The sequence below is a fragment of the Nelusetta ayraudi genome, unplaced genomic scaffold, assembly GCF_046127955.1.
Source record: "Nelusetta ayraudi isolate G7.1 ecotype Tasmania unplaced genomic scaffold, CSIRO-AGI_Nayr_v1 ptg000004l, whole genome shotgun sequence".
NCBI lineage: Eukaryota > Metazoa > Chordata > Actinopteri > Tetraodontiformes > Monacanthidae > Nelusetta > Nelusetta ayraudi.
Window position 1 is genome coordinate 7014853 of NW_027466054.1, and position 72089 is coordinate 7086941.

Genomic DNA, 72089 nt, shown 5'->3' on the forward strand with positions numbered 1-72089 from the left:
GATTTACCATCACAATTAGATCGAGATTCGTAAGGTTCTCCTCGGGAAGAAGCAACAGCCAAAGAAATGTCTGAGCGCGGTCACCCTCAGACAGGACGTCAGGGAAGGTTTGGGGAGGGACGTCTCTGGAGGACAGAACAGCAGGTGAACGGCAAGTAATGCAACTGCAACTCGAGCTGCAAGATTCCAACAAAGTGTCAGCTCTGCTTCACACGGAGGTTGACTCTTATCATGAGAATCATTAGTTTCACAGCTTAAATGTTCACTCTCTATGGTGTAAGGCTGTAAATTGGTTGTGGATGCAACGATAATACTAAATTTGCAAATCATTTGCAACTCTTAGTCAAAACTGCAAAATCACGCCTTTTTTTTTCTTTTACAGATTAAATACTGTAATAAAATGAGATGTAGTCAAAGGTATTGGTGGTTGAGTTTTTGCTCTGCTTGAACTTCATTTAATGGATTGCGGGCATCCAATTTGGGATATACAAAGAAAAAAAACATAAAATGGATTGAAAAAAACAAAACAATAAAGACTCAAGATTTAAAAAAAAAAAAAAAATAGCATCACCCAGATTACAAGAAGAAGACAGTGTTGGTGGTTATAATAATTCAATTCAAAACCTCTCCTAAAATGAACATTCATCTGTTTTACAATCAGCCTGGGTAACAGAAAGACATATTAAACAATCCAAGGTGGATGCCAAAGGCAGCTGTTTTATAGCAACAAATTGTTGTTAGACACAGAACCAGCAGAACTCTTCAGTTCACACACCAACATGAAAAGATTCAGTCCAAAAATGTCTTTACGCACTTCTCCCTGTTGAATGCTTTATATTTTAACCTCAGACACTCAAAAAAATGGGAAAAAACATAAAAATAGAATCAGCTTTGTTTGGCCCAATCAAACAATTCAATTCATTCATCATTAGTCTCTTGTTTATTTGAGGAAACCATCGTCTTTCCGAGCCTTTTTCCTGTATGGTAAGCATTATGCCTTCCTCCAACCCAGGGACCAGGGCGCATGTGATTTTTCTCATCTGTTCCATTCCTTTCACAAACCCCCCCCCCCCCCCCCCCCCCCCACACACAATATGCAATGCCACACACACGCGCGTGCACACACACGCACATGCACAAAGCCCAATGCTGTGGAACAGCCATCAGTCAAAGTGTGTTGGCGCTGCAGGTCTGGGGGCATTTACATAGATAGATGATGGAGAGATTATGGGGCACCAGGGTTATTAATCACGCCGCTGAGAAGGAGGAGAGGGACTCATCGGTGTCACTCTTCTCTCCAGGGATGGCTCTTTACCCTGGATATGTCTTTTGTGCCATTTTCCATGTTCTATTTGCTGCCTAGCTGAAGCACAGTGGTATTATGAGTGCCTTAGCATTCAGCGCCGCCGCAGGCTCAAAGGTGGCGCCAAGTCCACTTCCAGCCACTTGCTGCGGGGCTGTGACGCTGAAATTAAAAAGGAAGGTTTTCCTGCCATACCTTCAGAATTTGTAAAAATCTACATTATGTGTGTGTGTGTGTGTGTGTGTATGTCTTTGTATACAATTTTGGGGGGAGTTCATGAAATGTAAAGTCCAGAAGTGTTCATTCAGCTAAAAGAAATTCCCAGCCTGGCAACAACGGGTGGAACAGTTTCATTTGAATTTATGTGATGTATCCATCTGGTAAACAGCCCATAAAAAAACAGTTCACAAGGGGAGACAAGCCATGACGGACCTGAAGCGGACCATCTAAATTCGGCAGCGCTAGATTAGCCCGCTAGAAGCTACTTAGCTATAGCTGCAGACGGCGCTGCCTCGCCGTCTCTGTGGAGAGCTGCTGTGCACTTTAAACACTTGCCAAAGCCCGTCTGGAGTGAGGAGCAACGCTGTTGCACACAAAGGCATCCGTGCCATTTCTGCTCTTATTTTAATGAGAAAATGTCACTTGAATCTGATAAAACGGTTGCCACTGCGGCATTTATGCTAATCATCAGCTGGGCTCAAAGTCACGCCTTTTATTTTTTCTTTGTCTTTTTCTGAGCCTTTTCAAAGCAACTGATGGCCGCTGCTTTCTACTCTGAAATAGCTAAAAGGAAGACAAGGCTGCTTCAGTGCATTCTCAACAGAGGTTGACAAGGTGGACGAGTTCAGAGTTCAGAGTTGAAATCCAAGCAATCCGCCAGCACCTTTGCTTTAAAATATTTGCGCAGGACCATCTTTTTTATCTCTCAACGACATAAATAATTAAAACTATACAACTCGGAAAATGTTTTTAGGGGTTTGTGGCCATTTCTGCTTGTGAATAAGACCCAGCTAAAATCCCAGCAAATCTATTCACAAAACTTGAGTTGCTGTAATCGGATGCAGACTCAACGTCCCGTCACACACCTTTGCTTTTCTAGGGCCGCCGCGAGTAAAGCAATTAGTATTTCCACATGAATGATGTATCGCCGTGCCCGTCTGCCGTTAATAAGAATGATCTATGGACGTTGATGTGCTCTCGACACCAGAGCGATCCTCTTACTGCTAAGGTTCCAGATCAATGCCGAGCGTACCGAGCGTACCTGATCCTCATCCCTGCTAAACTTTGCACTTTGCACAAAAAGTAGGAAGCTTAGAAAACGGCCTAAATGCTCTTTCCCCATTGTTTAAGGACAGCGTAAGTCTTTGGGTGTCTCTTTTATGATCTTGCAACGATTCCAAATGATATCAGACCAGTGCTGCAGTTTAACATTTCATGGCGCGGGCCCGTTTGTGCGCAGTATGAATTTTGAAGCGCGAGAGGTTAAAACGGGACGTTCCGACACTGGTGGATGTGATAATGGAGTAATCCACGGCGACAGGTGAAGTACTCTGCTCCTCTGGGCTGTTTGCTTTGGTAAATGTAGCCGCCATCACTTGACCCCAATGGGACCTGACACTTGGACCCTCCCATGTCCGTCCTCCCAACTCGTCCGCACCCCCACACCCTCCCCTCATAATGATTAGCCGACGCTCGGCGGCGTCCAGCTTGGCCCCGCCTGCGGTTTTGATGCGGCTCTTCTGGTCAGCGAAGCCAAATGGCGTTTCAGCTTCCTTTGGAGTCGGTAATTGGCTCATTGAGTCGCTTGGCTAGACTTTAGTGGGTGGAAGCATGGGTGGAATAATGCGGCAGCTGATGGATGGATGGACAGATGATGAATGGAGGGGTCGATACGTGGATGAATGTACAGGTGGATAAATTGAAAGATGAGTGATGCCTTGGGGGGATAAGGGAATGAAAGCCTCTTCAGAGATACAGTGCGTAGGTAATTTCCTTTTATCTCAATGACACTTTCATCAGTTTCCATAACCTTTATATATCATCCAGCAACAGAGCTGTAGTGTGTAAGCGAGCCCGTTTATTCATTTATTTATTTATTACACCATCAAGCTTAAGTTTGTGTGTGTGTGTGTGTGTGTGTGTGTGTGTGTGTGTGTGTGTGTGTGTGTGTGTGTGTTTGTGTGTGCGCACACCTGTGCCTGTGCGTGTGTACTACAGGGCAGCACTGAGGACTCATTTCTGAGTTCTTTAGCATCCAGTCTTAGGTACAGCCCATAAAAAAAACAGTTCACAAGGGGTACAGTAGTGCCTGTGACCACCTGTTTCTCTCTACTCTAAAACCCCCACCAGAACCAATTCATCAGTGCTGCGAGAGACTTTGGTGACTCAGACAAAGTTTCTGGCATGTTCTGGCATTTGGTGAATGTAAATATGGCAATTTTCTTTCTCATTTTGCCAGTTTCACAATTTAGACAGAAGACTAAAAACAAAACAAACACTCACTTGTTCGTCTCACTCCTGTTGTTGTCAAAGTGTTAGAGGATCTGGGGGCCGTTCATATTCAAACCACCCCAGTGGTGCACTGCTATGAATCATGTCGTAAATATAAGGAACGCTCAGAGGGAACACCTTGCGCATCGTTTTTTTTTTTTATTGTTAATTTACAGCTGCTGCAGCAGCTGCTGTGCGTGCTGGGCTGCTTAGCTGGACATGAAAAACCAAATCTTATTTTGAATACAGGGCACTTTGATTGCCTGTGAGATCACTGAGACACTGGTGCTGCTGGGGTGTTGACACCACATATGGAAAAAAAAATCTGGTACCAGCCATCATGCAACCAATCAATCCATCCGCAGGTTTACACGTGTGTGTGTGTGTGTGTGTGTGTGTGTGTGTGTGTGTGTGTGTGTGCCTGAGAATTTTTCCCAGGTGTGCTCTTTTGGACCTGGAGGTGACACATTTGCTCTCTCAGGTCAACGTGTGTGTGTGTGTGTGTGTGTGTGTGTGTGTGTGTGTGTGTGTGTGTGTGTGTGTGTGACCATCTGCTTCATCCCACAGTTGTGCCTGCCAGGATTAGGATTATGTGTACGTGCGTGCATGCGTAAGACAGAGGGGGCGAAGGTGTTTCGCCTCTCTACGCGCAACACAGGGAGGCGATGACAGCGTCAGATACGGGAACGTAACGAGATAGAGGTGCGCAGACGTGTGAGGGAGATACGCACAGGTGTGTGACACGGAGGGAGGGGAGGAAGGGGAGAGAGGGGAGGAGGAAATGCCGGCACGCTCGGCCGTGTCCCTTTGCGTCACGCGATGCCTCCGGGATAGCTAATCAATCTAGCGCCCGTCGCTGTGAGCCGGTGCGAGGAGGAGAGGAGAGCAGTCAGATGAGATTAGCGGGGGGGAGGAGCGCGTCAGCAGCGGCGTCTGCGCCGTCCTGCTTTCTCTGCCGTCTGCAGCCTCGTTTCCATTACGCCTAGAATTGCGCAAAAACCTAAATATTGCAATAAAAAAAAACAGGTAATGGAAAAATCTACATTTCGAGATACCTCTCAAATGTGGCTAAAAGGTTATTACACTCTCATGAAGTGTTTTTTCAGACGTGTGGCTATAGAGTTATACCGCAAAAGTGTAATGGAAACACTTTTCGCATTTACGAGTCGACGGACGTGACCTACGGGGTCACGTGACCAGCTCACTTCAAGTGAAAATGGCGCGTTATGTTTGGACGGAGGAGGAGAGGGAATATATGTTTTTTGAGTCATCAAAGAGAACAACCATTCTTGAAAGGAAACAAACGTAAACAAACAAAACGGAATTCTCGTAAATCTAGCGGGACAAGATTTTTTCTCGCGAAAGAGATTTTACCAGAATTACGGCTTACGCGCTTCACACCGTTCAATGGAAACACCTGCAAATCGTAATTGCACTTTTAATTTTAATTTTAGAAATATCGCTTTTTATTTTGCAAAAAATTGTAATGGAAACACTGCTAGTGTTGAACAACAATAAACACACCAACATAAAAAAATGATATACACGTCTAAGCGTTCATGCATAACCATGAGGGTACAGACCTACAAAAATGTCTTATTTTATCGCAGCCCTATAGCCAAGTCCTGATGTGACAACGTGCACGGTGATCATCCTCTTTGGAAAGTGAGCAGCACAACCTGGACAAACTCACTCTTTTGAGTTTTTTTTTTTAGCCATAGATGAAATTTAGACATACACTGTTGATAACTAGTGCGTGGAATGTGCCAGAAGAGATTAATGTGGAAAATGATTTGTTGTTTGAAGGAACACAAGTCCAAAGTGTAGGTAATGTGAGAAAGCATTAAAATGTAGGACAGGGATACAACAGGGATACATGAAGGACAGGGTAACATAGATGAGGCAAAAATAATCACATGCAGTTTTTCTCAAAGGGGGGATCCCTTCAAATCAGAGAACTGATTGGATCCATTCTATTGTAAGTAGGAATTAGTTCCAATCAAGTTTCAGAAAAAAGGAGGGGAGTTTCAATAAGGAAGCCCGCACCTTTGACAAACACCTTGTAACCCAGCTCAATGCATGCACTTCATGTCTCAAATGTTGCGTCACTGTTTATACTCTAGCAGCGTTCCAAGATTTTTTCTTTTTTGCATATGCTCTTTATGTCCCTGCAAACTGTGCAGCAGCAACACTAGACAGCACTGGCAGCCAAAATATAGATGAGCTTTCTGCAGATATCACAGAAGGACACTCTATGGCCCCCACATGGCTTATTTGGAATTTCTTTCAGCTTGTAAATTATGAAATTATTGTTCAGGATGTTGAACAGAGAAATGTAAATTTCTGAAAGTGGGAGACAGCTGTTCTCAAGACTTAGCGTGACAAACACTGACAGTCGTTGGCTGACCCGAGCAAAATGTGACGAGCTGTGAGACACGTAGTGCCAACGCTGGGGGTCAAATGACCCAGAATTACACTGAAACACTGGCTCTCGCTTGTCTGTTCTGTTAAAAAAAAACAACAAATGTATCTGGTTGAATGTAGAAATATATAAATGTAGGTGAGGGGGGAAAAAAGTCTTACACAGATTTGAGAGACGAGCTCAGACAAAACACCCCCAGAATCCCATTTCCTTCCCCCAAACTTTAAGAACTTTGCTATTTTCCAGCCAAATGCCGCATGTGCAAATCTTGCCACTTCCCTCTGCGGATAGATGTTTTTCTTCTCCCTCCTGCTCTTAACTGTGTACCAGCGGTTCTAGGGGCTGTCATATTGCATCAGCGCTCTGCTGATTACTTCCACCTTGTCTCCCTCGTCAGGAAATGATTCTGACACGCACTCACACCCTGCTTTCTCGGCATCAATATGCGTGCGATGGAAAAAACTGCAGACAGTAAATAAATAATGAAAGACGGGATGGGGGAGGGGCGGTGGTGGAAGAGGAGGAGGAGGAGGAGGCTCTTCATGTCGTTCTCTCTCTTGGTCTCATTCTCTGTCCTCGGCGTGTGTGTGTGTGTGTGTGTGTGTGTGTGTGTGTGAGAGGGGGAAGTTATTTGCATCGCACAAGGCTACGTGCCGAGAGTGCAAGCATCGTGGCTGGCTGATCGTTTAAGATGTGCTCATCAACAACAATTAAAAGTTATTGTGGGGGATTTTTGCAATTACGCTCTACAGTAGCATTAACCTTGACCATGAGGGCGCCGTTCATTTGGTCCAAATCAAATTATTGGGTTTACCAGAGGACATCTACTGTAATTTGCATTCTTTATGTTGTCAATTCTCCAATAGGCCGTCTGTTCTTTGTACTTCCACGTGGGCTGGATTTTTTTCTTTGTTAATAAAATAAAGAAAAAAACCAGGAAGTTAGCATGTGAGGGAATAGTGGATACATGCTAGATGATCACAGTGATCAAGACCCTCGGAAACAAGATGGAGACCAGGATACACCGTGGACCTAAAAAAAAATGTTTATAGACAGGACACATTAATTGCAGAACACATGCATCATATTGTGCGTGTGTGAGTGAGAGAGATAAACACAGGCAGCAGAGTCACCAATGGGGAAAAATATTCATGTCTTTAAAAACAGATCCTTGTAATTGGTTGCATTTGAAGAAAGGCGGGCAATAATTATTCCACCAGGGACCAGCGCTATAGATTCTTGCGCTCCAGTTATTCAGTTACATTTATCCTAAAGATTTTATTTTTATTTTTTTTTGTAACATTGGTTCCCGTCAACAACACTTATTCAGTTTAGACTTGCCAAATATTTTTCTCCAAGCTGGGTTACATCACATCTCTCCCACATGAGAGAACAAGACGCTTCCTGCTTTTTGCTCCAAGATTCTAAGTCTGGCTGAGACGACACGAGTTTTGGTGTGATTGACCCAGATTCACCCCTTAATGCAATCCTACTAGAAATCTGGTCTGGGACCTCACTTGGCACAAAACAGGGCACGGATTACAGAGCGGGACTCCAAATCGTGTCTCATATTGAGGATTTAAAATCCAGAAATTATATCACTGCACTAGCCAATGCCAGAAATTAATTTGTGGTAAATTCCATTATGAAAACTGAGGAATTGTAAATGTGGGCATAGCTTCAAATAAACCTCTCCGCTTCTTTTAGCTTTCCGTGGACACCACCAACAGGGTGTTAGATCCCCACAAGCGTTGTAGAGACAATGATATTAAAAATATGAAATTTGTGTTAAATTGGCATTGATTACCAAGTGAATTGTGTAGGAATTCTCAGTGGTTGTAAGAAATCTTGTGAAAACCTTGTTGAACAGTGGAGAAATCTGTATAAACTCTGAGAGAACAAAACCGAGATCAAATCTTTGGCTCTTAAAATGATATATTTGTTCATAAAGCATTTACTAATTTGTATTTCAATTTCAGTGTCATTCAAAGCGGAAGCGCTGGCAGAACCACTTAATGCAAAAGTCACTGGACTGTATATGGAACATAGTCGAGGTGAGCGTGATGTGTGTGCAGGAGGAGGCTGGTTAAAGGCAGAAAGGTTGATGGAGATCCAGCTTCCAGGGACGAGGACGTGGGACGTGACTGATCACAAAATGATCCAAGAAAATAATCAAAAAACACTTTTGGAACTTTTGGCTGAAAATCTCTGTGCTTGCTTCGGCACAACTGTTTATATGACACACGAAGGGATCTGCTTTGTCTCCTGCCCTCCTCTGTTTTCATTCTCCCGACAAGCATCGATCCTGTCAAATTTTCCTGCATAATTAGTTTAGAAGCTCACCTCCTCCTGGCTGTCTGACGGGAAAGCCAGACCTCTTGGCACACAACTTTTCCAGGAGCATGGAGACTGAGAGAGAGTTATTGGTACATTTAGAAGAAAAATAAACGTGTGAGATTCCATTCATTTCCTGTCAAGTCAAAGGAAGCCCCACACTTTGAGGTCACGGAGGGGGTTTGGAATAAATAGTTTAAAAATATATTTGGATATGATCGAATGAATGACTTTCGTTCATATGTGTTTATCTTAAGAGTCTAAATAAATAAATAAATAAATAAATAAATGAATTAATAAATAAATAAATAGCCATCCCATGAGGGCTGAGGGATGTTTTCCCCACCACCAAGACGCTAATTTGCTAACCCGCTCTCGACGCATCTCGCCGTCTCCTCTGGGCTTTACAGATTTTTTTTTTTTTTCCGTAGCCGTTTCCCGTTAGCGGGAGATTAACAGGAGCCGTCTGTGATGTTATCCTATCTCGGCGGCCAGCTGCGGCGTGCCCGCACACGTGATCACCTCGTGATTGGCCGGCAAGCAGGCAAACACGGCGAGGAGGTTTTTCAAGGTGTCTCCCTGGCCGGGGCCCCAACCCATCAGCAGCTCAATTTGGGTGATGGCAACCGTGCTCAGTCGGGGGAGAAGTCGGTCCCGGATGATTTCCTCCTTCTCTCTCCTCTCTCTCTCTCTCTCTCTCTCTCCCTCTCTCGCCGACGCCCTCCCCACCTCAGCGAGCATCCGAACGCACATCAGTGCTTCCACCCCCCACCTCCCCTCTTCCCCGCCCCCCACATAACAGCTCTGCATCCTCCCTCCTCCCTCTCTCCTCTCCCTCCCTTCCTCCCTCCTCCCTGGAACCCAAAGGCCTCGGCAATCACTCAGTTCTTGGAGCTATCTCAGGCGCCTGTCTCTCTCTCCCTCCCCTCCCCTAATCCCCCACCCTTACCTTCCCGCAGCCACCCCACTCCCCCGCCCCCCACCCACCACCTCCCCTCCACCTCACACCCCCCCGAGTGCATTCCAGCATGACAAACCACATGGGATTTCACTAGTCCTTTAAAGTCTGCTGCCTCTGGGAACCACTCGTCTCCGTGCAACATTTTAGTATTCAAGGGAATACGTGACTGGGGAGGCAACCAACCTGGCAACCTGTTATATTCCTCCAGCCGCCTCCTCCTCCTCCTCCTTCTCCTCCTTCCTCGTTAATTCATTTGGCGGTTTGCAAGGGGACCTAAAGAAAATCTGAAACCTCTCCCTTTTTTTTTTCATGAGGTAAACGTAATTGATTACTGACGTCCTCTTTCTTAAAGCAAAATCCCAATCAAATTTCCACATCTTTCTTTCATTCTTTCACTTCAAACATTTACCGTCGACATGTCTGTTTTCTTTTTTACCGAAGTCATTTTTTTTTTATTTTAGCACATAAAAGCATCACAACAACAATATACAAATTCTTAGTAATCTTTAAAACCAAAACACATTTACACATGCAACAATAGGGTTTAAGACAATGAATAAATTATTGAATAATTTGGTTTTTGGTGTGTGTTCAGTGTCGGGACCGCCCTGAAGCTCCTGAACATCATCTGATCGGTCGAATGCTTGTGTTATACTGTAATTCACTCCGAGTGTGTTCAACATAACATACAGTTCCTTTACTGGCATTACTCTCTACCTTTTTAAACAGTTACAACCCTCAGTGAATCAAACGGGAAGGAAGAAAAAAAAGGAAACAAGCTTTCATGGTTTAGTGAAAAAAAAAGAAGAAAAAAACATCTTTTTGTCTGTGCGACTGTGACCTCCAGACAGCCGCCTGACTCATCAACGTCTTGTCTGCTCCTGTACAGGAATTAAACAGCAGCCGTTTGGATTTTCAAAGAAGATCGTGGTCTCATCACGCAGGACAATGTGCCCTGCTCTCTGATGCGTCTGCTCACCATGATGAAGGCCAGGGAGGGACTGTCACGGAGGAAGCGCAGCAACCTTCGCGTCTTCATTCTCGAGAAGACATGGTTGTAACATCAGCATGGAGGAAGTAATCCAAACAAAACAGCGGTTCAAAAGAAACAAAGAGAAAATATCTTCTTTTTTTGTTGTGTGTGTGTATATGTGTGTGTGTGTGTGTGTGTGTGTGTGTGTGTGTGTGTGTGTGTGTGTGTGTGTGTGTGTGTGTACATGATAATATCGGATAAAATAACAGTCAACCAAACTTGAAAGTTAATCAACAGAATAGATTATTGCTCCAGAGTAAAGTAAGCTGTGGCGCCTCGTCGATCCCATGTGGCCTCCTCCTGTTTGACGGGTTCATTGTGACTGTACGATTGTCTGTTTTGAGTCCTTTACATAGGGCTGGCTGTCAACCTACAGCCACAACACTGAAAACACATTCATAGACACCAAAAATATACATTATGATACTGTCAAAAGGTACAATAATTACACAGTAAAAGGAAATTACAGAGTTAAAACAACACCATTTTTTGTTTTTGTTTATCTTCTTGTCCGTCCGTCCGTCCGTCCCTCCGTCCGTCTGTCCGTCCGTCCACTCGTCTCCCCTCAGCCGCCCACTAGCACGTTGGGCGTGTTGGGTTCTGTGAACCCGTCAAAAGCTCCTGGCAGAGAGTCAAAAGTCCCGTCCACCCACCCGCCCACCCGCACGTCCGCCCGTCTTTCCTCTGGATGGGGGGGCGTCCACTCTAGAAGAACCACCGGAAGGCTTCGCCGCTGCTCACCGGCGTCCTCTGCAGGAGACAAAATGTGAAGGACACGCTTTAATCTGCAGGTTGACATTTTCACCACAGTTCAACTTTATGCACGGGGGCCACATTTTGACAACCACTTTGGCCAACCCCGGTTCAACCAAAGTGCTTTTTCCCAGCGGAAGCGTGGAGCGGAGGGGGGACACATCACACTCCGGGGAGGGACGGTAAAGACAAATAGTAAAACCACCGCAAAAGCACATGAAGTAATCGTAAAAGTACAGGCAGAGACTTTGGAGAGAGAACTTTCTTGACGCCAAGGCCAAATAGAGAGGAAAAAAATAGGGCCTTCAACGATGATTCGATTGCTTCTGCTTCGCGACGTCAAGCTATTCGCTTGATCTCAGTTCTCGGAGCCAAGTCATCCGCATAAGACGGTCCGACCCGTTAACGGTTTTCAAAGAGAGCGACAATGATATTTCAAAATCAAGCCGCTAGCGAAGCGGGGGAGTCGGAAGAGGGAACACAGATGTGTAATGGCTCCTCTTTTCTCTTGGCTGTGAGAAGGTGAGCAGCTGAATCTGGAACCAGCTGCAGGTACTGAATAGACAGCCTCGGTCGCGACACTCAGCCACATTCAGAGAGGAATAATCAAGGCGCGCGCCACCTTCCCCTAAATCTCCAGGATGATGTGCTTCCATTCTGCGGACGCGTTCATGAGTTACACACACACACACACACACACACACACACACACACACACACACACACAAACACACACACACACACACACACACACCGAGGAGCTGATAAATAATAAGAGCAGCGCCAGGTTCTGGTTAGCAGCGGTTCGAGACGGCGCGGACATTAAGTTAAGTAAAAACCCAGAAGGGGCACTTAAAACGGCCATAAAACACAGCCGGCGCACCGAGTATTTCATCAAAGAGTCAGCCAAGGTGATTACATCCTCGCCCCACCCACACCCAAATAATCATTACGCCGGATGAAATATTCAATACAAATTCCCAAGAAGCAACAATGAGGCATTTAATTACTGTGGGTCGAGCTGCAGTGAGGGGGAACAGTGCATCATTTCAATTTCAGCCCGGCGCCAGCGACCGCCCCTCCCCCGCTTCTTCTTCCCTCCCCCTGCCCCACCTCCTCCCCCTCCTCCGCCTTCCTCTCCCCTCAACCTCGACGGCGGAGTGACAGCCTCTTGCTTCCAGAACTCATTTGGAAGTCAAAGACGTGAAGAAAAAAACTGGAATTTCGCTCCAATCCCCACGACCAATTAGTGCATTTTTTTGATAATTTTTTTTCTCTCACCCCCACCCTCACCGCCACTGTTGACAAGGGAAGAAATGGTGCATAATCACAACTAAAATCACTTTAATCCCCCACCAGGGCGAGTTGACATTTTAATACCGGGTGTCATCTGCGGCTCCCTCGGGGCCCAATGAGAGGTTTTTTAGCACAGCCGTGTGGGGCTGTGCACTGCTCTGACGTAAACACGGCTTACAGTCCACGGTTACGGCCAGGTTTATCAACCATCCACACCACTAATTAAAGCGATCACCTTCCAACAAAGCCACGAGGGCTTCTGTCGTTCTGAGATAAAGGTCATCGTCATTGAAAGGATGGCGTGGTTTCTTCTGCGTCACCTGAGTCTTTCCAGTTTTGGATGTTCACATTCCTTCCAAGGAAACCAATCACAGCCGCACTCACACTGAAAGAAACAATGACTTCCATATTTTCGAGTCAACTGCGAAGGAAATTTGGAGTTATGAATAAAACGCTTTTAAGGGGATGACATGCACCTTATGATTTCCGTCCTCTTATAAAGAGATTCACTTTAAAGATTTCTGCATATGAAATTATTTTTTCGACAAAATATTCGGCCCACAAGTGAAAGCTTCTCATTAAACGACACTTTCTAAGTCCGTGACTGCCTTAAAGACATTTCGCACAGTGAATCTCCCTTTTTTCCTAATCTCATTCTTCCAGGAAAGGACCAGGAAAGTTAGATGTTCTTTGGTGAACAGTGTTGAAAATGCCGGAGAGGCTGTAGAGCGACAGCAGGTGGCAGACACAGCGGACGTTTTTGCTCTTTTGGTTCAGGACCTTGTCAGAAATTTGTCAAAAATATTTTGATAAACTGGAGCCAATCAAAAACACTGGATTGTTTTTGCAAGTATTGAATTCATCTAGTTTGTGTTTACTTTTTGTCTTTCCATTTGCACATCGCTGCACATGCAACATCCATCCATCCGTCCATCCATCTATCAATCTATCACAACTTACAATGCACACTTCTGGACACTGAGGCACACTACACTACAGTTAAAAGTAATTAAAAATAACATATTTTTTCATGATAAATTCAAATTTTAAACTCATTGTGCATCACTCTTTGTTTTTTGATTTTAGAAGTCAAGCATAACCCAAAACTTGTGCCTTTAATTTTTTTTTTTTATATATTAAACGTATCTGGCTTTAATTAAAAATGTCAGCTTGTTGAGTCTTGCTGATCTGATCCACTCAACACCCTGTTGGTGTCAAGGTGTTGGTTCTTTGAATCATATTAGTTGGAAAAAGGGAGCCTGTTGATAAAGGTGGCAATGCTTGTTTCATTATTGTGATTCATTTATTTATTTACTTTAGTCATCATGCACATCTTCAGCCTCATTTCTTTTTCTCCCCCCATCCAGGAGACCCAGACCAATGAGTCATATTAGTCCATAAAACACAGACATCTGGTATTTGTTTTGAACACAAATGAGAATCAAGTTTAGGAGGCACAATTCAATTTGCTGCATCAACTGCAAAAAACTGATCAACAAAATAAGAAATGTTTGGAACAAAATGTTGGAACAAATGATGTATATACATATATATACATATATATGTACATATATGCAAATTATGCTAAATATAAACCTATTGACTCTTCTTACCGGCACGACAGTTGAATTGTATATCAGGACTGCGCTAGACTGCATGGCTTTAACTCAAAGTGCACCTGATAACCTGTTACATGTTTGAATGTCTCTTGACACAAATCCTGCAGCCTGACGTATATTTCACTGAAGAAGTAAAAGTCAATATGAGCCACTGAGGGGATCTGTTGACGGTCCCCAAAAACCAAACCAATAATCTTGTAGATAATGCGTCTGTCGTAGCTCTCACTCGAGTCCCCTTGATGAGACGCAGGGAGGAAATATGTCAAACACACATTTCAAACGCCGTATATATTTAGCGTGCACGTCTCCACTCAGCGCTCGTACATCGACGACCTTCCGCCTCGCTCATTGCCGCCTTGGACTGGAGCGTGCGTGGCGCGAGGCGGAGGGCGGCGAACGGGGAGGTGAGAATGTTTATCTTAATCCATATTCTCACATTGATCAGCCCTCGGTGGAAGTGCGGCTCGCCAGAGACAATAATGACCCTGATCTGGCCACTCGGCATGTCTCTGTTTTGTTAAGTTTCCTGTTATCGATCCGCCGGGGCTCTTGAGTGCTGCTTGGATTCACTCCCAGGGCCTCCTCGCCTCGGCACACTGCAGTGACCAGGCACAAAGAAGGCTCAATTAGCACAGCCCTGAGTCGCCTGCACCGCCTCCCCCTCCACCTCCTCCCCCACCCCCCGTCCACCTGCACGCGCCTTCAAAATCACTCTATCAGGAGCAGGGAAGAAAAGACACGTGTGAGTGGCGACCATGGATGCATTATAAGAACTGGACTGGCAATTGTGTTTTTCTCCCCAGTGGTGACTTGAGGTACTGCAAGCAAAAAACCCATGTGGCCCAAAAAGCATTTTCCCCCCATAGGACGCCTGTAAACGCCTGTAAAACTGCCACCTGAAATGCAGTTCATAACAAATATTTCTATTGTGGAGTTTTAAATCATTGAGTTTTAATCCTTACAAAGGCCAGAAAATGGCCAGAAAAGAGTTTATTCCCCGCATGAAGTCAGGACATTAGGGCATGATGGGAAGTGACACTTCCCACTACTTCACGTGCTCTATAAGGCTGCATTATGCGGAACTAACCTGGAACCCCAAAAACTTTTCGGCGTACGCACTAGCGAACCAGCAACTCCATTCAAATGAATGGGCCGCCATGTTGGATCCCGGGGGGGTCTCGGTGGTGACCAACACAAAGGACGACCTGACGAGGCGTCGGGGGGAGGGGTGAAAGCAGGAGAATGGTTAGGGTTGATGACGCTACGTCGAGGGGAGTTTTCATGAGGTTTCACCTCAGATCAAGACGCCTTGGCGGCGGCTCTGCAGCGGAGCGTGCATAACAAGCTGAGCCACGGCGACGCACGCCAGGAAAGACAATTTCCCGCTCTGGCAGCGAACGCTCACCGACTGGAGGAAGGAAGGAAGGAAGGAAGGAAGGAAGGAAGGAAGGAAGGCGGGAAAAACGTCGGTGCGGACCTCAAATTAACCCCGCCACGCCACGCCGCACCGTGCTGCCGCGGCGGCAGGCAGGCAGCGCCATTGTGAGACGTCTGCCAGTGGCTTTTGGCGATAAGGACGCCGTAAAACTGACATGTGGTGGAATAATTCTCCGCCGATTCCGCCGAGGCGTTCCGCGAGGTCTCCGGGCAGCCGAGGCGGCGGCGCTCTGTGATCCTAACTCAAGCTGGCAGGTGCAGTTAATGCCGGAGCCACGTCGCCGGGGCTGATTGAGAGGGGGAGAGGGGGTAGGGTGGTGGTGGGGGGAGGGGTAGCGGCGGTGAAATACGGCGCTGGCGAGGACGGGACACTGAATCATAATCAGGCTGCTTCTATAAAAAGGCTCCTGCAGGAGAAGCAGAAAAGCGTCGGTAAGCGTTGCGTTTAAGGCCCCCCTGATCTCTCTCTCTCTCTCTCTCTCTCTCTCTCTCTCTCTCTCTCTGTCTCTCTCTCTCTCTCTCACCTCGCAAAACAATAAAAACAAAAACAGAGCTCGTGGGCCGCAACCCCCCCACACCTTCCTTCACCCCCGGGGCCAGGCCTCCTCCTTCGCCTGTGCCTTTGCCCTCCTGCAGCCTTCAGTGTCACACCGCAGCCCCGGAGATAAACCGCTCGCGACTGCGAGGATGATAATGGGCGACGCCGCGGCGCCTCAAAATTCAATCAGCGGCGGGACGTCAATGCGGATGAGCGTAAAAGTGAAATATGTTTGCCCGCGCGCGTTAAGAGACGGTGCCGGGCGCAGGACTCGCGCCGAAAACAACGACGGGCGATAAAGGGCACCGATGAGATGAGAGGCGGGAGGGTGGAGAGGAGGGGCGGGGGGGGCGGGGGTGGGTGAAAATCAAGGGGGGGGAGGAAAAAAAATGAAAATGATGCGTCTCTGCTACTCAGCCCGCTGCTGCTGCCGCCGCCACGATCCCACTGGCATTCCAAGCAGGCCGGCTTTAACCACAGACTGTGAATAAATTACCCTTTTGAACTCGGGGTGATTGCAAATGTGCCCCGGTTTCTCTTGAGACATGTCTGGCACTAACCCTCGGCTCTGTGCTCCCAGCCAGCCTTGTCACAGAACCCCCAACCCATCGCTCGCACCAGCACACGCACAGGCACACGCACACGCACACGCACACGCACACGCACATCGTCGATTTTTTTTAATTCAACATTTTTTTTTTGCAGGGACAAATTCCATCAAGCTCTGTTTTTTTTTCGTCAAGGAATTCTCGTGAATTTCCTCTCTACTTTTTTTTGGTGGGGGGGGGGGTGTTCAAGATGAGAATGTACCCTGGAAAAAGAAAAAAACGTAGAGGCAGCAAAAAAAAAAAAAATCCCTCTGAGAAGAAATGGAACAGATAGACGAGAGATGAAGAGAGTTGGGGGGGGGGGGGGGGGGTAGCGGAAAGGGGAGAAATCTCAGGGAGAAGAGACGGTGGTGTGCACCATGAGGGGTGGATGGAGTGGCAGCCTGTGGGACTGCGCTGATGTGTTTCAGAATGCTCATTATAACACGTGGCCCATACATTACCCTGGCAATGGCCATAATTTATTAACTTGCTGACAGAGAAGCAGGTCACTTTTCATAAGTGCACATCTCTGTGCACTACAGGAAGTAAAAAAAAAAAATATATATATATATGTATATATACATATATATATATATATATACATATATATATATATGTATATATATATATATATATATGTATATATATATATATGTATATATATATATATATATATACATATATATATGTATATATATATATATATATACATATATATATATATATATGTATGTATATATATATATATATATATATATGTATATATATATATATATATATATATATATATATATATATATATATATATTTATATATACATATACATACATACATACATATGTGTATATATATATATATATATATATGTATAAATATATATATGTACACACCAACGTCACCATCAGCCTCTCGACACGCTCCAACCACAGCAGCCAACACTGCCTCTACTGTCTGGGAGCCAGAGTCACTTTCTAAACAGGCATAATCATGTGCACATTTCTGGGGGGGGGAATTTGTGTGCAAAGTCTGAATTTACCAGCCTGTGTGTGTGTGTGTGTGTGTGTGTGTGTGTGTGTGTGTTTTCAGCCAACAGCGCCCAGCAAACCTCAAATTAACCCGAGGGCTACGGGTCAGATAAGTTATTATCTCAATTAGATAATTATTTGTTCCAGATTACACAACCTTGTCTTCTTCCAGGCGGCGGGCTAGTGGAGACCGCACGAGGACGAGGCAGCCAGGATAAAGAATGTTTCTGCGCTGCACGGAAAGCCGTTGGGAGGCGGCCAAAAAAAAACCAACAAAAAACAAAAAACCTGGAGCTGATCTCTGGGTCCAAGAAAGAGGGACTGGAGGGGGTTTGGTGCGGGCGGAGAGCAGGAAGGTGGGGGTGGGATCCGGCAATGCAGCCAGCCTTAACTGATGCGTTATATATTGCCTGCCACTTTATTCTGCGGGAATATTGGGGCGTTGCCAAGCTCAAACCTGGAAGGTAGAGCAATCCATCACCTGCACGCGTCTGGGTTGGTGGGTGGGAGGTGGGAGGTGGGTGGTGGGTGGTTTGGGGGGGCGGGGTAGGAATCTCATCTCGGTGCTTGCAGCCGTTACCGTAGCAAAGCCAATGACGCGACTGAAAAGCTAGCGTTGTGCCATGGATGGGTCATCGCCACGGTAGACCACAGACAACCAGTTTGGCTCCCAGCACCAAAATCACCCCATTGTAAGAGCTTCTTCATTCTGCTTCTGCCTGAATATTACATAAGGATCTATTTGTAATATTAATATAAAAATATATTTGTAAAAAAAAAAAAAAGCAAAGTATGTTTATCTGTGCCAATAAAATGTTGTTTCTTTCTTTATTTGGTTGTTTGTTTTTTGGCTATGATAATTTTTTTTTTAGCTTTGTGGTCTTAACAGGAAGATTTTTTTTGCTTTTATTTGTTATTTTTTGAGGGGGGTCAATTTCCTTTAAAGTGGACGCGGAATGAAACAAAATGGAAATATATATGTTGAGATGTGAAATGTTCACACTGGCTGTGGCCTGCCGTGAAAGCAAGACTGAAAAAAAAATTACTGGTGACAATCCCACTTAGAATTTCTATTGAATTAATAATGAACTTAATTAAACATTGAAGTGTATAATTTATTCCTCTTTTTTGCTGTTGTGTCAGCATTTTATCCCTTTGCCAATCCGGAACGTGAGGTCTGGCACAAGGTTGACAATAACTTTACATCGTCGACCTTTTGCAGCATTTCAACTCTTTCGCGGCAGAGATCAAATCTTGAGACATTCGCAAACCAACACACGCACAACCAACCAGGGCGCAGCCTTCACCAGCGTTCCAGGAGCTCGGCCACATTCTGCAGCAGGCAGCCGGCCGAGCAAATCAAGCTAAGTGTGTTGCAAACATTTGTGAGTAATGAGGAATTTAAGAGTTTTTTTTTTTTTTTTTGTTATACGCTGACTAGGCATGTGTGAACAGAGAGGTATTGGGGGGTTGGTGGTTTAGAATGTATGATGGTGTGCTTAAGAGGCAGGGTGGCCACAGAGGGGAGATTAGGCTGAGGGGCAGCGAAGGAAAACCAAATCCATCTCCATCTCAGAAACATCCTAAAGCAGATTACTTACTCCAGCGGGTGAGGACGGAGGAGAGGGGGAAGCGGGGGAGGGGGTAGAGAGTAGCGGGAGGGAGGGAGAGCGCAAGCAATTAGCATGGATGAAATCCTGGCACAGTCCTCTGACTTGATATTTGACCTTCTGCAGCAGTCGTGCCAAATATTGCCCGAGCACTGCAGACGGACCATATGGCAAAGTGCTGCTGGAGGCTGAGTGCACTGCGACGCGAAGCCTCTGTATGCTAATGGCGGAATGTAATTACACCGCCGTATTCCTGCAGGACGTATATTTCACCGGCCGCCCGCCCGCCCGCCCGCCCGCCGCAGCGAGGCGCTCGCCAAAACCTCGGAGAACCTCCAGAAATGCACCTTTATCAAACAGCCGGCGAGCGTGAAATGGGAAAAGGCCCAGTAAAACTGGGGCAGCGACACAGTGTGTCACAGGCGGCGACCGTCAGGGGGCAAAACGGTGCCCCTGCAGTCAGTCACATGTTAGTGCCGGTGCCGAAACAGGCTGCTAAGCAGAGTGACATCATCGCGTGTCCCAACCAAAACCCGCCAAATGTTGGGTTTCCACGCAACTTCAACTCCTGAAAACAGAAACACAATCAGACTGAATCACCTGACAAGCTGAATGGGAAGTCTCATGAAGGCGTTCGGTTTATTTCATTCTTATTCTGAGAGTCTTTTTGACGAAACAAAATAAACAAAAATAATTTGGAATGGAGAGGCCCTTTCAAAATAAAAGTGATACCACACCGCACCATGACAGAGTGGGGAAAAACCCTTCATTTAATGTAGAAAAAAACGTCCGATGCAGATGATGTTGTCAACTTATTCAATAACCGTGACAATCCAATTGGAATTGGAATTGTGGATGAGTGACCATATTGCTTTTTAAATGTGCAAATACTAAGATTGTTTTACGCATTGTCCAGTCAAAACTAAAAACTTGCTCTACAGTGGAGCAAATAACTACTGATGTTTCCCCACACATCAGTATTCGTCTCACATTAAGGCCATTACAAACCGGACGCGTCGTAAATAAACAACACCAAAGTGCGGATGTTTGTGGACGATTCATTTTTGCGTCAAAACTATTCAGGCACGGCCCCCGACGCAATTTAGCCTCATTTCAGCCGAGGGTTCGCCGCTAAAAGTAACTGCCGGCTGCAGGAGTCGTCGTTGTTCTCTGACTCCGGTAGCGACAAAGAAGCTGCCGTCAGGGAGACGGAGGGAGTTTCGCCTCCGCATACAGGAGCTCAAATTATATCATGATTGGTCCCGAATGTGGTTTCGGATGTCAATGGGACATTATGAGGAGCTTTCGGCCCGTCAGGGGGAGAGAAGGACAGATAACCTGAGCCCATTGACCCCAAACAGCACCTGGACGTTTGTCTGAGGTGAATTGGGACATATTATAATATATATAATATACAAGCTGCGTCCATCTGGCTGATGCTTTCACGGCATTGCAGAAGTGGTGATAACAATCGAACTTGAAGCCGATAGAAAACGCAGCGCTTTCTTTCTGGTGATGGAAAATTTGTCCGTAATCGCTAATTAAACGAAACGCAATCCAAAAGAAAATAAAAACCATCTGAATTAATTGCAAGGAGAAAAAAAAACCCAACGCACTGAGAGTGTGATGGGTCTTTAGTGAACAGTCACGATGAGGGAAAAAAAAATACAGAGGAAACACAGAGTGGTCTTGCCTCAGAAACAAATTCTGTGAAACGAATTAGGAATTTCCAGAAAAAAATGGAGGAAAAATAAAAAAACATCATCAGCAGAAAATCTTTCCCAGCCTTTAACGCTGAGTAAAACTCCACACTGAGCTGAGAGGGAGGGATGGCGGGAGGGGAGCGAGGGAGAGATATCAGGCGACCGGGACGCCTCCTTTCATTTATCATTTGAAGAAAAAAGCCCTGAACCGCACAGACAGAGGCGGAGCCGACCCTTGTGGGAAGAGCGCGAGGCGGCGCCCCCCCCGGGTCAGAGGCTGCGCAGCCCCGCGGCTGCCTTCACCTCCCCGCGACTAAGTGCCGCAGTGCCGGCCTCCATTTCAATTAGCTTTCACCCGGGCCAGGCTATTTTACACAGCGCCGCTGCCGCCAGCTCTCCTATGTGGGTCTGGCGCTTGGGGTGTGGGAGGAAGGGATGGGGGTTGGGTGAGGCAGAGAGAGAGAGAGAGAGAGAGAGAGAGAGAGAGAGAGAGAGAGAGAGAGAGAAAGCAGACGGATGCAGCGGCGAGGTCAATTGAACTCGGAGGAGGGGGGTTGCTGCAGGAAGCGACTCAGGGTAGGAGGGAGGGAGGATGGATGGGGGGGTGGATGCATAGTGGGGGGGGGGGATGCGCAGGCCCCTCGGAGCGTGCACATACCTGAGGAATGTGTCCTGGAAATCCCCTCCCCTCTCCGGGGGCCGGAGCGGCAGAAGGCCCTGGGAGCAGCAGACGCCAGCGAGCGAGCGCCACCCGGGCGCCGTGTGGGCGTAACGAGGCGAGGGCTCGCCAAGGCTCGGCGAGGCAGCGCGCCGTCGGCGCCGTGAAAATGTTAAATTGAAATGCAAAGCGGAGCGGCCGGCCGCCCGCCTTGTTGTGTTTTTTTCCCCTCTTCTTAAGAGCAGATTTTTCGGCATCTGTGCGGGATCCCTCGAAAAACTTGCGAGGTCTGCGACGCAAAGCTCCGCATATATTTACTGTAAATCGAGGCGGTATTTAGGTTATGCCTGGAAAACGCAGCGCGGCTGAAGTGGGAGCTCTAATTGCGCTCGTATAATGGAGGCTGCGGTCGGGTACGTCTGCGCCAGCGTGGAAAAACACAGATTACCAGTCAGGGAGTGAGTGATATATATATTATTAAAGGTGTCACCTTAAAGTTACAGGATCTATGAGCCGAAGCGGATGCATGCCCAGGCTTACCAAACTGCACCTGGAGGCATTTTGGGTGTTATTACGGGTCAAAAATGGAAAAAATTCCATTGAGAGTTTTTCCATGTATGTGCATCATCCTTTTGGGTGTTTCTTTCTGAGGGAAAACCCCTTCAACCTGCCAGTCTTTGCTGTGCTCTTGGGCATCTTGAAGGCGTGGGCGAGTGTAATTGTCGGGCCACTTTATCCACAAAATCCAGCCTCATTACGTCCCCGAAGAGCGGATTTCAAACTTCAGTGCCAAACAAAACCAAATCTCATTGGCACTGCTGTCTGTTCCTCTGCGAGACATTGTCTCATCACTTCCTGTTGGCTTATTTCTAAGGCTTTGCATTTGTCTATTTGTCTGTGAAATTCACTAATCGGAGAAGAAGACCACTGAGTTTCAGATACACCTCTGTTTTGTCTTTCCTTTATGATGTACGTGTGAGCGTTATTGAATTACCTTCCCAAGAGGCGTTTAAGTTCAAGTCTTGTGCAGTGCCTGGAATCTTTGGTGATAACCACTTAATTGTCCAATATATTTATTCATTTATTTATTTATTTTACTCTATCACTAATCTTAACCAAACGGATTATGCGCTAAGACCCGTGAAGCGAAGTCATGTGATGTTGCCGTTTCCACCAGCAGGTCTAAATCTCGTCGAATGCAGATGGTGTTTAACGGCACGTGAAAAGCCCTTAATGCATGAAATGGCACGGGAAATGATGCACCGTCGGTGCAGAATCACACAAAAGCACGCTCAAACCAGCCAATCATAAAGTCTACGAGCAGCACGGCCGATAGAGGTGAGAAGCTCTGAGGGTGTTTATTCAATGAAAATTAAAATACTGAAAAAGCAGGATTTGAGATTCAGAAAAATATATTTTGAAAAATGTAAAATTATATATTTTTTAAAATATTTTGTTTGATTTAAATGTCACTCTGAGGCTGAAATTGCCATAAACAATAGATTAAAAAGGGGTCACCAGTCACTCCCTGTGTGAGTCTTTCCTGCAGCATCGTTTACTGCAACATAGATAGTTCACCCCAAATTTGACCTCTTAAGGAGTTACTACCGTCTTATTGGACAGGCACAATTCCTCCTAATGCCAGTCTGGTGGCCATTGATGTAACATGTCTCCATCCTGCTAGTGCCATGTCATGTGGAAGATTCAGGAGTCAAATTTGCATTGACATTTTCAGCTAAAAAGCTTGCAAAGGGCCCACTGTAAGCTATAACCTTTACAGTGGGTGAGAAATAAGGCAATAACAACTTACACCCAGGACATCCTATGGATTCAGACAATGGTCCAAAAGAGACTAAAAACCCCAGCAGCTACACGATACATGAGCTACATGTTTACATGTCCTGTTCTTATTAGTGTTCCTCTTTTGGTTCTTTTTGTGTGGAAATACTGAATCACTGAATCACTGTGTTTGCTGGACACTCAAATGACATCACACAAGCAGATTTCTTTTCTACTCATTTCTTTTTTAATTTATTTGTCATGAGACTTTTAATTGTGAAATAGGTCAACAGTCTTTCAAGTTCGGGCTAACAATCGCTGTATTCTAACTTAAGTGGCATTCAATAAAAATGAAAATTATTTTGTAAATAAAAGTTCAGTATTAATCAAACAAATCAAATACTGAATACATGTTAACCTTCACTAATATTAACCAAATACCATAACTGTCCAAAATGACATGCACACGTATTGATGCAATTGCAGCTATCATACTTATTGTGGTAAAGTTTAATTATGTGTTAACCCAACACAGGAACCGGTTGGACCATAGCGACTTGTTCTCATACCGCTGGGCTGATTTTAAAGCAGGATCAGTATCTACCACACCACACATCTCCAACACACATGTCAACTGGTAAACACGCACTAATGCTGTTACGTACACCGTAATGGGCAATCTAAGGCTGTGCATCATGTCTCTCATTCTGTTTCAGAGAATTCTGAGGTACACGTGCACTAACACCCAGAGAGAGAAGACGACCAACAGGAGGGAGGGTCATCAAGTTGAATTTATTAGACCGCAATTCCGCCTCAACCGACCTAAAGTGAATAACAGAGAAAAGCTCTGAGGCGAAACCTGACAAGGGTATAAAAACAAAAAACAAAAAACAAAAAAAAAAAACAACAACTCAAAAACAAAACAAAATGAAAAACAGCAGCATCATCAGCAGGAGAAACGCGGCGAGCGACGTAATGTGCAGTATTTAAGAGCGGCTTCTGCCGAGCGAGGCCCCCCCGCTGCTCTGTCATTCCCGCTCTGCGCTGATCTGACGCGGAAAAAGCGCTCGCACTTTGTCAAAACACAGCTTGCGCCCCGGCGTAGATTGAAATCATTTCTCCACTCAAATGAGCGCCACGCAGACAAAAACGCATCTCTTAAGGTGGCGACGGCGCACCCGCAGCGGCTCATAGGTTTATCAGCGGCCGAGAAGGACAAAAGCAGGCTCCTCCCGTCGAGGATGAAAATATCCACCTGATGACATCAACCACCGCATCATAAATCCGATCCTCTGCCTCCAGGCCACAAACCGACTTCACGCCTCCATGACACTCTCTAACCCCGGGGTTTCTATCAGAAAAAAACCCCTTGAAATATCTTTCTGGGCATGGTGTCAGACGCTCGCCATGAAATATTCATCATGCGAGAGCGAAGCCACAATAGAGGCGGCGGCGTGCGGGGATTTGACTTGCAGAGGCTGAGACGCTTAAACCATGCTGACCAATTTCTCCCATCAGTTGCCACTCGCAAATTGACTTTGACGTTACCTGGCCGTGGAAAAAAAGGGCCGTCCGTCATTTCAGCCTTTTAACCCATGGATGGGATTGCATTTCTACGGCCGCATATATTACACAGCGTCTCTTTTTCCAGCTGCAATGAGATTTACATTGATTGGAAACAGACTTTTATTTTCATTCTGAAACTTGCTTGGACTGGCGTCGCAACGCGCTGGAATTTGCATAGTTAAATGATCATTCTGCTGTTTTTTTTTTTGTTTTTTTTTAATGCGTCGCGCAGGTGGAGACTCCAGTCGCTCCATGTGGGATCTAGACTTTCATAATAAAACGCTTGCACTTGCATTAAAATGGCCTCTTAAGCGACTGTGCGTTTATTTTGAAACGTTGGAGCCAGAGGTGTGACAGAGATAGAGGGAGCCACTCTGGCCAAACCGAGGCAGCTATTGTGAACTAGCAGAGCTTTTGCACCTGTATGTGAAGCTCTTGGCGCCTTGTGTCAGCCGCCAAACACCTCAGTGTCAGCTGCCGCTGCTGCCTCCAGGGAAATATGGACTTTTGAGCAGGAGGGCGTCGTAAATTATGCACAGGCATATAAGGGTGACTCCGCGACCTACCGCTGCTGACGTAGCAGCAACGTCTCGCCACGCCCAACGCATGAAGGCGATGTGATCTTTCTATTGTTGGGAAACTAAAAACTTCTCGGCCTGACGTTTGCAGGGCCCACATAAACCGAACAGTTTGAAACTAAGAAACTATGGTCAAGACAACAGCAAATAAGATGCATGCAAGAAATGAACCAAAGCTAGTCACAGCTAGCTAACCTTAACTAGCCTTAACTGCCTGTACCCGCTGATGTGTTATGTGTTGTCCACTTGTTAACAAAATAAAAGCCACGACCAAAAAATAAAACTTGGTCCTCCACATTTTCCCCCATGTGTTTAAAATGAAAAACAATTAGGTCCTGCAACAACCATTAAAATGGTCTAATACTCAAGGCTATAAAGGGTATAAATCTTATTTTTTAATTTTTGCTTGCATACTCTCTAACCACTGAACTCTAATGACGATAAAAGCATTTGCAATAGAGTAATTATTATAAATATATATTTTTTCTGATTGCATCCAGTCTTCAGTCTTACAATAGCATAAGATTTGAGATTTTCCCTGCACACATTTTGGCTGGTAGCTATACTGTTGTGTAGAAAATCTTTACTTTGTCTATTCAGTCAAATCTTCAAAAAATAAAAAAATAAAAAAGTAAACTGTAAATCCACCCTTACAGCCCAGTCCTGTTTTAATAGGAATGTAATACAATACAATGGCTGATGAGGAATCCGTCTCAAGGCACTGAACTGATGCAAAACGATTTTTTAAATACCTGATTAAAAACATGGAACAAAAACATCACCAATTCACTGTTGTTCTGTCGCACAACACCCAATCAGGTATTCCAGAAAAAAAAACAAAAACAACAAAAACAACAAAACTGCTGCGGTGTTCAGCCAAACTACGAAACGTGTCCCGGCATCAGAACGGGTCAAGATCACGTTTACGTACACGGAGGGACAAATAAACGGCTGGCAACCTCAACGCCTCAATCTGGTGACGCCTTCGGTCGACGGCCCCCTTTTCTCACACTTTTCACGGCGGCTCCCGGTAATGACGAGATACCTTTTAACTTCTCAGCCAGAGTCGGCATCAATTATTTATTCTCATCTGTTTAAAATTTAAAGTGCCACACATTAACGTCCTGCTGCACCTGCTCTTCCACGCTGTCCACCCCTCCGCCAGGCTGCTGTCTAACACCCGCCCCCCCACAACCCATCATCCTCCCCTCCCCTTCCCTCCCCTCCCCTCCCAACTCTCTCTCTCGCTGCTGCCGCTATAATAGAGACAATGAGTTCTCTTTCACCACTGAACCAGGAATGTTAAATCAAACGGGGGCGGAGGAGGCGGCAGACCACGTAATGTAAGGGCACCGTCCAGATGCCTCCAATTACGCCTCGGCCCCCTAATTGGTGGCGGTGGCCAAAAAAAAAGAGAAAAAAAAACCCCAATGAATTCTTTAGGAGGGGGGGGGGGGGCGGTGCAGCGGCGGCGGCGGCGGCGGCGTCCTGGAGGAGCGCGCATGGTCTCCGCAAATGGAAGCTGACAGAAAATCCACACGGCACGGCCAATCCAGGGGAAAAAAGGGCATGACAATGAACGAGGGGACCCGGCGCTCTCAAGGAGCCCAGGGTGGCTCACAGGGACGACGGGTATAATTAAGCGCTCCGCATCGAGGTTCACATGGCAAAATCCTATTGTCTTGACGGGAGCTTAAGGTTGCCCTTTAGGTTGAGATGCGCTGGCAGAATTTTTTTTTCAACCTCCCCCACCCCTCCCCACTCACCCCCTTCCTCTCAACACACGCGCTCTCGGACCTTCTGCAAACCAAATTAATCTGCAGTTTTAAAGCTTGATTAAATCCAGTGAGTCAGAGATCCGCCAATCTAAAGGCCCCCCCGCCCCCAGGCTTTCCCTCCCTGGTTTGTACCCCCCGCCACCACCACCATCACCCCCATCCTCATAATTCTTTACCCCTTCTCCTTTTGCCCACGGAGATTGGCTGGCAGCACTCAGCGTTATCTCCAGGGAGGCAAAAGGTTGGGGGAGGAGGGGCGCGGGCGGGCGGGGTGAAGGCCACAGATTTGTCCTTATCTATTCTGAGCACACCTAAAACAAATTAGACCTGGCTGCCGTTGCTTATTTCGGCTCCCGCGCTCTCATTAAGGCACTGAATCCCAGCTATTTTCCTCAAGGTCCTGCTTCCCTCCACATCGGGCCTTGTCTTTTATCACAATAGCAAAAGGTTTCTAGGCAGCCGCGCCACCTTTTCATCTCTCCCATTTCATGTGGGCCCAACCGTATCAACGGCGCACAAAGACCAGAGGGGGCGCGGGACAGAAAGAAGGGCCTGATTCCTGCCCCTGAATTGGCGATGCTCTTTGACATGTGCTAATTGAAGGAATCTGTTGAGTTTGGATTTTTTTTGTTTTGTTTTTTGCCTTTTTACATTTTTCTTGAACCCTACTCTGCTGCTTTGCATCAGTGGCTAAAATTAAAAATGGAAATGAAAATACAGAGGTGGTGTCAAGTTCACACTGTTAATTTGGAATAAATTCATAATTGCTACCATAAAATCCAAAAACCAGTGTGTGATTTCCAAAGGATGTTGGTGTTTAAATGAATTTAAAGGAGAGTTCAACATTTTGACAAATATGCCTCTTAGACCGTATAAAAATATAAAAACAATAACATGATAATAGTGCAACATTACAAGATGGGAGTGTATCCATAATGCAGAGCCGGAACTACATTCCAGACATAACAACTGGGCGGAGGGATTTCAAAAGCGCACGTTTCATAAGCTACCCTCATCATCAAAACAATACATTTGTTGAGAGGAAGCCAATGTGTGGTCATGGCGAACATTGTGGGGTATGGTGATGATTTCTTTACTAACCAAGACCCAGAACCTCATTTATTTGAATCATATAATTAACTAAATGTAACTAATGCAAGTAATGGCATGAATAAAGATTTTATGTTATCAAAAGTGCAAAACCTGGGATAAATTAAATAGATAAGAAAAAAACAAAAACAAAACAAAAAACCTGAAGAAAGCTAAATGATAAGTCCAATCCTACTTTGAGACATAAAAAATAACTGTTTACTCTGATTACTATTTTGGTTACTCTAGTATTCTTCTTGGTTCATATTGATAGACCAGCAAACTTTCCTCACTTTGTGCTATGGATGAAACATAATCATCGAAGTGACAAACACCTTCCACACACACACGATACTTCAACGACCAGTCGTGGAAGCAGCACAAGCCGCAGGGCAAAGACTCTCCCCGGGGCTGGGCTGCTTTTTTTGGTTCGGATCCCCGCAGAAATAAAAGCAAAGTTGGGAGGTAAACAGAGGTGGGGAACCAGCCTGCCCACATTGTGGTATTATTGCATTTGAAAGTTAATGAAGGACCTTTGAGCCATAGGAGCTCAAGCAACGCAAAGGTAACTGCTCAGGAAATGTTAGGTTAGATGAGATTCCTACGGCAGACTAATCCATCCTGGTGCCTGAGAGGAACGCAGAGACACAGAGAGAGGAAGAGAGAGGGGGGTGGGGGGGCCATGTGCCGCCGAACAGCACGGCGGTGACACAGGGCAATTCTCTAGGGCCTTGCATTAGCGCGCTAAATTAAAGGGGGTATTAGATTAAATTGGCTCTCCGATTTCAGGGGTGTGAGTAAAATTCTGATTTGCATTTTCCACCGCTGCTTAAGATATAATTAGTTCAGGGTGATTCCCATGTGGAAAACACTGACAGCCAAATCTAACTGGCTTCCAGTAGCACATCTTCCCTTCCGAGGAAGAAAAGATACACCCGTCTCGGCGGCGGCTTGGATGGCGCTTTGCATCTGCAGCATTTAGGTTTTCGGGTGAATCTCATCGAATTCAGGGAGCGGCGTTTGCGTGCACGCGTGCGTGTGTTCAAGCTGCTGATTGCGTGTAAGAATAGTAAGTAAGTAATGCAGCTGTAAATTCTCCACGTAAAAGTCGCTCCGGCGGCTGATTCGCAACACTTCTCCATCAAATCCGGCTCAAGTGTCCACGACCATTAACGTCATCGACGGGAGTGGAGGGGTAAAAAAAAAAACAACAACAAAAAAAAAAAATGGTTGGTCTAAGCAGGAGCGCAGCATCACACCCTTAATGCGCCTTTAAACTCAAAGCCATTTCCGTAGCAGGAGGTTGCACCTGTAATTACAGATGCCGAGTCAAAAATAACAATTACTGACGGAGAGGGCCATAATATGAATTACAGAAGTGGCTGAGGGAGCTCTTCAACGCATGTGGGGATTTGTTTAGGGGAGTTGGGGGGTGTTCACACCCTTGGTAATTCTAACCGTCTTTTGCAAATGGATGTTTTCCAAAAAGTCTGTCCTACCCATGCATTATGGATGCGCGGCACGCTTCCTGGACACCTGTTTGAGACACCTGTTAGTACATAATATATGGACTTGACATTAAATGAGCTTCCGATTGCAACTTCTTTTGGCGCGCGCCCGTCCACGACAGAACGTCGTCAGAGAGAAGTTTATATCCCAACTTTATGAGAAGTTCATATCGTCTGAGTCTCATACCAAACTCACTCCCACTTGCGTCAGTTGGCTGTAATTGCACGCTTCGCTTTTCATAGGGCAGGTGAGTTACAGTGAGGATGTTACTTCCCTGCACTGTGAATCTCATTTTGTTCAGAGAGTTTTCAAAATCAAGCTCCCTTTCGCCCCATTCGTGGTCTACACTATTCATAAGAAAACCCTTTATTGATTGGGAACAACTTGACACCACCTATGTGCATTTGCAGTTCATGCCTCGACACGATTTCAACGTTTTTAACTATATCAAGATGATTTTTTTTTATTCGCAATCTGTGTGTGAATGTGGGAAAAGCTAAAGCATGAATAAAACTGCATAAAGATGTTTGCACGATTTGTGTCTAAACAACAATGATTCCGGGTTAAAGGTCTGTATTTGGATCTTGTATTTTTTCAAAAATGATCAAAACACACAAAAGGTTGAAGTAGCAAGACCGTTTGTGAATACAATTGAAATACAGCAAGATCTGGTTTTGCAGGAAAGCTGCACTCTCCACCAAGAAGTGAGACACGACAATGAACGTCGGCGGTCCGCAGTCAAGTTTCAGAGTTTGCATTCAATCACTATCTTGACCTCTTTTGTAGCCATTTTCAAAAAGGACAAAACCACAGTACATAGCATGAGGAAAAAAACACACCAGCTTGAATATAACTTGAATTATTGGTGAGAAAAAAAACACAAAATCTGGAGGGAAAAAACAACGCAGGTCTAATCAGGAAGGTGGCAAAATGATGCTGCAATCAACAAATCAATTCAACAGAGGAGGTAATACTTCATAATTAACCTCTTCTTTCCTGCCTGCGTAACAACTTGGGGTTAATTAACGGGCGAATGGTCTGGCCTACAGGCTGCACTTAGCGGTGACTCACCCGAGCAGGCTCATCGTCTCACGTCAGAGGAGAAAATTCTCTGCGCGAGGGGAGCCGCCGTCTGCATTTTCACATCCAATCCCGCCTTCGCCTGTGATTACCAAATGTCAGCGGCAAAATAAATCAATTACGACAAACGCTGCGCCCCGATTTGTCCCCTAATCAAGCCTCTGGCTGATTACGGGGGGCTGGTGGGCGAGCGAGTGTTTAGCGTGTTTCTGTTTCCTATCTGCCGCCGTTTAGCGTTGCCGCTCCCACCTCGGTCCGCACCACGGCTTTAATTGATCCATAATCGAGAATGATGAAACAATGATTTCACCTCAGCCTCCATTTGACGCAAACGTTCAATTCATGGGGGGGAGAGAAGGGGCGGGGGCTCAGCAGCAGGGGTGCCGAGCGTGTGCCCCCCCCCTACCCCCCGCCCCGGACCCCCTCCCCACGCTCAACTTGGGGGGATGTTTTGAGAAACACCGTCAGCAGCCCGGCCATCACTCTCGCCATCTCTTGGTGGTCAGGGGGCTGAGGCTTTGTGGGATATTGATTCTCCCCATCCAGAGACGGTTTCCATAATTGGTTAAAATGACCGGGTGCGGAGAGGGATGGCTCTCTGCTGAAAACCATTTCCCAGCCTCGCTTGGAGCCGCGCCAAGCTCGGGGGTTGTTCGGATGCGTTCCAGCCCCAGCCTGACTGGCAGCAATTAGGGGTGTCTGAGCCAAGCTCAGCTTGCGCTCCACACAAACACCCCTAATTACTGCCAATTAGGCTAGGCGGGTAGGCAGATTTGAGAAGCCGGGGGGATGTTCAGGCATGGGTGGGCATGGAAACAATTTTCAAGGGCTTAGAACGTGACTGGATGAAAAGGTTAATGCTTTGGAGTGCGAGGGGGGATAATAACAAAAGAAGGGGAGGCAGAGCCCCGGTTCTCACCTCCAGCGACGAGCCGGGCTTCTTCTTCAGCTCCTCGCATTTCCTAAATTTGCAGATCTGGTGGCCCGTTTTGCGGTTCCGACAACTGCTGCAGACACCACAGTTGATTAGCCGCCGGCAGGGTGCACAGACCCCACACCTTTTCCTTTTCTTCTTCGCTGGGTTTCCACTGGATACCGAGGAATTATTCTGTGGGCAGTCTGCCAGATTGGCAATTTGAAACGCACTGTCTGTAACGGCTGCTGAGGCTGCGGGGGAGTGAAGGGCTGTCATGACGATGACCCCAGGAGGTAATGAGATGCCCCCTAAAGCCGGGATAGCGGAAAAAGTTCCAACGCGTTCTGGGAGATTCATTATCTCTGCTTCAGCAGCGCCGCATTTCAGCTTGTTCATGCATTCTCCTGCTAAAGGTCTGCAGTGTTCGGGGGATAAGGTAGAGAGGAAATTATTATTTGCCATTTGCAGCGTCTCTGGCGGCACGCCAGGCTTCCCCGGCCTCTGGGAGTCATTTCTATGCATGCTGGTCCTATTAGGGTTTATTGCCGCTGATTTCCTCCCCCAGAGCATGGCGTTATCGCAGTTCCAAGGGGACATGCCAATTCGAGCGCTCGGAAAAATGGGCGTTGTGATGCGGGCAATCTTAGCAGTCTGTGGAAATGCCCCATTGGTTTTGTAAAAGTTTGCAAAAGACCTGTACCTTTCCATTTCTGCATTATAATCCAAGAGCTGGCTTAATCCACCGTCCGTAAGATTATCCTTCTGGAGGAGAGACAAGTCTGCGTTCTGTCCGTTTTCGATGCACAGCACATTGTTTAGGTTAGACATGGCTGAAGAATGGCTGTCAGAGTTTAGGGAGCTGAAGCGTGAGGTTACAGTGGCCTGGTCAAACTGCAGCTGCTTACCAACACTGTGCTACCATCTTGGGTTATCTTCTCCAGAGCTAAAAATTAAAATGAAAACAGAGAGACAATAGTTACGCACAAATGGTTGAAATGTTTGTACACAGTTTTTCTTCTTCTTTCTTTAAATTCTTGGGTTTTAGCCTTTCTGCGAGGACAAAACAGCCCCCTGGCTCACTTTTTACACTATGACACAGTTTAGTTTAAACTGGTGACAAAAACAGAACCATCGTAACACCACAGGAATTAGGTTACACATTCAGACTTAATGAGTTTGTGACATTTCAACTTGTTTTAATCTTGTTTAGACATCCTGTCTTTTCTAAACATTTTCAACAAAAGTCCAAAAAAACTGATTCACAGAATGTGATCCAGTGCATTCAGAGCAAATCCCCCACCGCCCACCCTCCCAAAAAAACAAAACAAAAACATTGAAATTGAAGCTTCAGCACAAAGTGTCAATATTTCCAAAAGGGGAAGAGCCTCAGCAGAAGAACATCCTCATATTCACGCCTGCGACAAAACAATGGGCTTTGGCTGCAAAACAGTCGTATATTTGCTCTAATCCTTTAATTTAAATCCCGTGCGACGATATTGGCCAAATAACAGTGGCACTCTGACTGTAAACACAACTCTCTCCAGCCTCGTGGGCACGCCTGGCCTTCATTCATGACCATCTCCCAGTCAATAACGGCATGGGTAGCCACCGCTCCATTTACATCCAACCACGCCAGCTACAGTGTGAGCTGCCTCAGGATGGGATGCCTGTTTGTGTACGTGAGTGTATAGGTGCGTGTGTGTGTGTGTGTGTGTGTGTGTGTGTGTGTGTGTGTGTGTGTGTGTGTGTGTTGTGGGGGGTGCTCTCCCTCTCCCTCTCTCTCTCTTCAGCCTGTCTGGATTTGGTTTCCACAGATAAAAGCCCATTAGACACATCTCCCCCTACTTCCATTACCTTTTTCTGGGCTTTCTCTCCTAATTGCCAAAGCCGATCCATTGCTGGAACACTAAAGCATTTCAAATCACTTCCATGGTGCTACCCCATGCAGTAGCTGTCTTGGGAAAAAAAATGAATTATAAATATGCCCACATGGAAGTGGAGACACCATTCTGGGCGGCATTATTTAAGTCCTGTAAATATTCCAGTGCATTTCCCCCAGTGGTAAATATTTCTCCGGACCTGAAAGCACCAGGCTGCTCAGACAATAGGCTGATGTGAGTGTGTTTACTATTTCTGTAGGAGCAAGCTTTAAGTTTGTTTCAGCACACTCTCACACACATAGCCACTCTGCTTTTTTCTGAGATTATCCTTTTTTTTGGGGGGGGGGGGGGGGCACATCATACTCATGGTATGGAGATTCAATATCGAAGTGCATCCAAATAAATCAAAACCAAAAAAAAAAAAAACGCAAAATAACAAAACGTCCTGCAGCCGCCGGTAAACAAAAACCTCCCCAGCTTAATGATCAGCCCTCCTCAGGGTCATTATTACTTAATCAATTCACCCCTGGAGTGGAATACGCAGCCCAAAGGCAATCAAGTCACGGACATTGATTTTTTTTCAGCCTGTAAACAAAGTTTAGAGAGACAGAAATGTTCAATACTTGACGTTGGTCTAGGGACGCAGAGGGGAGAGAGGCAGGAAACTGGGGGAAAGAAAAGTGCATTTGGAAAAAAAAGAAAAGCCACACGCCGCCACCGCCGATGACGAACCACTGCGCCGCCGCTGCGCCACGATGCCATTAATTACAGCCGGTCTGGTGTGTGTGTGTGTGTGTGTGTGTGTGTGTGTGGGAGAGAGACATCCAGATCAAAGGTCATGCATAGATAATCCACACAGGGGCGAGCTGGAGGGGCTACAGTGCACGGAAAATCCAGGGGAAATCAATGCACCTGGCAGCCACACACACACACCGACACAAAAGCATGCAATCGGATGGGTAAACACACACACAAACACACGACGACCGGACACACACACACACACACACACACACACACACACACACACACACACACACACACATACACACAGTGAGAGAGAGAGAGAGGGAGAGAGAGAGACGGAGGGAACGGGAGAGGGAGCATCACCTACCGGGTTCCTGTTGAGAAGAACTCCCAAGGTGCCACTAGCAGCCTGCGACCGCGCGACGGCACATTACTGCCAAGCGGCGCGCGAAGTGACGGGGTGGCGCGCGGAGGGTGGCGTGTGGGGTTGGTTGGGGAGGGGGGCTTGGGGGGGAAGGGGGGGACAAATAGAAGGCGAAGGCACGAGGGAGCAGGCGAGCGAGCGTGTGCGGTGCGCCTCTCTCTGTGCGGTGCAGTTTCAGAGCGTCGAAAACAAAAGGAGCATCTTCGTGGACTTTCTTTGTGACGCTGGCGACCCGCCGGACGACAAGAAGCTCGCAAAGTGCATCAAAAGCGCCTCCAAGCGCTCCCCACAAAAAAAACCCGCTCAAAGAGAGGCGGGCAGAAAGAAAGAAAGAATAAAAAGAGTAGATATGTCTCTGTCGGGGTTGAGAAGGTGCGAGGTTGATTCCCCTGCTCTGCTCCTCCTGCTCCGGATCCCGCGGCTGGTTAATGTGCGTCTGGCTGCTCGCTCCTGCTCCTGCTCCTGCTCCGCTCCGCTCCTGCTCAGCGCCCCGCGTCTCCTGTCGCTGCGTGTGGCTGATTGGTGCTGAGGTGAGGAAGCAGGGATGCGGACACCTACTGATCATTGGCTGGGAAATTACTATAGAAACACTCGGGAGGGAGGGTGGGAGGTAAGGGGCGGGGGAGGGAGAGGGAAGGGAGAGGGGGAGGAGAGAGGGGGCAGAGGTGGATGGATGGATGGATGGATGGTTCAGGGCGCCCTACAGGGGAGAGGAGGAGAGAAAACACATCCGCTGGATATATTTTATTTTTGTGTGTGTGTGTTGTGTGTTGTGTGTTGTGTACCCCCCCCCCCAAAAAAAAAGAGAACAAAACAAAAAAAACAAAACAAAAAACAAAACAAACAAACAAAGAAAAAAACGTAAAGTATAGTTATTAGGGGGGGGGGGGGGATCCGTGCGTGCGCGTTCATGACGAGGCATTTAAAAAAAAAAGCGGGAGGGGGATTTGAGGATGTCATTTGGCAGAAACGTTTTATTTAATAAGGATTGGGAGGAGGGGTGAGGGGGTGATGAGGTTGGGGGGAGGGGGGGGGGGGGGAGAAAAACTTGTCAAATTGATTCGAACGGAGCGGAGCTGTGATTAAGATAAAATGCCTCCGCCGGCTAACCCCACCAGCCTATACCCTCCCACCCCACCCCCCACCCCACCCCGGGGGGGCGGGAGGCAGCAGCCCCATAATTGCCGCGACCTCCGGGATTCATCACCATTATAAATCCCGCCCGCTGGCAGCCCCATCCCCGCGCCATCGCCACGCGAAACGACCGTGACCTCACGCCGGGGCTGACATCACGGGCACGCACGCACGGCGTATTTATCCCATCACGCGCCGCCCTATAGCCTCCTCCCTCCTCCCCTCCTCTCCTCCCTGTGGCTCTTTCCGATTCGTTCGCGCCGCATCGAGGGTTCAAATAAATTATGAGACCAAAAAAAAAAAAAAATTCAGCTGCGCATGCACGCCGCGTAATTTATTTCCCCCTCCTCCTCATCACCCCTCCCCCCTCCCCCGCGCATCCACCACACATCGCCGTTTATCCCGCAGCCTCAGGGCGCAGTTAACGTCAACGCGGGACCATCACCTCCGCATCTGCGCGCTCAGGCGGATTACTAATTAATCACAAGCACTTAACACCGCATCCGGCGCTGGTGGGCTCCGCTTTGACCACGAAAATACCGTCCGACAGAGGGAGGACGCTCTGATGTGGTGAATGAAATCCACACACACACACACACACACACGGAAAAGCAGTCGTTTGGGATTTTATTTTTTTTATTATTATTATTTATTTATTTTTATCCTTCCGCGGCTACTCAAGCTGAATTTTACAGAGTGTTTTATTAATTGATCGCCTAAAAGATCCCTCACAAATGATCTGGTTTTTGGTTTGCTGGTTAAAAAAAAAAAAAAAGCCACATACAGACTTTATTATTGGGTATAAAACACTTAGAAATTCTAACGATTGTTTCCTTAAACGCTTCAAGGGATTGAGGGTTTCTCGCTTCCTGATAAAATTCAATTTGATCCACATGTGTCTGTGTGTTAATTGCTGTTGTTTGCTTCGGACCAGATTGTGGCACACTTTCAATGCCAGACGTGCCGTTCAGAAGTGCAAAACACCCTCTGCACGTTTCACATCTATCCGATGCTGCGTGCACGTTGGTGGCAGTCAAACACATTGATCTCATCTTCATTTTCAGTTGGGATTATATGCTGCGCGGCAAATCATTAAGTAATGCACCACAAAATAATCCCTTTGTTTTCGCAGAGCTCTCTCTTTTTTATTTTATTTTTTTCCCCTGATGAACCTAAGCAAATATTTGTACAGCCTAAACCTCAATAAAGGAGCTTTGTGAGCGAAACTCCAATTCAATACCTGGTTAAACAGCGCTAAATGTGCTCAATGAAAAAAGCTGGCGAGAGAAAGGCTGCAAGATGCATCTAAACCACGAGTTAGTTGTGTGACTTCTTCATTTCCCAAACGTGACCCAAGGGGGGGGAGTAAATGTCAAATGTGACGCTGAATATTCACACTCGGAAGCGGAAGCTGATTGGCGGATGCCATGCAGCCAGGCAGCGGGCGCCTTTTTTTTTTTTGGCAAATTGAACGTGAATTGACAAACCGCCGCCCCGCCCCGCCCCGCCCCGCCCCGCCGAAACCACTTGACGTGTTTCAGAGTTGGTGCGAGACATTGCGTTCAGTGGCGTCACGTCAGGGAGGAAGGAAAACAAGCCGCCCTGCCTCTCTTTGTCTTTCACGCAGGTCTGTGCGTGAGCAAACAAAGTGACAGCAGCCGCTGACGCCACCGCCGCCGCAGCGCCCCGTCAGGTGAGCCGCGTGACACGGGGGCCCGCGGGCCGCTGAAGGCTGCACTTTAATGAATTTATTGATGGGCGGCGACGGATAAGACTGGGGGTGTGGAGGAGGACGGTGGGGGAATGGAAGGAAGCGACTTTTTAGCTTTTAATCCAAACGCAGCGGCTTAAAAAAAACACAGCAATTCTCCCTCATTTTCACTTGGACCCCCTGCGGTGGCTTCTCATTGGCCGCAGATTTTGTCCGGCGCCTCAGTCGGAGCTCGGCTCAGCTTTTTTCTTTTTTTTTTTTGGCTTGTTGGTGCGGCCCTGCGCCACGCTGCGGCTGCCAATCACGTGTCTCGTCGACACCTACATAATGCGGGAAAGACACACAACTCACACATCACACCGTGGGTCCTGTTAGTTTAATTAAGTGAGACAAGCACAATATGTGGCACTGTGATTATACATATATGTGTGTGTAAATATATTTACAGTATGTGTGTGTGTGTGTGTGTGTGTGTGTGTGTGTGTGTGTGTGTGTGTGTGTGTGTGTAAATATGTGTGATGTGTGTGAGTTTGTAGAGAGAGGGAGCTTTTCACTCCTTTCCACTTTTGACAGACAAACATGCCCTGTTTATGTTCAGGAACTATCTTCATCAATCTGTCAAACATCAACAAAAGGTCACATTCTATTTTTTTCAAGTCTTTTCCTCATTCTTTGCAACTCATTTCATGAAACTTATTATTTCGGATCATAATTGGTGCATGCGCTCATACTAAAATCGGACACAACAACAACAACATACTTTTACAGCACAAATCCAATTGCTCGCACATACATACACGCACGCATGCGCGCACACACACACACACACACACACACACACACACACACACACACACACACACACACACACACACACACGAGTTTCCTGCAGGTCAGTGTTTTTTTTGCCCAAAGTAAACATGAACCAGAACTTCAGTTCTCCACCGTGGTTCACAGTCACAGTTTCAAAAGGAAACCGTCGTCGGAGAGCATTTTCTGTAGTATTAGGCACCGTTTTGCTTGTGTGTGTGCGTGTGTGTGTGTGTGCGAGAGAGAGAGGGAGAAAGAGAGAGAGAGAGGGAGAAAGAGAGAGAGAGAGGGAGAAAGAGAGAGAGAGAGGGAGAAAGAGAGAGAGAGAGGGAGAGAGAGAGAGAGCTGCTCCGTCTGAAAATCATTTCATCTTCCGGGCGATAATAGCCCCCGGGGGAAATCTTCCTAGGTGGTCCTAACCTCCGTCTGCAGAGCGTCGGCACTGTGTCAGTCTCTGGCAGTGGGAGGCGCGGCCCCTCATGGCGGGCCTTTGCTCTCCTGCCTGCGTGCCTGCCTGCGTGAGCTGTGCGTGCCTCGCCGCCCGTGCCCTACCCAACCCCCCCCCCACCCCACCACCCCATCCCCCACACACACCCTCCATCCTCTCCCCAACCCCCCCACCGACGCTTTCCTGCCGGGGCTTCCAGCTGAACTCGGAGGAGTAATTAAAAAGCCAGATTTAAAGGTGGCCCGCATTAGCCGGATGGAAATGGAATCACGGAGGAGTGAAGCCATAAGACATGGGTGTTGGAGGGGCGATGGTGTGAATCCATTGATTCATCTGTCTCAATTTGATCCCCACCCCCACCCCGACCCCCGCACCCGCACGCTCGCTGGCTGCGCTCACATTAGTCTGGTGACGGGCGGGAAACGTCGTGAGGAATACGGATGCAGCCCGTCGTGCTCCCGTGAACCCCCTCCACCTCCCTCTGTTACTCCGAACGGTAATGAAAAGGGTCGAAAAAAAACAACAAAAAATAAACCATCAGGCTTCAAGACGCAGGCTGAATGTCGCCTGGTTTCCATTACGCGTTAGCGGAAAGCTTTAGGCGATAATTGTGAAATGTGAATAAACACAAGTGGAAAAGCGCAGTTTTTTCCCCCACTGGGTTGCGTTGCACACTGGGGGTCGAGGCGTTTTAAGAAGCACCTACATATTGGCAGGTTTGTTCGGCTCTGCTGTCAACAAACCGTCCTTTTTTTTCTTTCTCCCTGAGATCCCCCATTTGAGCGTTTTCCATCATTTTCATTGTTGTTAGACACGGCGCCCAGAAGCCCCTCCCCCTCTTCTCCACTTGGAGGTCTTGATGTAAAGATGTGGTGGGTGTCTTTTTTTTGTATTTCTTTTCATCTTTACAATAGCTTTGTCCTCCAACTCCAGCACGCCATCTCATGTGACTCTCTTGGCTCGTGACCTAAAATGCCCCCCAAAAAGCATTTGAGTGAATTTGAGCGATTGAATTATACCAAACATTCCTTATTCAAAACACCTAAGAAAATCCCCTCATGCGCGCATGAAAAACTTTTCTGCAATGTAAGGGTTTATTTTTCCATCCCCCTCAAAAACTGAATCCATTTGCCTTATTTGCAATTTAAATGTATGCAGTTCCAAGGTTAATGGACACACACTGAGTGTCTGGATGAGGTGAGACACTTTGTGTGTTCCGTGCATGTTTCATGCTATTTGCATGTGTTTTTTTGAAGTCGCAGCCGTCCCAATGGGTGGGCGGAGTCAGAGATTTTCAAGCACAAACACGCACGCGTGGTCGCAGTGTTGCCATATTCGCGACTTTGTCACTATTCAGTGAGCATTCAGCACCTCTAGTGACTCTTTTTCAGAAAAGTGACTAGTCACAAATCTCACGACTTCTCCTGCAGTGGTCCATCCATCCATCCATCCATCCATCCATCCATCCATACCTACCTTCCTTCCTCTGGCTCTCAGAGCTAGTCATGAGCAGGTATTGATATTTATACCCCCGTGTCCAGTCTGGTAATGAATTGCACGTTATGTGAAGACGAAAAAAAATAAATCAACCAAAAAATGTTAATGAAGACTGGTTTTATGTTCGAAATGTTATGGTTATATTGGTTACTATTTTCTCATTTTGCACAGTCACAGTTACTCATACGGTACTTTTACTTGTCAGTTGTTGTCAGCTCCGATGTGGACCATAAAGTCATATAGGTTAAAAATCAAATCAAATTTAAGAAGAAGAAAAAAGTGACTCTGCCAGAGTTTCTCTCAGAGGAAGTCAACTCGTTCCAAATATATTGAAGTCTATTTATTTTGTCTCTCCCACAATGGAATTTTTCTCTCATACAGCCACACAACGTCCATTACAACGACACGCGCATGACCAATTACACAAATTGGGCAATGACGTCATTTAGCGACTTCCAGCGACATTTAGAACGGCCAATATGTGCTTTTCGTACTGGGGGGTTGGCGACACTGCTTTGCAAACATACAGGGGAGACAGAACGGGCTCGACATCAACAGACCTAGAGAGATGTGATGCTCAGTCTCACCAAACACCAAATCGCAACAATTTCCTCACAGCTGACAATGATGAAAAATGCCATATTGCCATTTTAAATGCCCGCAGTTGTCCTTCTGTATTGGGTCGCACACACCTGTGGTTCTGGTGGGATTTTGGGGATGGCGGGGGGCAAAGATCTCGACTGGGAGAAACAGAGGTGCGCCGCGCCTCTTAAAGGGGGCTTGTGACGGGCTCACGCGGACTGTTGTGGCAAACAGAATTCCTGTAAAACCTTTTTAAGTGCTGGGAGAGAGAAAGAGGGAGAGAGACAGATGGGAAGAGGGTGCCGAGAGAGGGAGAGTGGGAGCAACTCGGGGAAAATAAACACTGCAAGATTAAGAGTTTGGCAGTGATGTGCCTCCGCCGCCGCCGCAGCAGCAGCGGCATGTTGGCAGTGTTTATTTAAAAAGCTGCAGGGCTGTAATGTATGGCTCCCTCACCTCGCCACGCGCTGCTGGCCTTTTGCCGCCGTTTGCCGGGCTCCACCAGGTTTTTTTTCCTTTTTTTTTTTAATGCCCGCACTTTCCTCGGATACGGTCGAGCGATCCCTCCTCCCGCCGCCCTGGCCCTGCTAATTGGAGTGTACAGAGCACCCCTAATTATCCAGTTAGCAGCTTTGCAAAAAAAAAAAAAAAGAGAGAGAAAAAAAAGAAAAGCTGACTGCTGGCACACGGTCGGGTACAGATGACAGCACCTACACACTTTTTTTTTTTTTTACCTCGATGGAAAGCCTCAAGTCATGCAGATGGAAGGCAGAGGGGGGTTCTGCAGTCGCAGTAGGTGGGATGTGCACTTGCGTCTGAGATGGTAAAATGACACTGGAGAGATACAGTGTGATGCAGAAATGTTTTTTTCTAATTATCATTATTCATTTTAGCTTGTGGTTTGCCTGAAGATGGGCACGGAGCTGTGTTTTTTTTTAAAGCTGATTTAGTCGGGCCAAATTTCAGCTCGTGGGTTAGGACTGTCAGTGCGGTTTCGCAGGAGGGCAAATCTTTAACGCTCAAACGTCGGCCGCTCGGATCAATTTCTGTCATGTCAGCCCAATCGGACGCTTGCGCGGCGGAAGCGGCGGCCGAGAGCGGATTAGCCAGAGTCCCAGCGTCCTCTTCCTCGCTGCGCCCAGGCGACAAACAGAGCCGCTGAAAACACCAGGGGCCATTCGGCTCTGATAGCCGATACGGCTGACAGGCCACGGCGCGGAAGGAAACTTTAGCGTGGCTAACGTCAGGTATCAGGTTCCCGGCGGTGAAAAAGCTGCCAGCCACCTCCAGTTCTCTCCACGGTGCACCGATCGCATCTCTTCAGCCTTCTGCGAATCGGCAACAGGCCTTTTTTTGTCTGGTTAAGGCAAAACTGGATACCATTAACCTGAAAGTGGATCAGTCAGAATGATGCGATAATATTCAAACTAAACCAGTGGCTCTCAACTGGTGGAGTCTCAGGACCCACATTTTTCCCTTATCCTGAAGTTGCCACCCAAATTTATTCCACAACAATCAAAACGCTTGCCCACTTTCTATCATATCTAGCAAATAAATTATTAAAATTACTGAATTGAATTACATGCCCTGCAAAATAAATGCACAAACATTTTCTCTATAAATATAGACATTTGATATCCAAAGAACGACCCTATCAAAACAGCTGCGCTCCCCAAAAGTGGGTCACGACCCACCAGTTGAGAAACGCTGAACTAAACCTTTACCTCCGATGACACGCTGCGGTTCAACCGAGCTGGAGGCAGCACACCTAACGTTTTTCAGTCATGTCACGTCTAGTTTTGGTGCGGCACTCTGCAATACTGTCACTAATGTTTCGCTGCCGTAGCCATGCACGTCCCGTCCTGATTGGTCTCCCTAAAAGTCGGGGCATAAAAACGGGGAGGGGAAACAAAGTTCATCAGCTGGAATTAATGCAGACTGTCCGGCCCACAATCAATATTTGCTCTAACGCAGCTGTCCTGCGACATGAACCTAGGCAGCCAAACATTAATTATCCTCTTTGATGTCAGAAGATATTAACCTGGGCGGATACGATAAACATACTGGTGTCGTGATGGAAATGTCGTGCCGGTAATACATAGAGACTGCTGCTTTGTTGGATGTTAAGCAGGACGGTATTACTCATCTTTAAGAGACTGTAGTTTCTAACCTGCTTCGAGCCTACAACCTGCAAAACAGGAGCAACACATCGCTCATTTCACACGTTCACGCAATTTCACACATTACAATAGACCTTTTTTTGTTTTGTTTTGTTTTTTGTTTTTTTTTTACAAATTATTTATTTCACACATGAAAAAAAAATTCTATTCAAACCAGATTCTTCTCTGAACAAAAACCTTGAATTATCAAACAAAAAACAATTCCATCTTTGGCGAACTGGCTTCGGAGACGTTTTGTGCAAACACGTGAATCTGTCGGCGTGGGTAGACAAAGAGCTTTGGCAAACACAAACATCTTGGAGCCAGCCGGTTAAGTCCATGAGTAACATTCAGGATGTGACTCAGTTTAAAATGCCGCGTTGTGCCGGCACATTCCTCACTTTCATTTTTACTTTCACAGACCAGCGTCTGGGAAGAAGATCAGGAAACGAAGCATCTTATTATCAATCTGTTGTTGATGCTTAATGTTAGCATCTAGCCCATGTAATTTCATATGATAACAATCTGATAAATTCATATCCAGACCCTATTTACAGCAGGTATTAAGAGATGATCTGTTCCTGGTTGGATTATCTGGATAATGAGTCTGATCATAAATATTTGTATTAAACTTGATCGTTGTAAAAATTCTCACTGTCCCACCGTAACCAGCGCAATCAGAAGTGGACACTAATCCAAAGGTTTGTCTCAGTTTCACATACTCACTCCAGGTTTCTTTGTTCAGATGTGATGTTTAGATGCAGTTAACAGCCCTACCTGCTAAACTCACATTTTGGCACCAGGCTTTGCCACAAACCCTCGTATCTCCTCACAACAGAACCTACATCTTTACTGTGGTAAAAATGAATCGACAATTTTAGAGCTTGGCTTGGACTTGAGCTGGGCCACAATAGTGCAACTTGGATCCATTGATGATTTATTAATGAATTTGATATCTCAGCAGATTAGCAAAGTTTGCAATGACTAAATAATGTCCATCCTTTTGTTAAGTGCTTCTGATAGTTTCAGCAGATTTGACCTTGAATCAATGTGAGATCAAATTAACAAAAGTCAATTTGCAGTTTTAAACAAGATCAAGTCAGATAGTATACCATTTTTTTCTGTAGCTACTTTGTGATTCATGTTGTGATTTTGGGTTGAAATTGTACATATTTTTTTCTTTTCCGAATATTTTGACTGTTGGAGAAAATTTCAAATTTTGGATGCTCTCCAAACAAAGGGCCTCTCCCAGCAGGTCCAACAGGCATGTGGTGTAACCTGAACGGTTTCCACATTTAAAATCTAGGATCTGATGGAGGTCAAAATGGGCATGAAGGCAGCAATGGGCATTGATGTTTTAGATGCATGAGGGTAATCTTTTAATCAATATAAAGAGGAAATACAATACTTTAAACTTCTAAAGCTGTACTAGCCTCCTTTACCTCTCCATCTTAAAGTAAACCCCTTAAATCTCGACCCCTAATCCGCAGTCTTTGCCTCGGCAAAGTGCTCAGTGCTGCAGATTCTGAATCTGCCTGCTGCACAGTAGCAATCCCACAATCAATGTAATGGAGTAAAACAGTCTATGACAGTGAATGGCTTCTGCATTACAAAGCCATGACTTGTCAAAATGTTCCGCTGACATTCTGTAGAAGGAAGTGTTTGTTTTTTTTGTTTTGTGTTTTGTTTTTGTGGCAGCTGTTGCAGTATCAGTCACAAACCTCTTTTGAATGCAGTCTCAAGGTCTGTTTCATTGTGAAGGATGTGGTTGATGCAGAAAAATGGGGGAGGATCTCCACACAATTTTTATTTACTCATAAAATGTTTTTAAAGGTTGCATCGCAAGTTCAGGGCTTTACTGGCATTTAATGTAATAGAAAACACATACACATGTTTAAAAGCTAGTGTTATATATCAATTACTGTTTACATTTACTAATAACAACCATTTATATTTACATAAAGGGTGGGTAAGGAGGTGAAGAACACCTCCTTACCAGTGGAGGTGCTGTATTGTGCGGTTGTGTTTATACTTTGTCCCGGAACCTGTTTTTTCATGGTTTTAGCCAGAAATCACTGCTAGAATAATACATTTGTGAGATCAGGTGGGACATCAGAAAATAGGGATTAAAACTAACACTGTTTGCAGGACACCATTTAACCATTAGATGCTGCTAAACCTTCTACACAGGCCCTTTAATGTTTTATTTAATTTTTTATTTTTTTTATGCCCCAGCTTACCAGGTATTAGGTGGAGCTGCTTGGAAATTGGTGTTAAGTGTTTCATACTTTAAAACTAAAATCTACAATTTTTGGTTGAGTATGCAAAAATACGAGAAATATCAGAAGTATTCCCAGCACAGCTAGCACAAAGTTTCTCCTGATAGCTGCTGAAAGTTTAGCTTGTGTGAAAAAAGAAGGGAAAACCCTGGCTGGGACGGCAGTCTGCGGCTTCAGACTGCAGCAACAGCTTTGTGGAGCCTTGTTCAGAATATATTATCAGCTTGTATTTCCGCATTTTTCCCAACTTTAGCTGAACATTTGGACCTGCTGTTACTTATTCACAAAGATACTGGTTGGATGCAAATGCTAGAGACTTTAGCAGTTCTACTGCCTGCTTGAGCTTGATTAAAACATCAGTTAGAACCTATTTACTGGTGAAATCTGTATATTTGAATGTTTTTATTGAATGCATCATATGCCAAAACATATCACTGTTATTTCTGAAGTTGTGTTTGTGGTCTTAGAGTGTGACTTTCACCATCTTCCACTTTTTTTTTTCTTTTTTTTTTTTTTAGTTCTGTGAGCCAAAGAAAGAAATATAAGAGAAATATCCTCTGGCAAAATAAAGGTGAGACGTGGGCCGGAAACAAAAACTGTTACTGACACTCAAAAGGACAAAGACCTCTCTATACAGCACTGCAGAGACAATTACAACATGTCAAAGTATTCCGCGTTGTTGAAACGCAAAAACATTTTTGTTAAAATCAGTTACAGTCGCTTCAGTGTTTGGAAGTGGGACTGAATAATTTACTTGGTAGATTATCAGCACGAGTGCTTCATCCCCCTATACGTCATATACAATGCGATTCCACAGGCTGTGCTCCTCATTTTTAACGTTGCCCTCCTTTCACACTCATACTCTGAAATGATGGAAGCTTTACCAAGCGTACCAGGCAAATCATAAAAGAAAAAAAATACTGTAAAATTTCCTTGGTCAAGCGCAAAGTTGAAATCCAGGTCAGATTCTGCTCTGCACGGTTTTAAAGTTCACCGCTTCACCTCGTCTGCCGTCAGCAGCCAGGCAAAAATGTAACCAGGCGTCTGAGGGCATTTTCATACAGGAGCGCGTTCGACATTTCCAAGAGTTCGTATTTTGTGAGCAAAAAAAATCCTGCTAAAAATGTCTCTTTCATGTGACAAACATGACAGGTACGGCTCAGTTATTCCTCGAGACCAGGTGCACTTTTAACACCCGGTGTCACTCATTTCTGGAGGCAGGAAAACAGGGGAAGGCGTCTTTAAAACACACACATTCTATAGTAGCAGCAGCAGCAGCGGTGGAAGGGCAGAAGTGGCAGGATGGGAGCTGCTGCCAGACACATTACAAGGAGCTCTAATGAGGGAGCCCACACTCACATCGCCCCCACCGCCGCCGCCACAGAGGAACGCAAGGCGGGAATTAATTGTGAGGGCGATGATGGCGAGCGAGCTGTGGAGCAGGTCATTACTGCACGCCTCCTTCTGGAGCGCCGCGGGCAGAGCGTGGAACGCCACGCTACTTGCACAATTCCCATGATCCCACAGGAGGGGGGTGGGGGGCCCGCAGATAGGAGGAGGGGGAGGAGAGGAGGAGGAGAGGGAGGAGGGATGGAGGGGACACAGAGGAGCTGGAGGAACAGAAATAGAGGAAGATACTGGAAGGAAAGGCTTCCTCTTTGTTGCACATGCAAAATGTGAGGTTTTAAAATAGGTTTTTCTACATTTCTCCCTCCACATTTGGCTGTCTTGGACATGTGCTGCTGGAGAGCTGATCTCCACATTCATTTTCACACGCGAAAACAGATGAGAAAAACTACATTTTATTCACTGTAATTACTTAAAAAGGCATTTATTTTTTAAATGTAATTTTGTACTTTACATGGAATTAGAAATGTTGCAGGCCTTGGCTTGAATTGGTAACACTGGATTTCAATCTGAATATGTGTCCACAATAACAAAAAACAAAATGAAGGAATGGCACAATAGGACAATAGGTAGGTGAAAAGCAAATAAAAACAAAGGTAGAGCACCTCATAGTCAATGTAGATTTAAGAGAGAGTGAGGGTGGGGGGAGAAAAAATAAATAAAAGCTCCACATCCAGGCAATGATCAGATTTTCTCCTGCTCTAATCTGCACGCAGACCCACTCTTTGTCATTTCTCTTTGTGTGTTTTTTCGCCCTTACGAAACCCGTGACATCAAACCGAACGCATTGGACACATTGCCCTCTAGTGGATATTCAATGTATGTATGGAATGTATATCACAGAGGAGATCTTTTTTTTTTTTTTTTAATTTAAGTGACTGAAAAATGCATTCACAGCTTTTCACTGATTTGAACTGATTAACTATCAATGTTAAAGAAGTGAAGAATAAATAATGAACGGATGAATGAGGGGCGCAATTTTGGACCCATGAGTAAGTCAACCTGTTTCAGTGGGGGGTAAGAAATACAAAGCAAAAGAACATTACTGGCCACATAGGACTGAACACAACAATAAATAATTAGAATAAGAAGGAAATCACTAAGCTATTGCATAGCATTACAGCATCCTGAAGTTAAAAATAGTGTGTGTGTGTGTGTGTGTGTGGGGGGGGGGGGGGGGTTTCCACGGGTCTGTTTTCATTTTGTGGCCTGAATTGAATATTTATTGCTCATCGGTAGTTATTCTGCTAGCTTAGCAACCTTGTCTAGATTGTCATTGTTTTGAACACAGAACATTTATAAGAATTTCAACATTTTTCACATTATCAACACTGAAAGTTATTTTATTCAAACTTATCAATGCTGCTGGACCTTTTGGAATGTGAACTGGTATTGGTGTTACTAACAACTATACCTAGACCAAGGTCGCACTAAGATGATGCAGTGTGCACCATCTGTGTGAAACAATTTGTCTCCTGCATGGTCATATGTTTTATTTACTGCAAAAAATGCAATTATGTAATCAAACTATCTGCAAATCATCATTTTCATTTACAGTCAATTTTTGGTGGCTTTAATGTATTAGAGTATAGAACAAAAGAAAAAAGAAATAAGTCTAAACCATAAATAGGAAAATACATTTCAAACATAAATATCGCCGCTCCGTGCAACTGGTGCTATTAGCTGCAGCTTTCGAATAAAATTCTCTCTATGGACACTGAAAATTCATTATGACTCAGTAGCCAAGTCAAAAAAAAAAAAAAAAGCAAGTTAACACCAGCCGACTTTTCCTCGTAATTGCCCCCTCCCCCCACCCTTTCACCCATAAGCGGGAAGCCTTTTTGCGTTATCTTAACTCATAACGAGAGAGCGGAGACACACCTCTTTGATGATGTATTTAACGACCCCCATTCAGCGCTTTTGCGTTTTCTCACAACTTCCATGACTGGAAACCCTAATGAGACCCGTGCTGTTGCCTTGGGGACGGCCAAGCCCATAGCATTAGCACATGAAATCATTTAGGCCATGTCTCCCTGAATAAAAATATCATTAAGAAGAGCTTGCTGAAAAAGTGAGCCCAGAAGCACACTGCTGCCAGTGCCCTCCTCCCGTTGATAAGGTCTAGACTTTATCCCAAAGCTGAGAACGAACACAGCCTTGCTCTGTTTCTGTTAGCATTAGGCTAAATAGTGCCCCCATAGGAAAACTGTTTGTTTGGCAATCTGTACAGACGGCTAGATTTTAAAAATAAAATAAAGTACATCTTAGATGAATCAGAACAACAACAAAAAGCCTCAATTGAAAAGCAAGGGAAAGTTAAATTTTGGTTTCCATGAACTGTCCATGTCATGGTACAAGTCAGAACTGGAACTTTTGCTAAGTGGTTGCTTGATAAAAGCGGCTGAAACTGTATTAATGGAAAATGTCTTACTCACATTGAGCCCATTTTGAGATCTTTATTGTTCACACCAGATTTCATTAAAATAACTTTGCACTATAAATTGAATAAATAGTAATTAATTATAAGCCTTTATGGATCTCAACTTTAGCTTCTTGCTAAAACTGTTGCTCCGTTAAACCCTCCAAATGTTTGGAAAGGAGCAGAAACGAGGTGACCTCAAGGAGTGGATGACCACTGGCAACAATGGTTATTGTGAACCTGGGAGAGACCCAGGATCACCTTTGTGAGAATTAGAAAGGGTGCTGATTCTTATACTGAATTGTGCATACCTGCACACACTGTCAGAAATGTAAAACAAAAATTGCTCATTGACAGGCTACATTACTGTTGGAAAACAGTGGTTAAAAAAGATTGCACAATATCTGACCATTTAGCAGGCAATCTGCTATATATCAGTTCACCAACTAGATATCGCAGTTTTGTGCTGCATGTACACCACAACAAAACGGTCCCCTGCACGTCCTTAGCATCCTTAGTTTTAGCTTAGAGACGTGATGACCACTGAACATGACTCTCAACTTAATATGAACAATGTCAGTGATGAAGTGACATAAATACGCAGTAACGCAGGTGAGAAGACATCTTCCCCTGAACAACTATTTTAGCAGGCTAGGTTACCATTTGCATTGAGCTGAGTCCGTTTGCTACTTATGGTTTACTGACCCAGTATCAGGAGTGGGGCTGTGGCTGTGGCTCTGTAGGAAGGCAGAGAAGAAGAGGAGATGCTCAGAAAACAACTTGAAGGTGTGCAATGTCGCTCTCTGCTGTGGAAGGTTGCTGGTTCTGCACAAAGCAAAGGGTGGCTATCCTGATTCTGATAAGCTCAATGTGACACGTAACTCCCTTGAGATGGCTGTAGTTTTTAAATACTTGATAATTATTTATTGCTTACTTTTGTAAACATGTTTTGCTGCACCCATAAACCCAATTCTTCGTCCTTGGTTAGACTCCGCGACATTTGCACCGCACTGATTCTCTTTCACCGATGCACCACAACATAACCTTGACTGGAATAACATTGATTGTGCTTACAGCTGAAATCCCCCTTGACCGTGAGGTCCGTACGATCTGCCACACACCTAGCGTAAGCTTTTATCACAACCACATCAGAGAACTACAAAGCCTCGCAGCTCCAGAAGCATTCAGCAGTCCATAATCTATGAGTCATCTTTAACCTGTGTCGCTGCTGCTGCAGCTGCAGGATTGAGGCTGAAGGTCAGAAGTTAGTCCACATTACATTGATTCCAGCATCCGTTTAGCTTGTTGCTTCCCACCGATTTGTCCAGCAAAACACAGGTTTGCGGTCCACAGAATCAATCATTGTTTTAAAAGATTAGCAGGATTTTATGAAACATTCTCCAATCTGGATGGTGGCTGCCGTGAAACAGTGCCTTCGCCAACGCAATTGTTAAGCAAAATACCAAAAGTATTAAGTCAAGCATTTCCACTGCATATGCACTATGAGAGCATCCCCTTATCTGCAGTTATCTGCGTTCATTTCAGGCCCACGCAAAATTTCCTTTCAAATGCACTGTCAGCGGAAACTATGACATGCTGACAGTGTCGTGCGTCTCTCCTTGTAATGAATTTAACATTGAACGCACTTGTAAGACAGTCAGTGTTTTTGTCAGCCAATTAAATAAAACAAATCCATCCAATGAATTAAAAAGTAGCACTACAAGAGCGTTCAACCACAATTTAAAATATCATTAATTTAAATATATATATATATTATATACACTGTCTGATATATAACTTGCAATTGAAGTTAATTCTTTTGTATATGTTTACATTGTGCTTGTGCACTTTGCACTGGTTATAGAAGGAAATTGATTCAGGCATCTCCTGTCATTGCACACAAGCCTTCATAAACAAACGTGTATTCCGCTTAAATTTCTTCCATCTTATTACTGCTCAGTTGACCCAGTTGAGGGGAAACAAGGATTAACACCAACACTGATTGCAGTATTCTCTCTTAGCGTGAGATGACGCTAAACCCTACAAAACGGGCCTTTAAGCTGGACTTTAAAAACACGGTCCCCGTCTTTTTCGATAAATGCAACAAATGCTTTCGTCTGTCTCTGTCCTCCGGCCGCAAACCTGCAAAGTCACCTGAAAATCCTCAACACAGTGTGAAAATTTATGTAAGTCCTTGTTTTTCTGTTTGCGAGTGGAGGGCTGGAAGGCAGGGAGGGAGGGAGGGCACTGGTGAGGCGCTCGTGTTCGTGCGTAAATCACGTTGGACCATATGCCTCCTTCCTCCGCAGAGCGCACGCATCTGAAATTGATCGTCAACCATCTCTCGCTCGCAGCGGCGTGGGTAGAGGGAGAGCAAGGTCACAGCCAAGGACTTGCCACAATCAGTGACGGGCTGCGTCGGGTGGGGAGGGGGTTGAGGGGTGCGGGGGAGGAGGGGGGGGGTTTATGTGTCACGCCACAGCTGTTCCGCCGCATTCTCCGAGTCACAAGCACGTCCTCGCGGCTGCAAAACATCACCTTAATTACCTCTAATGCCGGAGCGTCTCCTCTGCGTCTGGAGGAATTCTGCCCTAATCTCAGCCTAATCTCCGCCATCCGCATGCACGCACTGTTTCAGGGCTGAAATCACACTTATCGCTGTTTTCTTTTCCACCTCAACCTCTCAGGTTTTTTTTTTGTGTGTGTGTGTGTGTTTTTTTTTTAAAGCATTTTACGGTTAGGCAGTTCTGGGAAGGAGGGGATGAGTTGATGAGAGACAACAGGGCTGTTGTGGGGCAGGGCTGCTGTGCCAAAGCAGGTGAAGGACTGGTTTCATGTTTGCGCCATCCGAAGAGAACGTCTCAGCTGCTGAGGCGAAGATAAGCAAAAGGCAGCTGCTGCCTGCTGGCTGCTGCGCGCCTGACGCTTTCACAAGTACACCATCGACTCTGACTGGGAAAGTAAGAGTCAGAACTGTGCAAAGACCTCCTTACGCCCAGGTTGTTGGGAGGCAAATCTGGTAAAACAGCATCGCTGTCTTTTGGCACAATATTTGGATTTTTTTTTTTTTATTATTATTATTTTTAAATATAGTGTCGTACTTGCGTACACTAAGTAAGCTTAAACGAGCAGGCTGAGGGCCTGCTGTTTTAATTTTATTTCATTCGCCCCATCTATGTGCATAGTTGTGCTTTGTTTTTTTTTCTAGTTTTTCACTTAATTTGTGACTTGCTTCCTAAACTTCTGACATCATTGGGTAATATTTCATCTAATGACAAATCCAGTGTTTTAAGTACTCTTTAAATTGTCACAAACTGAGTCTCGTTAAATTTTGTGACATGATCTTGTTTAGTGTTTCATGTTGTCTCATCTTTACTTATTGCTTTATTTTGTGCTCACCTTCTTTCTCACATTTCTGATTTCCCCTCTGCACACCTGTCCAATTCCCCACCCTGATTGTCGCACCTGCTAACAATTACCTTGTGCGTATATATATAGTCTCTGTTTCCCCTCTGTTTTTTTTGTCTTGTTTTAAACTGCCAAGTCATGTTCGCCAGGTGTTTTTATTGCAGTTGGAAAAATTAAGGGTTTTTTCCCCCCCGTTGATATGAATGTTGTGTCTTTTATGATCCTCGAGAGGATTTCAAGCATTTTGTCCTTTTTTGTAGCTTCATTGAGTCTTTTTTTTGGACTTTGCATGGCCATTGAATGTTTTTTGTCGTTCAGTCAAGCATCACAAGTATCACAACTAGTCCTGCTATCGTCATGATACCACATTTAGTGATCCTTCCTTCTGCCAGCCAACAACCGACTTGATAAAAAGAATAGAAAAAGAAGTGGGAGTGGAAAAAGGGGGTCTGAGCATATACACATTTAAAGCTACTGAACTGATGTGGGGCGACACGGTGGCGCAGTGGTAGCCTCACAGCAAGAAGGTTGTGGGTTTGATTCCGGGGCCCGGACCTGGGACCTTTCTGTGTGGAGTTTGCATGTTCTCCCTGTGTCTGCGTGGGTTCTCTCCGGGTTCTCCGGCTTCCTCCCACAGTCCAAAAACATGCATGTGAGGTCAATTGAACACTCTAAATTGTCCGTAGGTGTGCATGTGAGTGTGAACGGTTGTCTGTCTCTATGTGGCCCTGCGATGAACTGGCGACTTGTCCAGGGTGTCCCCTGCCTTCGCCCTAAGACAGCTGGGATAGGCTCCAGCAGACCCCCGTGACCCTGAATAGGAATAAGCGGGTATAGAAGATGAATGAATGAATGAATGACTGGTGTGACTCACAGACCAAAATGTCAAGAACCACCCATTTTCACTGCGCAGATGCCCTTTATTTATTTTCCCTCTGAAACAGTTTATTTCAAAAGAGAAAGAAAATTTAAAAAAGATCAACTTTTTTTTAATACATATAATTGACTAACATGACTAGTTTAAATTGAGGAAGAACTACACAGAAAATTGGCCTCTGGCACTCATTCATAAGGAGGGAATGCATTGTTGGTAATCCACCAGCAGGGGTCATCATGCGCCCTACCGTGAACACCAGTAAATGTAATATGAAGACAGAGACCACCGGGGCTCAGCATGTAGTATCTACATTAAGTCTGAACATCCAGTGTCTGTGTTAAGGCTTTTTGCATTTTTTTTTTTTTTTTTTTTTTTTTTTTTGGCCACATTCTGTTTGTTCTTTGTTCTCCAGACTTCAGTTTGTCTTTTCCATTTCCACTGAATGGTGGAAATGGTTTTATGGTGACATAAGTGCATCAATCGCACCACAAACCCAAACAAGCTCGCAGTAGTGACCCAAAGGAGAAGGGTGGGTGTTGATTCCCTAAGGAGATCAAGAGTCGCAGGCGTAAGCAAAAGGCCTGGATCCCGCAGTTGACAAAAAAGGGGTTCACCCGGCTCCGAATGGAGGGTCGCGACTGTGGAGCCTCCTGCTGGGAGGCCGTGTGTATGGGCAGGATGGAAGCACCTGCAATCTTAACGCGGGAATCGGCTCTTAAACCTCTCAGGAGCAGTCGGTCACCGCGGGAACAGCAGTGGGCCGTGATTGGCCTTGTCTAACCCTGCTGTGTCCTGAGAGCTTCTCAATTGTTAGTAGGCGCAATCAGGGCAGGTCAGTGAGGCATTGTAAGGAAGAACAAAAGTCTTTTGGTTGTGAATGTGGGGAAGGGACAAAATGCCTTATTTTTGTGAAAAAAAAAACAAGCCAAAAAAATGCTCAAATTTGTTGACGTTTGCAGATTGACACGAGCAATACCACCACTTACTCTCCCTCTCTTTCTTGTAAAGCTCAACCCCCACCAGCCTCCCCCGCTGTGGCTTAAACAATTAAGCCATGTGAAGTTCCCCACTAACGACTCTTCCTTGTCTTTTAAGATAACTACAGGAGGAGGGACAGTGGTGGTTGACATCTTGTTAGTGTGGGGAGGTGGGGGGGTCCCTGTGGTCGTTCCCTTGTGTATTGGCTAAAACTGAGGACACCTTGTTATTAGTGTGTGTGTGTGTGTGTGTGTGTGTGTGTGTGTGTGTGTGTGTGTGTGTGTGTGTGTGTGTGTGTGTGTGTGTGTGTGTGTGTGTGTGTGGATTGCCCCAGGTGAGACACGTTTTAAGCCAGCGGTGCTCGTGTGAAGTGCTGGTTCTCTCAGCTCCATTGAGGAGTGCCAGTGGGCTTGTTGCGCCTCAAGCCCCTTCCCTCCAGTTGCAAGAAAGCTGTAAATCATTGCATTTGGCACAAGTCAGCCTGCGTCCTCAGCTTCATTTGCGAACAAACGATTCACGCCGAATATGAAAGCAACGCTGTCATGGGTAGTTAAAAGGAGTCAATTAACGGTAATGTAGGCAAATACAAAAGCAAAGTTGAAGTGGGCAAAGGGGAGGCACCTAGACGAGAAGGTCATTCTAGGCCTCTCCCATGTTCACATCAAAATGAAAAAACAAAAACAAACCAAAAAAACAACAACACCTAAGATAAGATAATAACCTAAAACTAATTTATACTTGCCTATGCCAGTTGTACAAAATTGATATAATAAAAAAGTAAGTAAGTATATATAAAAGGGCACATTCTATCTGTAAGACATCAAACCAACCACCAATTTTCAGCAACTCAATGTGTCAACAGAAAAACAGTCAAGAGCTAAATCTCCTTTTTAATTTGTTTTTGTGCACTAGAGGAATACCACAATTAAAGTCAGCTATCTACTGCTCCTTCGCAATTTGATAAAGGCTCTTGAGACAATTACACATAACACAGGAGTTCCATGGCGTGAAATCTATTGTGGCAAAGAACCCCTACATTTAAAATAAATAAATAAATAAACAGAAGATGCAACAGTTCAATTTCAATTTGTGTGACTTGCGTTATTTGTTGTGAGAAAATGAACACTTTTGAAATGTATATAATGGACATAATATCCAGCATTACCAGAAGGTTGAGCCCCACAGCGCTCAATGGTGAATGAATGGTGAATGAATGGCGAATGAAACACTGTGAATAAAGACTGCCTCGACTTGTGCATTTCACTTCATTTCCTGTTTTGTTTAGTCTTGCGTGGTTACCGTCACTTCTCACGCAAGTTTAATACTGTCCTGCAAAAATGAAGCCAAATGAAAAAGCTGCATTCCATGAAATCTGTTGGCTAGGAGAGCATGTGAAAACGGCCCCACTGAAAATACCAGCAATTCTTTTTGGTAGTCGTTTCCAGGAATTGTAGTGTAAACATGGCTTAAACTAAAGCAATGGGTGCATCAAAAAAAAAAAAAAAAAAAGTAATTGAGCGTCCTTCACACACCCTGAGCGTCGACTCCAGGCGTCAAGTCCATCACGTGACAAGTGTGACTGAATTCTGACGATTCTGGGCCGGCATGAGGCCTCGGCTCTGTGTTTACAGATGAGGTGTTGGCACGTGTGCCCTACACCTTTGAAATGAGGTGACGTGAGGTCAATGGAGAGATAATCTCGGATTTACGAGTTACAGTAGCTCTAATTGGGCGAAACCCCTGTTCCAGCAAACCACTGGCAACATGCACAGAGAAAAGACAATACAGCCGCTTGAAGCTGCCTGAGAGGTAAGCCTTGATAAATGGACTCAGTGCCCTACTGGAATGTTGTTGCAGCAAATCAAACACAAATAAAAGCATCTGCAGAAGTAAGAGCATGTTTATATTTTGACCTTTATTGCCAGACACGACTATGGGAGTCTTTCGATAAGGACACCGGTTGAAAGACTCCCATGCGTGCCTTGCTAATTCCAGCACAGGTTGACTGAGTTTGCTGCTTGTCTACAGCTGTAGCCCCGAGGCAGCGAGGCCATGGAAGGAAGCGGACAAGCCCAAACAGCCACTCTGTTAGTTAGTTCCTACAGCATTGATCACTGGGCCACTTGATTGCCATAGTGGTTGCTTTACTGCCTTGCTGAGGGGCGCTCGATGCAGTTTAAAAGGAGGAGGATGGGAAAAAAAAAACAGGTGATGTTTAAATTCATTTAAGTGGCTCTTCCAGGAGTTCCAAGTGTACGGTCGAACGGCCCTTGAAGATAACACTGTTCACGTCGGCTAAGTTTATGCAAACAAGGACCAACGGCAGAAGAGTATAAGCACACCTCCGCTAGCAGTTCCCTCTCTGCATTTCATCATTCAGTATTGCCACATGTCATCGCAAGCTGCTTATTGACCATTACTAACACATTCTTAAGGAGATTAGATTATTTATTTATTTTTGAAATATTCAAAGAGTAAGTCAATGAGGGCATTTGCCCAAATTCACAATCGGTTTGTGCTGAACGGACGTGCAAGCCCAATCATTTAGGTCACTCAGTGTTGGACTAGTGCTAAAGGTTAACCAGCAGACTGTTTCCACATGCAGCAACAACTGCACAATTTGGTTTGAATGTGATTGTGTATTGGCGTGCAAGAGGCTTTTACCCTTCAAGTAGGTCAACATCCTTTTTTTACGCAATGGCTGATTTATGTAAAACAGAAGCAAGTGTTTATGTTAAAGGGTTCATTTTGTCTCAACAGGATCTGTGCTGCAGTTAGAGCACCTCCCCCTTTCTCCCTCTGCCGCCTCCCCTCCCCCATTCTGTGTAAAAACAAATCTTCTTTTCTGCTCTCCTGAAACTATTGAGTCAACAAATGTCACCGCAGCAAGGCAGGGGCTGCTGCAAAAAGAGGTGGGGTCTTCCTTTAAGCCCTAACTGAAGATAAAGGCAGATTATTTTCAGACATGACCCACCTGTTCAAAGAAGTGGAATTGCAGAGTAAGGCAAAAGGGGGCGTTGTGGTCGGTGAAACTTTTTTTTCCAAACATGAAATTGTCGTCTATTTTTTTTCAGTGAACTTTAAGGTATTTTCATGAAGATCTGTATCATATACTGACCTTTAAGATCAGAGGTTTGAGCACAAACTCCCCTGTGTGTGGACAAAACATGAAAAACCCCACCAGCTGAACCACATCTGAAGAAGTAGGAGTCTTTTACTCTTGCCCTACCTACGCGGTGTTGAATTAACAACTTTCCGTGACCTATTTTTTTTCTTTTTAAATTGCCCTCACCACGTTTTTTTTTTCCTTTCTCACACACTGCTTTCTCTATCTGTCTCGAGCCCACGTGGCGAGTGTCAACAGGAGGTGGGTCTTGGCAGAGACATGAAGCAAAGGCCTGCACACAGGCTAGAGAGTTGTCTTACACTCCACTCTAAAAATGAACCAGCCGCCTTTATCAGCCGTGGCGCGCCAAAATAAGACGCGGCCGTTACAAACGGGCCAATTGCTCAACTGGTCCGAACTCGAATGGCTGCTGTGAAATGTTCTCAGCAAATGTGTCTATTGCACCACTGTGGAACTTCCTCAAGACGGAGAAAGACAGAAATTGAAAGAAGGAAGTCAACGTACACGGTGCAAAAAGGAGGGAAAAAACCCTGAATCACCCGGCTTCCTGTCTACTGCAAGGAAGGGGGTGGCGGCATCTTCTGCTTAGCCACAGTCAGACAGTTGAGACCAGTGCAATATTCTACACAGAGTGCACATGGGGGAGGAGTCCTGTCCTGCACTGAATCCACTCCAGTGCTTGAGGGCAGCCATTATATAGTGTTCACTATTGTGTGCAACTGAGGGAAGAAGAAAAAAAAGAGGAGGGAGCAAAAGGAGGAGAAGGAAACCTGTGTCTTTGTGCTGGAAAGACTCAGCAGGAAAGTGATCTTGTGATTATTTGAGTTTGCCAGCATCGCAGGACCTTTTTACCCCTGTCTGACTCGGGGGCAACGTCTTCCCCTGAGCTTTCTTTTGCCAAACGCCGGAGTCGCATACGGGCGTTCTCAGACCGGCAAACAGCGACACCCGGGCTACTCCTGATGATGAGAGCTGACGTCAGAGCGGGCTCCATGAATATTGATGTGGAGGATAGTCTGTTTCATAGAAGAACAGAGAGAGGCAAGATGGCTGCCCTTTAGGATTTGTTAAAGAGGATATTCAGACGGTTTGTTGGAATTTCTACACCGTGGAGCGACCTGAAAAAGGAGGTAAGAGCTCGCTTAGTATGTTTACACTGCGCTCACCTTTTCCCCTCTGAGCGGGAATGTATTTTTGGTGTTTTGCGGGGCTGACAAGGAAAAGCAAATGTCCCTCACCGTAAAAGCAAGAGCCAACATAATAAGGAGGGGATATTAGATAAAGCTACTCCAACATGGCTGACGATTTTCTTTCTTTTTTCGCCGGCTGTTACTGGCAGACACCTTCTGTTTTCTACCACCATTCGCGTTGCTCGGCCACAATTGAGCATTTTTACTGTTTTTTTAATTTTGTCAGGGAAAAAATGGGGTATGTAAACTGTTTGCTTTGAGTCTTTTTTTCCTTCAAGCATAATTTAAATGCCCGTATGAAGCAGGGCTCCTTCCCTCCACATATGAGCTTTTGCTTCTTCTTTGTTTTGTTTTTTTTTTTGTTTTTTTTTAATTATTTCACATTTAACATTTGAGCCAGGTTTATTTGAGTGGGTGAGTTATTGCATGTTTTAAGAGAAAATATGTATTTTCATATTTGTGTGAATTATTAGCAACCACTGATGATTACATAAAAAATGCCTTGTCAGAGTTATTCTTGAATAACTCGCATTAGCTTTATCATGTTGATGTCCATGGATGGGTATTTTTTTCAACTGTTTAGAAAAGAGGCCGCCTGTATGAGAGTAAAAGTCTATTGCCGATCTGTCCAGCCGTAAGTGCCGTGTGCCTTCACAGCAGTAGAGCTGGGTTAGCTTCTGGCTTTGTGTATCTCTGTTAATCAGCTTTCATTGCTTTCACCGCTGAATGACAAGCAGACACAAAGGCAAAGCCCAAGAAGAGGCAAAGGGGAAGAGAGCTGTGTGTTGAAGAGAGTAGTAAATGCAGACACGGTCAGAAAGCTCTCAAGGAAATGAAACTCAATCCTACTGCACCATTAACTGGGCAAACAAGAATGGTTATTACCGAGCAGGTTTAACTTCTTTTTTTTGTCCAAGAAAAAAATAGAGGCTAAACAGAAGACTGCTTTCAGAGTGCAAAAAAACAATTGTTTTCTTCAGAAGCGAGACATTTTTCTTGCATAAGGTGGTAAATATCGCAACAGTGATGTTTATTGATGAAGAAACCGAGCTATTGATAAGATAGATTATTGGCAATACAAGGAGCGATACATTGTGAGTTTTTATATTGTAAAGGTGCCAGGGTAAAAGCAGCATTTGAATCGAATACTCCACTGATTAAAACAGAAATATGTACTGAAAGACTTGAAATGGAAAGCCAGGCAATTTGACAGTTTATGGGTCCTGTATTAGCTCTTTTTTTTATTATTATTTTTTTTTAAACCACGTGACAATGACACTTGAGTTCAATCTCTGAGTGAAGATCAAGCATCAGGGGGCCATTCAGATTACCATCTAAATGGCCCATTAGTATAAAACTCATCTTCCAGTTTGTGTATTGGGCTTGTGTATTCCATTGACTGCGATCGTAATGTAACCACATGGCCTCAGGTGAGAAGTAAAGTAAAGGTGTGCCTGTAGGGCCCGCAGTGCAAGCCAGACCATAACGTCCGACCTTTAACTGGTTCATCTGCAGATGCAATGCAGGAATACAGGTTGGTTGTAAAATGAAAACTTCTAAAGCAGCCAGTGAAGACGGTTGTAGAAGAAACAGCTGAGGGGATAAATGAACTGAGACACAAAGACACCAAGGAACCATCAACAAAAGCCAGGTGCTTGTCAAATGAATATCAAACGGTCAATAAGCTTCTTATATATGTATGTATGTGTGTATATATATATATATATATATATATATATATATATATATATATAAATATATATATACATATATATATATACATATATATATATATATATATATATATATATGTATATATATACATATATATATATAAAAAAGCCAGCCAGTGACAAAGGATGCTGTTCTCCACAAACCAAACTCTTTATCTTTGCTCTGAATTCAACATTTGATTGGAGATTTTTGTGCACACATGTTGCATTTCTGCGGTTGCCTCCGAGGACTCATGTTGCCCACATGCCGAACAAAGATCTGCTTGTTCTGGAAAGAGAATCCAGAGCTATTAAATTCATGTTAACTGTCAGAAAACGTACCCACCAGCAATGTTGGTGTGCCCTGGTGGTAAGCAAGGGCTTTAGCCGGGTGTTAACTTTTGGAAGCTCATGCTACTATTTGCGACAGTCAAGTCAGTTTCACAGCATAAAGGATTTAACAACACATGTACAGAAATCAATAAATGAGCACTCAATCTCACTGTTTTTAATTAGCATCCGCATGGCTGCTCATACATACAGCAACTGAAAAGGCACCACAGCATTACTGGGCCTATGGATAGCTTCATGTTGGGGGGAAGGGCAAGAAAGATCAATCACAGGCACATAGCTTCTTCTGTCCATCCACACCTACAGATAAAGCTGTGCGTTTGGCTTGCTCCTTCGTCATGGCCGTAAGTCCCCTTTATGTCACTCCCAGGGCAAAGACAATATCACCTTTGGGAAGAATGTCCAGTTGCCATAGCGTCCAACAACAATGCTGTCCACTTACAATACCCAAGCCCTCACCCAAGCCCTAACCTCTGACCCTGCTCCAGCCAGCCCACGCTTCATATTTCCACTGTGGCCTGCTACACAAGTGACCTAGAGAAACAGGCCCAAAGGCAGGTTAGACATTTTAGACTATACTGCCTACTGCCTGGCTGCCTGGTCAATGGCTTAAATGCTTTCCTCAGACAAAATGGCGAGATACTGAGTGTTGTATTGATTTGTGCAGTATTGATTTCCCTCTTGTCTGCAATCGGGGGTTGCTTTTCCGTGGAGAGCAAAGGAGGTGCAGAATGGGGTGCTTCTACAAAAGAACCTTAAAGCCAGGAAAGTTGTATTTAAAAAAAATAATAAATGAATAAAGGTAAATGCACAAAACATGGAACTTGACATATTTCGCTTGAATTTTATAAAGAAATGATATTGCACATGGAATAATAGATTTATCGATTTGAAAAAAAAAAATAGAATAGAAAAAAATAGAAATTTACTTTAGCAATGAGTAAGAAATGCTTCTGGCACATAAAGCCACAAAAGTTGCTTTACGTGCAACTAAAGGGTATAGGTCCATCCCAAAGCCAATCAAACAAAGATGTCCGGTCTAAGACGTGACCTTTCCTCAGTAACAAATGCTTACATCATTTAAAAATGGAGTGATGTTTGGGGTTGAGATGTAAAAAAAAAACGTTACGTGTTACTTCTCTGCAAAACGGATGGTCCCAAGTCTGACTCGCAATCCTCGATGACCGGGCAGTCGTAGAATGGGCCGACGCCTAATTATAAACTTTGAGCGATAAGGTTCCGTTAAAGTCTCAGGCAGCCATAGGGACTATCGCTAGCCCTGTGAACGTGTATCGATGTCAGGGTTTACCTCTGGGGTGACACGGCCAGGGCAGCAACTCAAAAGCTTCCTCCACGTGAGCACATGCACATGGCCGCTCTGTTTACAAACACTATCCTGGAATTCCGCTGAGAGAGAGGCGAGCAGGACGTTATGTAACCACGAGAAAGCGAATAGCATCCTTTCCCGCCTCCCGCCAATGCCGCCTTTACTACGCTTGGACGGTGCCTGTGAATGCCGTCTTAAAATTATTTCGAGAGAGGCTAAGGATGAGAAAAGAAGAAAGAAACCAAGAGCTTAGCCAGAATGATGGCGTCCGCAGTCCAGCAGGTTGCGTGAGCAGGAATTCTGTTATAAGCAAGGCTTCCCTGTAGCGCGTGGTATCTGACTAAGTGAAGGTTGTAATATCGGACACCCTTTATACAAGCCAAAACAATTTTTTGTCTATGTTTACAATTATGATCTCACGGGGTGTAAAACTAAAGTAGTATTAAAAGGAAAAGGGAAGAACGCTTCTAGCCTGGAAAGCCTACTTTTAGGAATTATATAATAAAAGCAGGAGAAAATTGTTTACAAATGCTACTACACAACGCTACACGAGGATGTGTTGGCAAGCAAGTAGGAAACCATCACAAGCTGTTAGTATCCTTTGCTGTTCTTTCAAAGCGACCTAACACCATGCTGGAAACACACCCCCTTTGTGTTTGTAAAGGAGCCAATCAGATCCATTTAAGTCAAGCCTGTAATCATGAGCAGGCTTTGTCAATGCATAATCTCATAATATTCTCTGAAGGATAGCTCACAGGACAAATGCCGAATACATCTATTCAAATAAGTCAATAAATTTTTTTTTTTTTTTAAAACACGGAACACTGCAACAGAATTTTAATGTCAAGTCTTGCTGTTTTGTGAGCTTCTCCATCTTGGGACTCAGTGGGCTCCATGATAATCAAGACAACTGCTTCTGATGGCTGTTTGCCCTTTATAAAATGGCTGTCAGAGACTGATGGTTGTGCTGCGAAAAGTTGTCATTGAAAAGGTTAGGCCCCCATGGCCCCCTGTTGTCTGCACAAGGAGCACAAAGACAGACAGCTGGTCCTCAATGTCATTTAATAGCGCAACCCTACTAAAGGCTTTTCAATGACATCAGTAACTACTTCTTTGGGCCGGTAGTGACTCAAGCCTAATATTAGGTTGCATAAGTAGAATGTACTAGCACAGCAGCTGGTCCGTTTCCCAAGACTGACAACTTAAAAACAGTCGTACCTGGTATTTACTAGTTCTGGTTTAAATGAATAGTAAAGTCATGGAGCTATATCTTGCTTGTCCACTGTATGCTCCTCAAGAACCACTGATGATGCAGCACAACTAAGCACAGGCCTTATAAGGACTGAAGAAATATTGCTTCATATCTTCACTTTTTTTTTTACCATAACGAATAGCTAAGGTGGCTGAAAAAATCCTAAATCCTAAATCCCTTTGCTAAAGCTACAAATCCAAATATCCTTCTCTTAAAAGGATTTGGGATTCTTATCCAATGATAAAGTCACATGCCTCCCAGCCAGCTTGGAAGGGAAAAGGAATGTCAGCATCAGGAAGTTCAGTTATGGTCAGAACCAATAAGGGAAGTCACGTTTCTATGCATCTATTTACCAGATGACAAAGTAGTGCACACTGAATGTTTCACAGTCAAAGTTATTCTTTGCACTGCCACAGGGCATTTTCACAGGCCAAGACTTGTGGACACAATCAGATGAAGAAAAAAATAATTCAGCATTTGTTAATCACTTGGCAGAAAGTATTTTGCTTCATCACTGGGGTTCAAAGAGGACATTAATTTAAAGTTATATGCAGTTGAGCCCATTTGCAAAATGAAAGTTGATGACTGAGTGTTTGGGTTGACACGCATAAATGCAAATGTGGGCTTCTGAAGGTGCTATTGATTTACTGGTAGGATCAGTGGGGTAAAGCACATGTGCGCACCATGGCAAAGCACACTGTTCTGTAGTAAGCCATGCTGGGGTAATGTTTAGACCAGATGGGCTTTGGGAGCTCTCATAAGATGGTTGCCTAGGCTACCATGCAGTCTGAAATAAATTAACTTTGCTCTGCGCACAGTTCATCAAGTTAGATATATTGACTGATGCGCAGACAAAGGGGCTGGAAGGGAAATGAGACGAGGCTTGTACGAGAAAAGTGCAGCACTGTGAACATACTGGGGGCAGGCTAGAGGGTTTGTATGCTTTTTTTTTTTCTTCCCATTTTCCTTCTTAATTAGCATCTCCGCGTGATGAAGCCAGAAGACACAGAAAAAGGTTTAGCCTCTCTGTAACATTTGCATAGGTTGCTTCCTGCATTGCAGCTTAAGGTAGAATGTCTTTGTGGTTGATGGCTGATGAGGTATGAAAATTCAAGACAGACAGGTTTGTGAAGGTAGCCCTGAGCTAATGTAGTGTTAGTCTCCTTTGAAGACATAAGGATCAAAAACAATGTGTGGATGGCAATGCATTTTACTGTATTAATATGATGTTTTTGTTCGAAACAGTTTGTGGCTGTTATATCTACCATGACTGCTTTGCAGTAGACAACAGTTTTCACCATCATGACAAAAGTAGTTAGTTGGTTAACTAACCTGCATGCCTGCATGCTGTTTCGTGTGGGAGTAGTTGCACGGCACAAAAATACCTGCTGAACAAGTTTTGTCAGAAAAGTACAGACGTTGAGGTTATCCTAAATAACAAGTCACTGAGTTGTTTTCATGTCAATGTCAAGGCACTGACATCTTGCAGACTGAATTCTCTGCTTAGATACTCAACACTACAAACTTAAAATATAGCTTGAAGTATTTGCTCATACATCTGAGGACAGTGTAGAACTGTGATGTAGATTTGCAACGTGAACTGTCTAAATAAACAAAACAAATGTCAACAAGTTAGCAAGTGGGGGTTTTAAGCCGTGAAAAATTCAACAGCTATAACAAGTCAGGTTAAAGCTGTAATGTTCCTATTTTTGAGTAATAATATTTTATTCATTTGTTTATTATTATTTTGCATTCTTGTCCATGGCCTCCTGAGTTGTACAAGACAAAACGTCCTGAGCCTGACAAAACATTACAGAATATCTCAGATATTTTTTAAAATTATTATAATCAATTAAGGCAATCATGTAGATATTACTTTGCCATTGTGGCTCCAGTTTATCTTTGCTGTCTTTTCCCGTTCGCTAATCTTTTAACCCTGAGGAAGTTCTGCTCGTTAACCAAAACAGTTTTTGTCCTTGTCTCAAACAGACTATTTTACTTTCCATCAGATAAATTATAAATAGTTTTTCCTTCAAAATAAAGGATATGATTATGGTGGCAATCAAAGGGAACAATGCATAAAATCAGACTGAGGAACCTAGAAATTAAATTATTAAAAAAAAAAAAAAAAAAAAATGAAGCAATCTTTTAATTACAATCGTCAGTGTTGCTACTCATGGCTGATGATAAAAATCATTGTACCATTAACAAAAAAGTAGATCCTAAGCGTAATGAACTTTTCTTTAAGAGCTGCATTAGGACAATTCTATTTTCTCCAAAGCATTGCATACATAAAGTAATTACTATTGGTTTGATTGTACATTTTTTGTTACAGGCTATCGTAACAAAATCAACTCAAACTCAATGAAAAAAAACCTCCTTAAAAATATTTGACATAGATAAAAGATTCCTAAATAGGGCACTCTGAACGTGTAAAATGAGAGAGAAAGAAAAAAAAGGCATGCAGCACAAGGACTGAGGCAGGGAATCTCCACGAGTCAGACACATCTGTCTTGCATTAGACATAAAGAACAATGAAAATCGTACAGACGTCTCCTATGGGAGGGGGAGGAGGCTCTCTCGGGGAGAAATTACAAACAGAAGTGTATGTCCTCTGTTTGTGCTTAATCTGTTCATCTTGTTTGAAAGGAAAAAATGTGAACATCATGTTGCTGCTTACAAAACCGAAAAAAAAAAGAAGAAATATAAACACAGCTTTAGATGGCTACACAACGTGAGCTTGCTGCAATGGAGATGCTGGAGATGAACTTTAAAAGGTAAAACACAATATTGTTCTTCAACACTGAAATTTGCAGCAAGATGCAGCAACTGGCAGACATGTCCTGCCTTTGGTCATCCAGAAGGGGAGAGAGCCACACAGAGAGCGGGAGAGAAGAGAGAGGGAAGAAAGAGAGAGACCTTTTGCTGTAAAGAGTCATGTGACAGAGCCAAAGTGACATCACAGTGCAATTATTAGGTACAATGGGCAGCAACAGGAAACAGCAATTCTCTATCTGATAGAAAAATAAGACCTGGGATTGACCTATTCACTTGTTACACAGCTACATTTCCAACAATAGAACACCAAGAACAATGACGTCGCGCAACCACTTCACTTGACTTCAGACAGAAATAAAGGCAGTTTAACTCACTCATAACTGGAAAACTCCAACTCATGGCACATTTACACCCAGACCAGCAAAGTTAAACCACATCGTGATGGTATAATGAAATAATACTGCCTGGATGGTGTGCCTATGAAATCCATTGTTTTACCAGTCTGAGACAAGAAACTATTTATAACAATATTCAGGCTAGATTATTCATTGAATTTTTTTAATTTTTCCAATTATTTGCTTTTGTTCCCCAGACTGAGTGGAGCATCTCCAACGTTAAGAGTGATAGAAGTTTGATAGGGGTGGGGTGGTGTACTTGGGCAACCATGTGAGGCTCATTGTGCACAATGCATGTGCACGCCATGTGACATGTATCACAAGTGTGAAGTGCCTAACTGAAAGACTCCAAGAGATCCAGAACATGAATGTGCATCTGTTGTGTGAAGCCTAATGAACATTTGACGACCAGCAGCGACACATGCGACAGGCACTTCACTTTGAGCTGCATGACTCAGTTGGCTCTGGACTTCATGGCTTACTAGTCCAAATTCATCTCCAATGAAAATGACCCCCTTAGTTTGCATGTTTGCTACATGTCAACTTGTACTCTGGACATAAAGATTTCTAAAGAAAAGAAAAATAAAGAATAAAAAAGAGAAATACAAAAATAATACAAAAACAAATACAATACAAAATCTGTAGATGTAAATTTGCATTTGGGATAAAACAAAGAAAAAGTTATTTCAGGTGTAGTATATATTTGTTTTGCCAAAAATAAGACAAACATGGAAGTACATTTGGTTTTAATTTCAATTTCAAATTGTACTTTTTGAATCTTTGATGTTTATGTCGCCATCTGGCAGGAGCTCTTGTGAAAAATGTTGTCTGAGGTCAGGTTGCAGAGCAACAAAACCAGCTCTATATTTACAAGAGAGTTTTAAAGAAGGCAAGTCATCTGACCTAATTACACTGGTATGGATCACTAAGGATAAGGTTTCCCTCGCAGTCCTGCTGCCTAATGTCAGAACTAGGTCCAGTCTGTCAAGATTTTTGCCATTAAAACATGCCCATTCATGACACACACACACACACACACACACACACACACACACACACACACACACACACACACACACACACACACACACACACACACACACACACACACACACACACACACACAAGCTTATTTTATATCTGGGACTTGCCTTTTATCTATATATCGTCTATGACCAGATGTCTACAAAATATTTGTGAATAAAGAAGTAAGAAGTAGTGTGAGTTCAAAAGCAGCTTTTTTTAATTGATCACATACAGGATCAACTCTCATGTAAACTAGGTAAATAAACGCACACGGCCTACTCTACTCTACGTTTGAAGTGTTCCTTCCTTTAAGATGGTTTATCATCCACACACTAATACAACAGCTGCAGTTTTTAAAATATCAGTCACACCATTATTTGTTTGTTTTCCACTTTCCTACAAAATGTACGTATATAGTCAGATATTAGATAATAATAATACAATGTCACCATTCCTTGGACAAAGAAAATTTATGGTCTACTGACTTGCATGCTCCTAGTTATAATTTGAACAGGAAATTTGAACAAGCCTTTTCAGCAGAGAGAAGGAAATGTGCACTTGAGTTTACAGCTTATTCTTTGGACTATTGTGCAAAAAAGTGGTGTGGTTTGGCAATTGTGCACTTGATTTACACTACAGCAGTGTGCTTTGGCATTGCTAGCTAGGTCTAAACCTGAAAGTGCAGAGATCCAAGTTTCCCAGCAGCTGTTGTGAGTGGTGAATGTCACATACTGCTGCCAAGTCACGCCAAATAGACCCAGTATAATATGGTAGCTCTCATATTTCACTAGCTCTCTCGGTCAACGACAAAAACACAGTCTGACTCCAGTACATGAAAATATTCTATATGAATGTTTTGGAAATACATTTAAGGAATGGACATCCAAAACCTGTGAATCATATCACAATTGTATGAACCTTAACTAAGGTGACTGAAAACAGAGACAAAGAGAAACAGTTTGTCCACATTTGTAAAAATGACTAGTTATAGGTATAGTATAGAAAAGTGTGCATTACAAAAGGCTGTACATTGTTTACAACACTGACCACACTGTGTCCTAAAGTTTTGTCTATACCCCTACAGGCTTAAAAGCACATGAGCGCCTAAACATCTATAACTGCTTGAAAATACCTTGCTTCAGACACAAAAATGGTGCCTAAACTTAAACAACAGTTCTTAACCTTTTGGGAGACAACAGTACATGTTTGATGGCAGAGTGAAGTAAATGATAGGAGGCAAAAGAACAGAGGAACCTAAAAGTATAATTACAGGGCAGAAGACTGGGGGTGAGGCTATGAGGGACAGAGGGAGGGAAACACAAGAGCAGAGACAAAGAAACCAACTTTAAGAGGAGGGAAGGAATACTTTTGTTGGAAATTCAGTTGCAGCCAATCATTTGAATTGTGTTGCAAAGAGGAATTGAATCGTGGCTTCTCTGGAGGATATTAACTACTAGAAAGACAACTGAAATAGATCAAACTACAAGAACTCCCAAAAGGCTCAGACACTGAAGAGACTGAGAAGCTGTCTGTGCTCTACCAGTTGCCTAAAAGTATACTCCTGTGTGAAGCAGAAAATTAAAAGATACAAGAGATTTTGCCAAAAGTCTTATAGCTGGCAAAACTGGTCTGTAACACTGCGTAACAGTGTCTCTGTTTGTATGTTTGTGCGCGCCTGTACGTGCACTCTCAGCTGGGATCTCTGGCTTTGTTCTAGGTTTGCAAAGATTTTTTTTTTTTTTTCTGTTGTCAGTGTGGGTGTATCCAACTGTGACAAGCTGCTTGGCTCCATACGGGCATTTGTAAAGCCTGGAGTGTCCCTCAGGAATGGAGCTGCACCAAGAGCAGATTAGCACTAGTGTTCACTTCTTAACTTGAGTTACCCATTTACAGAGCACACAAAGGATCACCAAAACAATGGCTGTGAAATAGCTGTCAACCTGTGGTCAGACAGCAGTATTCACCCACATTTTATATATTTTAAGGGGAACGGATTAGTTTTAAATTATGTTTTCCCTAAGTAAACAAGTAATTGCTCAGATCAAGCTGCAAGTTTTGTTTCGGGTTAGCTACCTTTTGTTTTGTCACAGGCACTAGTACATACTGTAATTAGTATCAAAGAAAGAAGGGTAAACTTTTTTTATTTTTTTTATATAAATATAGATAGATATGGAATTTCCTCCACAGGCACAATCTACATAACATCATTTTGCTGGCACTATCTATACGAAGCAGTTACCCATTAAAATCTCAATAATTTCATTATCCAACTGCTAATGTAAACCAAATTTGTTACTACTGCAGTTTTCAACAAAAACCTTACAAAGTCACAAAGTGTGACAGGTCGGGGATTTTAGTTAGCACTCCTTAAGCTCACTCTTTCTTACATTTACAGTTACACTTTTAGTAGAGTTAATCACAAGTAAACTGAGACTGCACTGTTAAGATAGTGTAAACAAGTGCTGTTCAAGTGATAAGACTTGTATGAAACACCTGTTTGGACTGCATGTTTTTTTTTACTGTTTTCATTTAAAAAACAAAATGCTTAGCCCACTTCAGGTATACCACCACCTCTCTACATCTATCCCTATAAATAATGTCCATTGTGGTCTTTACAAGTGAAAGAAAATTCCAGGTCCATACTCATGAGAAATGAAACCCCTACAAGACACTGAGGAGAGTTGTTTGTTTACTATGTGCTGCTTTTCTCTTCCACCTGTTAATAGGCAGATGGCTGTTCTGCTGTTACAAGGTCTGGAGCTTCCAGACACTCTTGTAACAGCTCGGCTCGTTAGAGGGAGATTTAGCACTCTAACTTTGGGGGTCTGGTGTGCTGCTAATGTCCTGGAGGGGCGATTGACAGAGGAGGAGATCTTTCTCTGTTCACTTGCAAGGATAAAGGACTCTCAGTGTTCTGCAAAGATTGACCTACTGGGACACAACTACAAAGCATTTATTAATAGCCAATCATGAGTAAGCCGACAGATTAATTTTGGCTTGACTTATCTCAATCTCACGCAAATCCAAAAAAATGAACCCTATCTTTTTGTCAAATGGTTTCAATGGCCATTTTTTTTTTCCGTTAACAGTGAAACTGAAATCTTTTTTTCGGTTGTATTGCAGATGCTATGGCTTTTACAGATATAATAATTGAGAGGGGTTGAAATCAGTGTTGTACAAGATCTGAATGAAATTTGTTTTCCTTTGGTAGAAAGAGAGGGTGAGACAGGCAAAAAACATTTCTCTTTCCACTTTAGTTGCACATCATTTCTTGGTTAACAAAAATATTTGAGAGGGTAAAAAAACATCTCAGTTCATATTCATGCTAATTTTATTATTATATGATTGCATACAATTCATCACATTGAACATCATAATAAAACATATGACTATTTAATTGGTAGAAATGAGATTTCAATAAAAAAAATTCCACAGTTGTCAAGTCTTTCTATTGGCCATCTAAGGCCCTGTTTGCACTTGGTCATTTCAAGCGTTTTTCGTATTCCGATCGGCAAAAATCACACAAAGTAACCAAGTGGAAACAGTCCAAATCCGTATTGTCATCCGAATACTCAAACCACCTCGGGGAGGTGGTGTCGACGCTTCGCATAGCATAGCATAGCATTCCTCACGGACGTGTGAACAGAATGCAATCTCAGTCCACATTAACGACCGCCTACTCCACTCACCTCTCCCGTGTACGTACTTGGTCGGTGCCCCACCTCCCGCAGTTTCCCACATATGAGATTAAATGTGCGACGTTGCATCCGAAAATTTGCCAGCCACTGTTGATCCGAAAATAAAGTCATCACCACTCTGTCCCACCAGTCGTTACTCCTCGTTCGGATCCATTCGAGCTGCAGCAGAATTTAAACAAGTGACTTGATATAGTCTGCAAACAGGAAGTTGATTCTTATTCGTTTTCAGGTGAAACTAGCTGTAGTTTTGCGCTTTACTGCCCCTAGTGGTTAAAAATGCACTAATTCGATCACAAGTGGCACGCTCAAGACGCATGTTAATGCCATGTGCGAACAGATGCTTCAAGATGCGTACTTGTGATACAACCCCCCAAAACAGTTACAAGTGACCAACCCCAAAAGGCTT

General features: G+C 44.5%; 2 protein-coding genes across 3 annotated transcripts in view; one reads left to right on the top strand and one right to left on the bottom strand.

Moving 5' to 3' along the window:
• Positions 1–11199: 11199 nt before the first annotated feature.
• Positions 11200–35683, bottom strand: cxxc4 (CXXC finger 4). 2 transcript variants are annotated; one of them, XM_076031865.1, is made up of 4 exons: positions 35062–35683; positions 32768–33010; positions 32071–32155; positions 11200–11293 (listed from the first exon to the last, which is right to left on the bottom strand). In XM_076031865.1, exons 2-4 carry the CDS (start codon positions 32893–32895, stop codon positions 11249–11251), a joined length of 258 nt encoding a protein of 85 aa, XP_075887980.1. In that variant the 5' UTR covers positions 32896–33010; positions 35062–35683; the 3' UTR covers positions 11200–11248. The 2 variants fall into 2 exon arrangements, with proteins under 2 accessions (XP_075887980.1, XP_075887971.1); XM_076031856.1 differs by having other exon boundaries at positions 32071–33010; positions 35062–35671.
• Positions 35684–58590: 22907 nt separating this feature from the next.
• tet2 (tet methylcytosine dioxygenase 2) overlaps positions 58591–72089 on the top strand; it is a 22733-nt gene continuing 9234 nt past the window's right edge. Inside the window, exon 1 of the mRNA XM_076031926.1 lies at positions 58591–59084. The gene's annotated coding sequence lies outside the window, so the exon portion shown is untranslated. The remainder of the gene's footprint in view (positions 59085–72089) is intronic.

Bases quoted from the DNA above. Each gene is read 5' to 3' on its own strand.
- cxxc4 (XM_076031856.1), bottom strand. From the start codon at position 32,895: ATGTCTAACCTAAACAATGTGCTGTGCATCGAAAACGGACAGAACGCA. The intron at 11,294-32,070 runs GTGAGAACCGGG...TGTCTCCTGCAG, and splicing joins AGCCCGGCTCGTCGCTGGAG to AGGACGCCGGTGAGCAGCGG.